Here is a 72,089-nt window from a genome sequence, read left to right as displayed (position 1 = left end):
GGATGAACAATAAAAACAACGGATGGTGGTAATGATCTGACAATAAAATCAAACCAATGGTAACTGTAGCTGAAACAAAGTATACATGGCTGATAGGGTAATTAGTAATGACTGCTGGATGGCTCTAATCTATTGTTTTTATCAGTTTATTGTATGCAGTTGGGATGAGATATTCCTGATCTCTGTTGATTTAGGGCTTGTGTCTCTGGATTTGAACAGATACTGAACATACTTCAGATATCAGGAATCACCATGAAGAAAAATAATATAATTAAATCAACATCACCTTGGAAACAGATTCCCAGTTAATATTATTTTAAATTATAACCTGTAATGAGATTTTGGACAACATAACAAACGATGGGAACATTAAAAAAAATGTCAGCTTACCTTTTTCAATTTTACTTTTTCTTCCTTTTCTGACTTTTCACATTTTTTGGCATTTCTTTCCAAATCCTTTGCGGCAAACTTGAGATTAAAGAGATGTTCTGTACATTGTCAAGGGAATATCCAGAGCACATCTGGGGCATTGTTGTATGTGAATGATGCTTATGATTAAACTTAGGATGACTTCAGAGACTCATGGAATTGTTTCTCTAACCATGCAAACAACTGTGTATATTGTAGCTCTTGGTTGTGATCACTGGATTGTCTGCTCCAGACTTGATTATTTACAGACCACTGCTACATAGCTGGAATATTGCTGAGGGTGGTGTTAAACATGTTTGGCAACTAACAAACAGAACAAAACTTTGAAGAGACATAGTCTTCACTGCAAACAGTAAATACAACAACATTAACCTGGATCAAAGTGGGTGAACCTAGCCTTTATGTTTCGCGATGGAAATAAGTCATCAGCTGGACATGTGTGTCACATAATAAACTACAATAAAAAATAAACATGAATCGAATATTTTCACTGAGAGCAGGATGATCTGTATGGAAGAACTTGAGTAATGTTCCCTGTGACAACCATTTCACAACAATGTCCATGATATATATATCAGTGATACTATCACTACATAAATATGTCTAATTATCATGATTATTATTGGGATTTACATTGGTGACTGACAACTTGTGATCATAACCTTGATAACTATTTTGGAGAGGTTGGCCTTTTCAACCATGCCAATAATACACACACAATAAAAGAATGTCTTATCTATACAAAAAGAAACACTCACATCAAATTACAATTACACACCATTGTAAACCCTCACTAACTTATGACAGTTTTCTCTTTCACAAAGATTCTCACATGTTTCGACAAATAATTCATGTATTTGTTACATTAGTCATCATCATGAGGCAGATATGAATGATCAGTACAACAAAATGACTGTGAGACATGCTGCCAAACAATGCAGTGTTTTCACAAACGTATAACAGAACAATATATTATCATACTTATATCCTGCTATGATCAATGCGGTTCTTATGTTAAACTCTGACCAGTTGTGACTGACAACAGCAATCAGTACCGCAAGGTTATGTGTATGATCATGATATTAGTAATCATGATCATGATTATGGAATCATTAATAAGGAAAGCAGATATTTATGACGCTTTCCAGGTCTGTCAGGTCCAGAACGTTAAATATTTATCTAAATGTTAGTTCAGGACAACTTAGAGGTTTATCATGTTTATACATGTTCGAGATTGTTCACTAAATTACAGTTACTGTACAAGTGACAGTGACATTGTGACAAGGGAAGAAAAAAATATGAACACACATTAAAGCAAGATTTGGGGTGTTTTTCTAACTCGAGACACATTACTGGCGACATGCATAAAACACTGGTGTCTGACTGTTAGGAAATGAACGTTAATCTGTAGATCAATCGAACTATTAAATAAGGCGGAAGTCTTCTCTTCATCTTGTGTTTCTCTGTCTGATGATATTTTCACAGGATTTGCAACCAATCCATACTTACGAGGCTAGATCAAAACAGACCAGGAAAAGGATACTGTCCATGGCTTCGAATAGCAGTCAGTCAGCTTCCTCAGGTCGATCAATTTAAATGTATAACGGGTGGTGTTTTCAATATTATTAGGCAATATTTGTGACTTATCTTCTTGTGACTCTTGTTTGTATTTGACGTCATATAGTACATTAAGCTAACAACTCATTTTAATTATTCGGTTATTATAAAAGTTAAGTAGAATGTTTGGCAAAGAAACATAATAACATTAAAAATTACAACTTCAATTAAAATAATAACAACTGCCATATGGATTTTGATCTTGATTTATTTTGTAGATGTCATATTAATTTTCATTTGCTACAAGTAAAATGTTTGTTGTGTACAAGTAGTATGTAATATTCCAACCGGATTTCTTTTCCGGACCAAAACTAAAGGGAACTAACAGCACGTATTTGTTAACAGACGGACAGAAACAGGGATATTGTACAGAAGCGCATGTAAAATATATCATAAGCAAGCTTACAATCACTTTAAATACGACAGGTATTGATTGAGTTTAATTCTACCCATCCTTTGGCAATATACCATCCACATTTTCCCATTTCTGATCGTATTCCAGTTCTGGTCGCTGTAGGCGTGGCGGGCGAACGTTATATACGATAGTTTACCCCACCGCCCCAATAATATATGACTGTAACATCTGAGACTGACATCTCTCCCCGAAGTTTGATACACTAAGGAGGAATATTCATGTATTTCATGACTTCGTGTCGCTGTTTTTTTCGGTTTTCTATATATCCACATGCTAAGAACGCAACACTGACGAACGTCATCTCTTTCTTCACGCACGAATACACACACGCACACACACAGGCACGCAAACGTAAATAATGCCAGGGCTGAATAATTAGCCTCGGCGCCCCCCGTATGCTGCAAAACATAATGGTGGAAAGTGGACATCGAAAATATTTTGATGTTTTTATGGATTCAAACGTCAGACGTCTGTAGCGACGTCGTCAAACACACAAACTGCCTCATTAACAGTATGGACAATTCCTCGGCTGAAGGCAGTTAGTGTTACAAACATCCGGAAGACAAGAAATATAGACGTCACTGGTATACACGCCTACAAGACTTGTTCAGTTTTCAGAAGAGGTCAGTGAAATCACCGTACCCCGTCACTAATCCTTGTTCCACCGTACCTCTCTCATGTCGTACAAACGTAACCCGTCTCTAATGATGTACCGCCGCCCGTAGTTAGTAACGCAGTATCACTGCACATCGTCACTAATGCGGTATCATCGTACATGTATCTCACGTCGTAACAACATCTCTGATGTACCACTGAACCCGTTAACTAATGTTCCACCGTTCCCTGTCTCTGATCTGGCTTTCTGTATCTTAATGGGTGACCTTATCCGGTATGCACCATTGTTCCCCTTATCTCATCTTGTATGACGTGTCTAATCTTGTACCATTGTACCCTGTCTCTCATCTGGTATGCCGTATCTAATCTTGTACCACTGTACCCCGTATCTAACCCTGTACCACCGTCTCCCATCTTCATCCGGTATGCCGTATCTAATCATGCACCACTGTACTCCGTATCTAATGATGTACCACCGTACCCTGTCTCTCATCTGGTATGCCGTATCTAATCTTGCACCACTGTACCCCGTATCTAACCCTGTACCACCGTCCCCCATCTTCATCCGGTATGCCGTATCTAATCATGCACCACTGTACTCCGTATCTAATGATGTACCACCGTACCCTGTCTCTCATCTGGTATGCCGTATCTAATCTTGTACCACTGTACCTCGTATCTAATCCTGTACTACCGTCCCCCATCTTTCATCCGGTATGCCGTATCTAGTTATGCGCCACTGTACCTCGTATCTAATCTTGTACCACCGTCCCCCATCTTTCATCCGGTATGCCGTATCTAATCTTGTACCACTGTACTCCGTATTTAATCCTGTACCACCGTCTCCCACCTTCATCCGGTATGCCGTATCTAATCTTGCACCACTGTACTCCGTATTTAATCCTGTACCACCGTCCCCCATCTTTCATCCGGTATGCCGTATCTAGTTATGCGCCACTGTATCCCGTATCTAATCATGCACCACTGTACCCCGTATTTAATCCTGTACCACCGTCCCCCATCTTTCATCCGGTATGCCGTATCTAATCATGCACCACTGTATCCCGTATCTAATCATGCACCACTGTACCCCGTATTTAATCCTGTACTACCGTCCCCCATCTTTCATCCGGTATGCCGTATCTAATCTTGCACCACTGTACCCCGTATCTAATCTTGTACCACCGCCCCCCATCTTTCATCCGGTATGCCGTATCTAATCTTGCACCACTGTACTCCGTATTTAATCCTGTACTACCGTCCCCCATCTTTCATCCGGTATGCCGTATCTAATCTTGCACCACTGTACCCCGTATCTAATTTTGTACCACCGTCCCCCATCTTTCATCCGGTATGCCGTATCTAATCATGCACCACTGTACCCCGTATTTAATCCTGTACCACCGTCCCCCATCTTTCATCCGGTATGCCGTATCTAATCCTGCACCACTGTACCCCGTATCTAATCTTGTACCACCGTCCCCCATCTTTCATCCGGTATGCCGTATCTAATCATGCACCACTGTACCCCGTATTTAATCCTGTACTACCGTCCCCCATCTTTCATCCGGTATGCCGTATCTAATCTTGCACCACTGTATCCCGTATCTAATCTTGTACCACCGTCCCCCCATCTTTCATCCGGTATGCCGTATCTAGTTATGCGCCACTGTACCTCGTATCTAATCTTGTACCACCGTCCCCCATCTTTCATCCGGTATGCAGTATCTAATCTTGCACCACTGTACCACGTATCTAATCCTGTACCACCGTCCCCCATCTTTCATCCGGTATGCCGTATCTAATCTTGCACCACTGTACCCCGTATCTAATCCTGTACCACCGTCCCCCATCTTTCATCCGGTATGCCGTATCTAATCTTGCACCACTGTACCACGTATCTAATCCTGTACCACCGTCCCCCATCTTTCATCCGGTATGCCGTATCTAATCATGCACCACTGTACCCCGTATCTAATCCTGTACCACCGTCCCCCATCTTTCATCCGGTATGCCGTATCTAATCATGCACCACTGTAGTTCTATATCAACCATAATCTTCAGTAGATATCAACTGTTAGGTTTATGCGGAACGTGGCCTCGTAGATGTATTACTCAGTTACTTAATGATTAACTCTATGTTGTTTGGTGTGGATATTGTAGATAGTATAAAATTGTCGGATATTTTATTTTTGGTATTGCGTTGAGAATACAATGCTGTTTTGTAACTGTGTACAGTTTAGATTGTACAAACGCCCTCTGGCTTGATGTGTGGAGTATTTAACAATGACATGTGTGTGGGCTGGTATAGTCGTACCTCTTACCGAGCGAGCCAATGCCCCGAACTCGCGAGATAATATATACAATTTTAACACCTACTTCAAATTTACATCTATTTATCATCTGACATAAAATCGTGCGCTGGTGATGGCAATGGGTGGGATTCAGAGTTACAGTATGGCCCGAAATTACTAAAAATGTAAAGAATTTATTTTTTATATTTTATTTACTCATTACTCACGTATTAAATGTGAATATTAGCAGAACATAACACCAGATTCAAAGACAGGTGAACACTTAGTATTTTCTCAAGTCACCACGGGCTGTAACGCGGGCATACCACTGACCAAAGAAGTTAGAAAGTCGTGGTCCATGCTGTCCCAATATCGGACCACCTCTTCTTTCAATTCGGCAAAATGTGTCAGATTTTTCTTAATGCCACTTTCCCCCCTCCAAACATTTTCTAATGGATTTAGGTCAGGGCTAATCTATTATTGTAGTATAAACCAAGCCTGTGAGTGCATTGAACGATGTTTTGGATCGTCCTGCTAGAAAATTCAACAAATTTCCATAGAACACGTGAACAGATGTAAGTAAATGTCCCTGGAGAATATATGTGTTCAGGTTTCATGATCGGTGATGAAATTCCCCGACTTTTCTGCCAACCCATAGCATGCAGCTCAGTTCCAGTTATCTAGCTTTAAGTTTTCTAAACTCATTCGTTTGTATTTGGAAACAATTCTGCACTGGTGAGACGTATGCCAGAACACAAATGACAAATCCGCCACGTTCTGAACGTCCACGTGTAACAACGACAAGACAGGACAGATGGAGATAAGGGTGACCCATCTTCGCCACATCTTCAGACTGCAGTGATGACAGGACTTCGCCATAATCACACCAACACAGTTCGCCAACGTTTACGTCATCACGGGATCAGACCACGACGTCCCGTCATACGACCTATATTGACACAGCGTCATCGACAAGCTCGCCGAATGTGGTGCCGAAATCATGTCCGCACCCTTGTTTTGGTGGAGAAATGTTGTTTGTACAGACGTGTCCATAGTGATGGACGTCAACACGCCTATAGACGCGTGGGAGAACGTTATGCGTCTTGGAGAGTAATCGCTTTGGTGGTGGTTTCGTGATGATTTGGGATGAAATAACAAAACGCCAAAGAACTCCGTTGGTGAATGTTCAGGGCAACGTAACTGGTGTGTGCGATAGGAATCAGATTCTTCAACTTGTGGCAATTCCTTTTCTGCAACGTTTTCTTAACGTTTTCTGGGTTAACATTCCAACGGGACAATGCCCGCCCTCATACGACAAGCGTTGCTATGGATTTCTTGCAACACCACAACATTGACTTACTGCCTTGGCCTGCAAATTCGAGATTCGGGATCTCTCCCCGACAGAGCATGTTTGGGACGAGATGGATCGACATCTATGTCGTCTTCCTCATCCGCCAGATAACGTTCTTGACTTGAGAGAATCTGGCGTGACATCCCACAAGCCTTCCTTGCACGTATGATAGGCTTTATGCGTCGTCAATGCACTGCTGTTCTCAATGCCGATGGTGGACATACCCGTTATTGAGCTTGTGCCATGGTCGATTGACCCCTGTCTCGCCTGTGGACTCATGACGTCATTGTGATTGACTTTTCAATTGAAATTCTCCTGGCTTGTTAAGGTCTCATGATCCCTCCATTAAAGTTTATATGTACCTTTGACATTGTTATCGTACTTATCAACTGGAATAATATTTTGACAATGCACAGTTTCTTTATGGTGCTAGTATATATTGTTTTAAAACACAAGATTCATTGCCAAATTTTAACGGTCTGCAGCTAAGCGAAGCAGTCTTTTTTCCAAGGAAATCGACACATTAAATCCGTATCAGTGCACTTAAATTGTGTCTTAGTTTCTGTCATATTTTCCACTCACTATTCGCTTGCTTTAATGCTGCTAAACCCGTAAGTGTTTCCGTGCGTGTGCGCGTGTGTGTGAGAGAGAGAGAGAAAGAGGGAGACAGAGAGAGAAGAGACAGAGAGAGAGACAGAGGAACAGAGAGAGAGAAGAGACAGAGAGAGAGACAGAGAGAGAGAGAGAGAGAGAGATGTACCATTTTCTAACTTCTTGTAGCAAATTCTTGTAGTAAAACTGATTTTCTCCCTTAAATCAATGGTTCAGTGGGAAATAATATCCAACAAAGCATCAGACCATTCCAGCTGACCACTGCCTAGATGTATACAGTTGGGCAGTGTAATGGTTAAAGCGTCCGCCCGTTATGCCGAACACCCGGGTTCGATTCCCAGAGTGGATACATTTTGTGAAGTTTCTGGTGTCCTACGTCTTGATACTGATTTACTGCTATTTTGTAAAACGTGTTCATTCGCTTCATATAAAGGAGTTTTATGCACTTGATGTCTATGATGGAGCCCAAACGTATGTTATTTACGTAAGTGTGTGAATGTGTTCTTGTACCAGTTCGGAAATATGCCGGTTTAGTATTGCAAGTCTGCTGCGACACAATGCTGAAGCTTAACACGGATAAGACATAACCCCAGGTAGGACAGAGATTTCATGCCAGGTGCGCCGACGGTCCGTCGTCATACCTGGCTGTGCGACCTAATTGCCAACTATAATCTGATCTATTGTTTTCAGCAGCCATTCGATTTTTTCTAACTTTTGCCTTATTTTACGAGTAAACATGCTTTTCTGGATATCCTCTTACGCATCTCACTGAATGTCCAGTTAGGCCAAGGTGAGTCATTTGGGCATTTCCTATTTGTAGTTCTGTAAATTTGAATGATACAGAGGAACAGCCTACTATAATGGAGTTCGTCTCTCCTTTAACGGCGTTCCTGGATAGGCTTACATTGTTAACATTAAAATGTTCTGTCTGAAGATCTTCCGTGTTAAAGAAATCGGTTACGTAACGCAGTGTTAACCATGTGCCTATCATCTCGGACTGTCGACATGCCTATTTCACGGACCCATTCGTTTGAAATATCTGCCACAGTCACCAACAGCACTCTGACTCGCATTGAGCGCACAGCTATCTGTGGACCCGATTCCACAAAGGCCTAGAGCCCACAGCCCAAAAGGCCTACAGCCTTCGGCACGTGTCAAAATACATTTCATTTTAGGCTGCTATTCCATACCAGTAACTGAAGAGTGAACGACAGTGCAATGCATCAGTGCATGCGTATTATCCTTCACCTTTCATGGATAGAGCGATTTGTATGTGGAAATCACGACTGAATAAAAACTGTGTCATTTGTAACAGAATGTATCGACATTAAAGAACGTATTAATGGCATTTCAACGGCCGGATCTGTTTTTCCATACTGTTAAGAAAGTTTGTAAAACTCGTAAGAAATAGTGTTTCCAATTGCTTGACCCTTCATTTATGACGCGGAGTATATACATTTATGTATGTCCTTCGTGTCGGGCGTTCCACGTGGAGAGGAAACACTCACTCACTTACACACATGTTGCAGTGGAAGGGGAAGATAGGTTAGGACGGAACAAATCACGGGATTGTCTGGTCAACGTAATCATTGCCATATATCTGGGGTATTGCGGCATTATACAAGAGTCAGTTGAACATTAATGAGGGAATATTCATGAAAGTAAAGGTAACAGACAAAGAAGAGCACCATAAAACTACGACCGTGATATAAGTGCTCGATTACTGACATGTCCTCGGGCTCAGTGCAGGCAGTCAGTGACGTTTCGCCATCTCATGTTTGTTCTATATCCAGCTACGTGGGCACATCCGTACACATGTACTGAATGTTGCTCGCTCAGTCCTAGTGTCACTTGCTGGTGCTGTTGCTTTGCTTATGTAACACGTCCCTCGGCAGGTGTCTGGACTTGATGCCAAGAGAGAGGTGGGGAAGGAGGATGGAGAGAAATGAGAGAAGGGAGAGAGAGGAGGAAGGGGGGGGGGGGCAGAGAGATCAAGAGAAAGAGGAAAGGACGGGGAGGGGGAGCAGGAGGGAGAGATGGGGAAGGAGACGAGGGGAGGGGGTTGCGAGAGAGGGGTATGAAGAGGAGGGGGTCGAGGAAGGGATAGAGAGAGGGGAGGGGAGAGGCAGACGGGGAGGCGGAGGGAGAGAGAGAGTGAAGGAGGAAGTAGAAAGGGGATGGAGGGAGAGAGAGGGCAGAGAGAGAGAGAGGGATAGGGAGAGGGGAGGTGGAGGGGGGCACACGGGGAGGAGGAAGGAGAAAGGGGGAAGGAGGAGGGAGAAATAGGGAAGGAGGGAGACAGGGGTCACAGAGAGGGGTAGGGAGAGGTGGAGGTCGACAGAAGGATAGAGAGAGGGAGGAGGAGGGAGAGGGGAGAAGGACGGAGAAAGGGGGAAGGAGGAGGGTGACAGGGGGCACAGAGAGGGGTAGAAAGAGGAGAAGGTCGAGAGAGGGATAGAGAAGGGAGAAAGAGGGGTAGAGACAGGGGGTGGAGGAGGAGGTGGAGGGGTGAGGGAGAAAGAGGGGCGAGGAGGGGGTAGAGTGGGGAGAATAGGCAGAGATATATGCATGGAGGTTAGAGAGAGAGAGTGGGGGGTGGGGTGAGGGGTGGAGTGGTTAACGTGTTCACTCGACATAGTCTGCGTCCGGAATGTGCGTCGCCACATTAAGTTCAATGTGTGAAGCTGACTTTCTCATTCTCAAAATTCTCTTTGAGTATTTTATTCTTGCCAAAGAGTTTCCATTCAATGTGTCAGATATTGTTTCTTCCCCTCTTTCCACTAGTGCACTGTGTTCGCCAGGTGTGGTAACAGGTTGTTTATGATGTCTTTCTTTAACAAAACGTGCTGAAAGACAATAACCACTGGCCTATATTTTTGGTTCATTATGCAGTGTTATCCGTTGTTTGATTCCTACTCACGATCAAATGCTTTATGTGGAGAATTACGAGGTATCTCGTTGCATTGTAATAACGGCAGCGTCTTCCAATCGATAAATATGTTTTTGTCAGAACTGTCTCAGTTGGTTATAATTACCCAGAGGATGGTTAGTGTTATCACAGTACTACATTACTTCCATATTGTAGCAAAAAATTGTACTGTAGCACAGATCAAACCGCATGGCAAGGGCAGCTCCATAGGTGTATTTTTATCGTTGTGGTATAAACGCAGCCATCAGCAATATTTCTCTGCATGACTACAGTCCAAAAATACCAACTTAGTTTGTATATAGTCTCCCTGCTAATGGTAGCCATGTCAACAGAAACCAAAACGCGTTTATACTGCACGTCAAACATCAATATTATATGCGGAGTTTGGTTTGTTGAGAGATCACTTGTCAGTGACCCGTGTATTTCGTATGTCCCACCAAACCGTAACCAGTAGCCGTTGTCTGATTGGTTAAATCCGTTTAGCCGTCTAGCATTTGATTGGACGCTCAAAGGTTACCTGACGCGACCTCCTACTAGGTTTTGTTAGACTCACTGCAGGAGTGTAACGAACAACACTGGAGCTAAGTTTACTTAGACTGCTTCCGTGTCCATCTTTGCAGATATGGCGGCAACTGCAGACAATGTGTTCTACTGTATAGAGATTGTAGAACCATTCAAGAGATGACGCGAATCATTCGAAGATTCAGCAATAAGGCTAATCGATTGAATTTAGTTTTACGTCGTATTAATATTCTATCACTATCACGTCCTGGCGTCACCAGAAATAGGTTTCAAATATTGTACCCAAGTGGAGAATCGAACCTGGGTCTTCGGCTTGACGATTGAACACTTTGACCACTAGGCTAGCCCACCTCCCCTTCAGAATTAAGACGATTCCTATCCAAGAATGGCATCAAATGAAAATGGATGATTAAACATTCACAACACGCCACATAACCAGTGAGAAAATATCACAAGATGAAGTGGACACACGTTCCAAAGCTGGAGACCAGACACGTTCAGGAAAATGCAATGCTAACACCCTAAATGAAACAAGTCTGGATTTCCACAGGTTCAGAATTACCAAACTCACTCTCGCCTCTTTTCAGTTTAAACGGATTTATTTGTCACTATCCGAATTACATATATTCAGGATCTAAGTTAGTCCAATCTCGATGATATTGTTGTGCAAATTGTCACCGTGGCCTTTCTTTCACAGCCAACAGTTAGTGACTGAACAACCGACAAAGTATACGTACAGAATACAGGCAAATGTCTGCTCTCTCTTCAGAGTTGAAGATCAGCAAAAGCCTGGTTGTAGCTTTGCACCAGCATCGTTCACAGGGTGGAAGCGTTGTCCACACGAAAAGTGGAGTTGTCCCAGAAGTAACTCCATTTCGTCGATGGACAGTGAAAGAAGAACACGTGACAAGAAAGTAAAGGTAAGTTTTCCTTCACAATTTCATTATTTTGTAAGTATATCAAGCTTTGCCATTTGGCAGAGGGGTCTAGAAATCTACAGATCTTTCTGTAATAGCTTCACGCCCTCTACATTTAATGCAATTGCTCGCTAAGGGAGGGCACCCTCCTGATTGTCGAAACAAGATGGCGGAAAATGATCATTTCAACCCGAAATATGGCACCCTCATCAGTAGACGTGCCATGTTTCAGCTGTCAGTATACTTAGATCTTTATAGTTATTATAGTTAAGTTATTTTAGATCTTCATCTGCAGTGCAGACTTTATGGCGTCATTAATTATTTACTTATAGTGGAGTTGGTCACATGTAGCAAAAAGACTGCCCAATGTGTTGTGATTTTACTGTCCAGGGATTTGACAGTATGTAGTTTTAACCGCCATGTAATTAACCGTTATTCTAGAGGTGTTTGTTGTGGTGAAGAATGTTTTGTTCATGATTGTTGTAGTTTCTGAAAAACATACCATTGGTAATGGTAGAAAGTCAAACAGCCCGATAATTTTCAGACGTTATGGAACATGAAGTGCCATTATCACTGCTACCACTTTATGATGACTCACATATATTGGTGGATGTCTATCAGCCAATACTTCAAAGGTATTAAACATCATTACAACAGTTCAGTTTTTCGCCGCACTCAGCAATATTCCAGCTATATGGCGGCGATCTGTAAATAATCGGGTCTGGACCAGACAATCCAATGATCAATGGCATGAGCATCGCTCTGCGCAATTGGGAACCGATGATCCGTCAGCGCCTGACATCAGTTACTTGCCTCTTTCGACAAGGCAATGCATGTTTGCAATGTAATGACTTGTCATCAAATTTTGCATTGCATTCGTGTATCTTTGCATGTGCAAAAACATGTACAAATCTTACAACCAACGAAGAAATCATCATGTACGTACTTGGTTGCATACCTTTTTGCCATCAGTATATATGCTTTAGTTTGATATGTTTATGAATTCAGGAAACGAATTTCGAAAATGAACGAGTCGCATATATCCTTCAATGCCAGTCGTCTGTTTTCAAGCACACCAAAACATAGGACAAACAGAAACAGACTGGGTTCCGTCCTACTGCTAATATTAGTATATATAATCACATGCATATTGCAACACTACGCTCCTTATATTCTTTCGCGCAGCACGTGTTCTGTCGTACAGTGTGCTCTGACAAACGGAAAACTGGATATCAGAGATATCTCAAAACGAGACTCGGCCGCTAGAAAAGTTTGGCGATCTTGTACGGCTATCATATATATCAATCAAATTCTGCGTTACAAAAATACACATAAGAGGACATGATAGGTGTAACCACGGAGCCAAATGAACTGTGAATACTTTTACGACCTCATCAAAAAGGCAGTCTGTGGCGTCTCCGTTAACGTCACCCAAACCTATAAAATATTGAGATACTAGTTTTTTTAAAGTTTAAATTTAAAATTCATTTGTAAATAGCATTCCCTTATGAAACAAGGAATTGGAATTTCGTGTAACCTTAGTCTTTTCACATTCACGGGAGAAAATTAGGATCGGCTGTAAATTAGGTCATTATCTGAATTAATTCATGAGACTCGTGTGTCTGTATGTCCTCTACCACACATGCGGCTCTACAAGTCTTCACGTGACCTCAGCCACACATGCGGTTTTACAAATCTTCACGTGACTTCTGACACACAAGCGGTTTTACAAATCTTCACGTGACCTCTGACACACAAGCGGTTTTACAAATCTTCACGTGACCTCTGACACACAAGCGGTTTTACAAATCTTCACGTGACCTCTGCCACACATGCGGCTCTACAAGTCTTCCTTGGCCTCTGCCACACATGCGGCTCTACAAGTCTTCCTTGGCCTCTGCCACACATGCGGCTCTACAAGTCTTCCTTGGCCTCTGCCACACATGCGGCTCTACAAGTCTTCCTTGGCCTCAGACTGCATGTTAACGGGATCCACTATCGTTTCCATTGCCAAGGCAGGGTATCAACAACAGTGGGATTTCGACAGTTAATGCTCTAGAATCCACGCAACTACATGGACAATTACTTCAATGTAAACATTCGAAGCAATGGACAGTTTCAACGCAACTCCATAGAAACCGTACAGTTTGATTTTACCACATTAATTAAAGAATGACTGGCGCATTAATGCGTACACTGTGAATGGAGACTTAAAATAACAATATCTAAGAATTGACAGCTAAACGAAGGCGCTTCTGTTAATGAGGATGTCATATTTCGTGTTGAAACCGTCATCTTCCTCAATCTTGTTTCGACATTCAAGAGGGTGCCCTCGCTTAACGCATGGCTGCAATAAGTGTAGATGGTGTCAAGCTATTACAGAAAGACTTGTAGCTTTCTACACCCGTCAGTCAAATGACAAATCCTGATATACTTGCAAAATGAAAATGTGAGGGAAAACTTAATTTTACTTTCATGTCAAGTGTTCTTCTATCACTGTCCATCGAGGAATGGAGTTGCTTTGGGGGCAACGACACATTTCGTGTGGACAGCTCTTCCACCCTGTGTCGCAGACCATTCACAAGATCTGACACCGTGAGGTCTCCACCCCTACTAAACTTGAAGAAATAACAAAGGTGCGAGGGGAGAACCTGCTGGTGCAGGGTACCGAGTGAGCATCGTGGACCTCGACGCTGGTTATGTTAACTAATAATTAACCTCTTCATCGCAGCCCACCATACATGTAGACATGATCAGAACTGTCACCCACACATATTGCTAGCTGAATGGCGTATGACACAGAAGTACAAGATCAAATGTCAACTCTTGTACGTGTACCGACAGATGCTCCCGATCTCCCCTACCTGTCTCCTATCACTAGAATGGAGCCTTTCCCAATATATACGTTTAATGTAATAATGCCATTAGCATTGTTCGGGAAAACCATACAAATGACCACGCCACGCGACAAGGCATTCGTTCAATAAGGATTGGTCACAGACCCACACCTCTAGGCGTAGGCAGTAAGGATTCTTGATTCTTTTTTTCCAATTTTCGCTAATATCGTGTCTATTTCTAGTTTAGGATTGGGTAGTTCAAACCAAAATGTGAAGAATTTCATAACTTTATTAAGGGTTAACTCAAAAGATAGAAATCCCTACCTCCCACCGCCAGAACGCCATCAGGGAAACTGACTCGTCTGTTTTTATTTTCGCAGATGCTACTTTATTCTGTATAACGAGTTCGATGAGTTACTATTTACATAGGTCGGTTGTGATAGGTCCATATAAAAACAGTAAGCCTGAACCGTGTGCAACGCATAATAAAGTTATGAATATTAAACACCGACTGGAGAAAGTCACCATTTGAGCAAGACAGTTTCGCGCTGAATCTGTCAACGTCTTGCTATGCTATAATCCAAGACACCAACAAGAACATGTCCTAGACAATTTCGATTCGTGTACATTTGAACTGAATCAGGAATATCTCTAGGCACCTGCCAAGTCTTCATCGTAAAATGTAAGTATTTAATCTACATACACACAACGTCAGTCAAGATTAAGGAAGGTATGTTTCTTGTGTTTAAGCCACTCTAAGTCTTTTCACGCACTAGGGGTGGATAGGTGAATTAGAGGCTAAAGCATTAGCTCGTCACGCCGAATGCTCTGATTCGATGCCTCACATGCGTACAAGGCGTGAAGCCTATTTCTAATGTGCCCTGCAGTGATATTGCTGGAATATTGCTAAAAGATGCCAAAAAGCCTTCTTCAGTCACTCAAAAGATTCAACGGTTTTTGAACACAGGTATGCAAGGGATGAAAACTGTAGGGGTTATTTTTATACATCAACATAGTTTGTAAATAGTAAATACTGAGAACCAGTGATGCTTCTCGTGTAGATGCCCCGAGAACATTATCTATGTGAGTCTCAAAGTGAACTACGCGAGGGCTGTTTGCTCCTGAAACAACGAACTGATTCTATGTTTGATACAGTAGCACATGTGGGACATTCGGAATCAATTACCCTGGGTATATGTCATTGCAATATCCAAATGATAATCCCTCATTGTATACCATTTAGGGATATTTTCATGAAGAAAAACGTGTTTCTTAGCTGTGGGGTGGGAAAGCGATTTTCACTGGCTCAACACTTCATGGAGTGTATGAAAAAAATGTTCGCAATTCTGGGAAATCTCTGCTGAAACCATTGTCCATTGTGCGCTTCTGACTAAATCATTTAGTGGCGAAACCAGCTGTTAAGAAATAAAACATACCTGTCTATAAGTCTACTCGGCATATAAGTACATGTCCATTCTAAATATGTAATGACACCAGCTTTACTTACTCTAACCGTAGGATTGTATAATTCATTCAAAGAATATATAACATGCATCGTAAGGACAGAATGCATAGTTGGAGAGCGGAGAAGCAATAAAACGCGTACTGTTACGTGTTTCTGACTATAGTTTTGTTGATACATTTTCCTCCGGTAATCTATGAGTGCAGCACAATTCTTTGACATGTGAGAGTAAATGACTAATATTTTGTGGACAGGGTTGATTGAATGAATTGTTGAGTACGCCGCGTTAACCATCACCCAGCAATATCACGACGGGTGACATCAGAAATCGGCTTCACCAACTTACTCATATGAGGAATCTAACTCGGGCCTTCGGCGTAGCTACTGAACGCTTTAACCATAAAGCTTCTCCAGTGCCCCAGGTGATTAATGAACACCTTGGATCATACTACTCGCAGCCACGACCCTGTGGTGATGCCCCTTAACAAAAAAAATGAATTGCATCATTGAGTTAAGAGTAGTTAAAAACAGATATCTCTATTAAATAACAGGCGACTTCTGTGACAAGTTGGTGAGACTCGTGCAGAGAGTCAAATACCCGGCTGATAACTGAGAAATGTTGTTGACCCTGTTAACATGTAACCAGTGTAACAGGAAACAAAGATAGGGCGCGTTAAAATAATGTAATTAAAGAATCGACGTGTGACTGTTACACACAACCATAAAAGAACAACACTGTTCATTGGCTGAAAGCGTTCCCTAGATCAATCACATTTAGAGTTAGATAAGTGGGTAGGCTGATCTGTGGTTTGATTAATCATGAACTAAACAGTGATCGTCTAGCTGCCACATTTGTAAATTATTTTCGAAATATTTCCCGTAGTCAGTGACACGGGCAAATGTATACCCTTGGAAAAATGTATTGGCCACAGGGCTGGCTTATCAAGTAAGCCTGATACGTTATTCGGGACAATAATGTCATAACAAATTTGCAGTCCGGATTTATACCGGGAGATTGCGCTGCTTATCAACTGACATATCTATATGACTTTATAGCAAATGCTTTAGATCATGGAAAAGAAGCAGTCGCCGTTTTCTGTGACATTAGTAAAGCTTTTGACAAAGTATGGCACAAGGATATACTGTTTAAATTAGAGGCCTATGGAGTACGTGTCAGTTTAAATGGACGGTTTCACAGTTATCTTAGTGATAGAGTACAAAGAGTAATCATAGATGGCCGATCATCGCACTTAAAACCAATATCGGCAGGGGTCCCCAGGGATCAGTCTTAGGGCCGGAACTGTTCTTAGTGTATATAAATGATATTGTAGATGGCATCAATAGCAACATTCGACTCTTTGCTGATGACACTTCAGTATATGTAATTGTAGAGGATCCAGACAAAGCAACAAGGATTTTGAATAATGACTTAAATCGTATTTCTGACTGGGCCGATATGTGGCAAGTGAATTTCAATCCAACAAAAACTGAAACGATTTTATTCTCTCGCAAAGTAAATCAAATGAAAGGAACTCAAGTAAATGAAGTATATTTCCATAAACATTTAGGTATTTATCTTCAAAAAGATTGTTATTGGAAAAAACAAATTGAAGAGATAGTAAAAGTTGTAAGTCCTATGGTAAACTTGTTAAGAAGCTTTAAATATAGATTAACTAGACATACATTAGAATGTATGTATACTTATTATATACTTCCACACTTTGATTATTGTTGCCACATATGAGACAACTGTACGACAGAACAATCTATTATTTTAGAAAATTTACAATTAGACGCTCTAAGAAAGATTTGCGGAACCGTGAGAGGAACCAGTTATGAAAAAATCTACAAAGAGACAAACTTCGTACCATTAGTTAAGCGTAGAGAAATCAAGAAACTTACTTTACTCTACAAAATGAATAATAATCTTACTCCAGCCTACTTATCAGATTTAATTCCAGAACATGTTTCAGTTTTAAGTTCCTACAATCTGAGAAATAAATTAAATTAATTTATAAATGATAGTATTCGCACAATTCGCTGCCACACAGAGTCGTATGCTCGGTCCTTTTTACCAAACACCATACTCTTATGGAACAATTTACCACTTGAAATAATTAACTCAGAATCAGTAAATTCATTCAATAAACGACAGACCAAAGAAAGACATGTTCTCTTTGACCAAAACTTTGGATCTAGATTTTGTCAAATAATTCATGCTCGTCTCAGATTGGGGTGTATTGACTTGGAACGCTCATCGCTTTGATAGACATATTTCACATAATCCAAATTGTGCATGTGAGTATCCATGGGAAAACTCTCTCCACTACTTCTTTTTCTGCCCTTATTATGACTGAATAAGATCAGATCAATTTTTCTACGCTAATGGCTTTGACTTAAATTCAGTTCTTCAAGGTAATCAAACTTCAAGCAACAGAATTAATCAACTTATTCTTGACTCTGTTCATAAATACATACTGCTTTCAAATAGATTCAAATTCTTCTAGACTACAATTACTATGAACCCTTTTAATGCAACTTGTGTAGACGTATTTCCCGAATGTTAATGATCTAATGCCTTTGTGGAAATAACTGTTTCTTTTGCCTTTTATTTTCTGAAATAATTCATTGCCTCTGTACTGTGTAAATTTTTATTGCATTATATTATAGTTAATGGAGAGGCACTTACATAAGCCTTTGGCTTGTTATGCCAATCCATATTCATGTTATTTATGTTCATGAATAACAATATGTTTACAAAAAAAATTACGTAATTGACAAGCAGCGGTCCTCCGCATTTCTTGCACTGTTCTTGACAATAAACAATCCATTTCGTCATCAAGTAACAAAAGCTTCGACAACTGAATCTGAAGTTTGGATTCCGGCTTGTCAAGTCCTGTTTTGAAAGACGAAAAGTTCAAAAGCTCGAACACTTTTCCTAATTCAGCGGGCGACTTTAGTAAGCGAATATCTGGAACAAAGCGATAAGCAGACTTTGGAGTTTGTCATATTCAACAGGTAAATATTGATCAACAATACTTGTACATGACACACTTCTTAACACTGCCCAGTCACTGCTTTTGCGGTTCAAACCCCACAATTCCAATACCGTTTTGAAATATTTCGTGTGTCCTGTCATAATCAATACATTCTCTGAAATGGGTTAGTCCCACTTGTCCGGTTTGGTTGATGTGCCGACAGATAATCCCTGATGAGGGATTAACGGTTCATCTTTGATTTGCCATCTATAGTCTGTATTAGAAAGTTACCGGACAAGTAAGAGTAATATATATGAAGTTATATCTTTCTAAGGGTTAACACATTTTAACAACATTTTAATACTGCATTTAATTAACAATGCTCCATTACAAGACTATGAGGATGCATGTAAATACACGTCAATAGTCTGTAGGATGTGACACAGCATCGAGGTGCTGCACAGGAGATTTGTCCGCCTGCAAATTGTCTCTTATACATGTCCAGTGTCTCCTCCATTTGACGATGTTTTCGTTTTTTCATCTGACATGTGCCACCAGCTTGAAGTTTCACCTGAAATGTGTTCACTCAGTAATTAACTGACATCTGAACTGAGCTCACAGGAACTGACTATAACGGGCCAGTAACCCAAGCGTAAAACTTAATCCGATTACTCCGGATTACCTGACCGGACAAGTGGGACGACCCCTCTGAAACTCCATCACGATCAATTTGAACCCTGCTAATGAACGCGAAATTTCACGAATCGGGACACTAATACACTGTGACAGGAGAGTGAAAGGTATGATTCTGTGGTAACCACCTCTGACGGTCACATCACGGTCACAGCACATCAAGACAATGTTTGCCGATGTTTACTTGGCCCTCCTTGGAAACAAACATGCATAAATTACTAAACATAAATCTTAGGATAACAATGTTACTGATAGATAAAAACAACAACAATACACATATAATCTTTGAATATTAGTTCATAAATTAATTCCCCTACTCATCTGTAACTTGGTTCAGCTGACCTTTGCTGACTTTGGAACACAGGCTTCATTATCCTATAACACATCTATCTATGACGTCTGGCTATGTGTTGATATCGTTAATTGACTTGCCTATGTCACTGCGGACTTAATCCCCACTGTACTGTACAAATATTCCCCACTCTTGTATATATACCTCTCTATCCTCATTCATTGACGAAATGCCAAACGGCAGAGGCAACCTTTGGCTATGTGTTGTTATTGTTAATTGACTTGCCTATGTCACTGCGGACTTAATCCCCACTGCACTGTACTAATATTCCCCACTCTTGTATATATGCCTCTCTATCCTCATTCATTGACGAAATGCCAAACGGCAAAGGCACCTTTGGCTATGTGTTGTTATTGTTAATTGACTTGCCTGTGTCATTGCGGACTTAATTCCCATTGTACTGTACAAACATCTCCCCACTCTGGCATATATGCCTCTCTATCCTCATTCATTGACGAAATGCCAAACGGCAGAGGCGACCTTTGGCTATGTGTTGTTATTGTTAATTGACTTGCCTGTGTCATTGCGGACTTAATCCCCATTGTACTGTACAAACATCTCCCCATTCTGGCATATATGCCTCTCTATCCTCATTCATTGACGAAATGCCAAACGGCAGAGGCGACCTTTATAGACATGTAGTCCATCACCAAGCCGCTGTTAATGATTTGCTTCATAACAGTGTTACAGCCTACACCGACATGTCGCTCTCACTAATAAAGACGCTGTTTATATTGGTTATCCTTTCTGAGTAGAACCCATGCTATTTGGACGGCGACTTGTACGAACAAACCATACAATCAAGTGATCCATTAACCGGAAAATCCGGTTGCATAATTTTGAACTACGACTGCAGAGGTACAGATATTTCTTTGCCTATATGTAAAGAAAATGTTTGGAAAAGGCTTTGGTTGTTTGGCACTTAGCACATCATTCACACCTGTCACTATGGTGTTGTCGAAACGTAACTACTTCAGTCCACAGCAAAATCTACTGACCATGTCAAGTAAGTATGAAATAGCCAAGACTATTTTCTTAATTAATATTGATAACCAGCTTCACCGCTGGACCTAATGCCAATTAACTCTTATTTTCGTTAATATCAAAGAGTTAGGGTGTAATTTTGTCATGGTCGAAAGATGTGGAATCCAGGAAAGGATATTGTCGCATCGTCACCCTTTCAGGAACAACACAAAAGAAGCAAAGTTAACCAAAGCGCGATAATGCGACATATTCATTTATCGTGTTTTCGCATAGTCGCATTGTCGAGTTGTCGTGCATCTTTAGGCTTTTCCTACATATCATAGATGGAGCGACGATGCGATAACGCGATATATGTTGACCTTGAAAATTGTTTCTATGTCGTATGTCGCCCTTTGGATGAATAGAAAAATATTTCTCGAAACGCAACAATGTGACAAAATGACAAATGGCCAAATGTCATGTTATCGCATCGTCGCGATTTGGTTAATGCCTCTTTTTCTTGTTATTTGAGAGGACGACAATGCGACAATGTCCCCTCTAGGATTCCATAGAAAGATGATACGCGCACCGAGTGTCCAGTTTAGAGCTTGGGTACCTGTCACTTTGCACCAGGGCCCACTTGCACAAAGCGATCTTAGAATTATGATGATTGTAATTCCCATTCTCCAACACAGGCTTAAGACAGTCGTAGCGCTAAGATCGCTTTGTGCAAGTGGGCCCATGGCTAATCGATGAATGGGTTACCTGGGTTCCTGTTGGAGTACATGCCTCTGGATTGGATGGTCAGAACCGTTTATATTGACTGTTAATTATTTGGCATAGTTCTCTGCCAACGTTATGATATCAACCAAAGATTTATCTGAACAGATTCAATGGTTTACAGGCCACCCTCCTGAAACAAGTTACAGTTTAACGTGACGATGATGACGATTTGTGATTTCCATTTGACTGGCCATGGTTGTGTTGACAAATGTTTGCATCGGAAGAAATTTTAGAACTCAATATGTATACAAGTGCTAAACTATACAGTTGATAGGTCATGAGTATTCGAAAGGCGAGAGGCTCTGTTACCATTAGCGCTTAATTCTTTTAACTCTCTTTCCTCTTTGAAGAATAATTTATTTTGCTTTGAAACGGCTCCTGATCATCCGGATAAATAAAGAACATGCATTCCTAACTGCTACAACTGCGAGGTTCTTGCGGGGGATCAGTGAAAATTTGGGGGGGGGGACGTGGAAGAAGTAGTAGAAGAAGAAATTATGTGTCACATGTTATACATGAAATATACACAGATATTTTAAGACACTCGTAAAATATAACATCCGGCCATATGGCACCAAAATAACACTTAAAAGAGATAGTAGTGAATAACACATCCAAGTTTCATAACCACCAAGAGAATAGACAAAAAATCTTGTCTACGAGACACAAGTCACTATATTATACCTAAAGCAGATGTTAGAGAATCATGAAATTGTTATAGGACTACACAATGCGTTTACGGCTATTAAACAGGACCGAGGTTTTCGAAGCTCTCTTCGCGCTGAGATAGTCGTAAGTTAATCTTAATACATGGCACTTACGAGTCTAATATCGCTAAGGGAGCTTCGAAACTCTAGACCCTGGTCTAAAGGCGACAAGAGAGAGACAAATGGGATTAATATGTAATACATTTTCCTGTAGGTCATATGGTAAATCCGAATATAGAGGACAGCTAGGTCTCTGTCCGGTGAATGAACCCCTAGGCCGTCACCTCCTGTAGTTTCTAAAGAGACTTTCAAGGCTTTGAACTGACCCTATGATCTGCACCCAAATGATCATGCGTGTTTTATTCTCGGGAGGAGGGACCAATCTTTAAATGAGTTGACTGTTCCATCGTACTTCCGTTATATCGGCACGTTCCTTTGGCGATAACTTGTATTTGTAAATGACACACATTTAAATGGTGTGATTTGAGATATTCCGGGAATGTTAATGCATAGATCATGAGCATTTGATATAACCCGATATAATATTATATCCCATGGTTAAATCACGATTTTTCTGCAAGGTTACGCAAAAAACTTCCTTCTGTGCACATCATAATGTCATGAATGTAAAACTATACAAAAATCGTATCGTTTTAAAAATAATGACAGGAGGAAGACCTTGGAAAACCTTGTAGCGCGGGTTCCTGCTGTTTTTGTTCAAGAAATTGTTAATGCTCTTGGACTAGTAAAAGCATAAAACGTAGGAAGGATGGCAATACTGTATATGGATGAACTTTTTTAACAGTGAGAGCGACGTTTCTCGTATGTTCTAACATTGTTCTAACACCGATATCAAGTAAGTTATTCTTGGATTGACAATCGTGTTAGAACGTACACAGAAACGTCGCACTCACTGTAAGAAAGAAGTTGCTTATCCATACATTGTCACACATCCTTAGTGACACAACTTCTTAATGCTCTGAGAGAAGACCTAAGACTGTGCACTGTCGCTCTTCCTCAAACTGAGAACAAGGCAAGGTTCTATACAGTGGGTTTCGTGGTCAGAGCATCGTAGAACCCTTTGTTTGATATTAACTTATAATAGGGCAGGGTTTCTCCGTTTTGTGGGATATAGTGTTTGGTCATTATTGAGGGTCACCTGTACGAGCCTCGCCGAGCGTAAAGTCCCATACTATACACGAGTGTAACTGACAGAGAGATAGTCAAACTCACCCGAATACCAACAAAGTGATTACTCACTAAGCTATAGGTGAAAGACTCATATGAGGCAACTGTGTATTCCTTGACTGGCTTCTCTGCAGTCAAGACTTTACTTCAGATAGTAACGGGCATCTGTGTTCATTGTAAATTCTTGACAAGTCAACGTCGAAGGATTATGGCTTTAGAGTATTAATAAATGTTATCAGATCTTTCCTGTTTTAATCATCACTTCCATCTTGACAATCAACCGGTAAGACTTATCGCCCGAGGGGAATTTCATGGCCGTTTGTCGCTCGAGAGGACTGAAGCGTAGTACCAGTCCAGTTATCGAATAGATCCTTGACGCAACGAAACCCGACAGACGACACTAATTACTAGTCGTCTGACGTGAATGTGGCTTCCTAAATGTACTTCTGCTAGTTTTATCGGCTGTTTAGTGTCGCTATACGTGGAATGTTTAGGACTGGTGGTCCTAAATGTACTTCTGCTAGTTTTATCGGCTGTTTAGTGTCGCTATACGTGGAATGTTTAGGACTGGTGGTCCAAAGCGACAGCCATCCTATTTTCAACACAACTATCCATGTCGTAGATAGTAATTTCTTAATTTCCTGCTTAGTATATAGTAGTTCAGCCAGCAAGAAGCCTATTTGTCTCCACGTTGAGTCCAGTGAATATATATTTATGATCAAAACTGCAAAAAGTTGCACCGTAATTTGAATATAACCCTCCAGACTGTTTCACCTGATACTTATATCATCACTCTGAGAACATGACGGGGTACTGACAACAGCGGTTTAGGTTTTATTTTGAGTGTGTCATATAGGGCGACTCATATAGACAGTTCTTTCATTCTTCAATAGTTAACATTTGAAAGATGTATACTTCATCTGACAAAAAATAGAACGCCTACATTCGAAGCCTTCGCAATGTTTGTGGAAAAAACCCGTCGGCGTTTATATTTACAATTTATTATAAAGTTTTAGACTTCTAACAGAATATTGTTACAATTAAATTTCGTTTCTTTCATCTGTCGATGTTTCTCTTCCTTCGTGACTAGCAACACCATAATAAGTTTGATCGGGTTCATTTGAAGAATTCACGATTTCATCAATCGATAAATGTGATACCGCCGTCTTGATTAAATACGAACGATAGAGATATACACCTGGGATACGTTGGATCGTAGAGTTAGATCAAAGCGAAATACCCATAGCCTATATAGAGCTGCAGTCAACCCTTGTAAGGCGGGGTATTTAAGGAGTAAACCCATCCACAAAGGACAACTATGCACAAACTCATGCTCCTCAACAGAGTGCCATTTTCGCGTTGGAGAGACATACGGAATGCTTCGAGCTATATGAGGATCGACAAATCCGCAAAATGATATGTGACTGAATGTAAAACACACAGGAACCAAATATTTACTACGAGGTAGGCGATTCGACACATCCTCAAAATGATGACTGAGTATAAAACACGTAGGAACCAAACAGTTACTTCGAGGTAGGCCATTCGACACATCCGCAAAAAGATGACTGAATATACTAGTTTGTATATATAGTTGTATAGTTTGTAAATAGTAAATACTGAGAACCAGTGATGCTTCTCGTGTAGATGCCCCGAGAACATTATCTCTGAATATAAAACACACAGGAACCAAACATCTACTTTGAGAAAGCAGTTCGGCAAAATACGCAAAGAAGATTTTGAGTATCAAACTTTCACCCCGAAGACTAACCCATAGTTAAAATGGTCTGGTGTTCTAATTTGTCCCATTTTTTGTAAGTAAGTCGTAGAGAGCCATTGAGACTTCCGGTCAGCTGGGCATGCTCTGTGAACGTTTTGACCGTTCTGGACACCTGGTGGTGCCTGGATGTGACAAGGTGGAGGGTAAGCGGGTCCCATTTAGACCACTAGCGATACCAGTGAAGATGAGGGTTAGAATTGTCTTCAGCAGCCCATTCTCGTCGTGACTAACAGGATCGGGTGGTCAGACTCGCTCACTTGGTTGACACTTTTCTTTGTACATAAAAAATGCACAGGCTCGATTATTTACAGACCGCCGCCAAATAGCTGGAATATTGCAGCTGTCGGGAGGTATGAACACTTCCTGGAGACGAGACATGATCTGTCACAGAGATGAGATGATTAATGTATACGGGGCAAACATTTGCAATTTAAGACGAAAGGGATGCGAGGGACGCCATTAGTAAATATAAGTTAGGAATATTGCCGTCACGCAGTGGTACATTTTGATAAATGGCGTACTTGATGATATTCATGGCAGTTCACGTTATGCATGAAAACTTCCAAACGAAAGATGATCAAAGATGTACTATTCTGGGCTTATTTTCAACTCTAATTCAAATTGTGTGCAGCTGTAAGTTGTAAGAATATGGTATCTGTCACATCACATAGAGAGAGAGAGACACACACACAGACAGACACACACACACACACATACACACACACACACACACAAACACACACACAAACACGAACCCGTAACGGAACCTGTTTGTTTTTTGGTGTGTCCGCTCAGACGGGAAGTCGGTAGTTTGAGCACCGGTCCTATATTTTCCATATTGATTCCCAAGATAAAATGCTGTTGGCGTCTTTGATTACTAGCAGATCCTGAATGCGTGTCTAGATTTACTCGCGCACAGGATTGGTTGGTTAGACGGACAGACAGATCGTCAGCGTGCCCATAGCATCAATATCTAGGTATAATTTCAAAACCAGATACTTTACAGACAGTAGACATAAAGCTGTAATATTGCAGAGTTTGAGGTTACACTACAATGGTTGCAAAAGTACTCTGCCTATAGGCTGAAAGACCTGTGAGAAACAAGTTTCGCCATTAGACATATGACCTATCTGCCTCTTGTAGGATGATCATCTTGACATTTCACGCTTAGTAATAACTTTCACATAAGTGCAAGACATGACTCCGAGAAACTAGAACACTTGTCCTTCCAACACCTTGAGTAAATCAACACAGAACCGTACACTTTTGCATGGAGCTTCGCAGGGTATCCCACATTCATTCATTCATTCATTCATTCATTCATTCATTCATTCATTCATTCATTCATTCATTCATTTCAAGGTGTGAATATTGCCCCAAATGAATGAGAACAGTAAACAGGTCATGGCTCTTCTCGAGACCTGAGTACTTCCGGTGAAAAACAGTGTTTCATACCTTTTCGAATGGCCTCATGGTTGTCAGTTGACGGAAAAGAAGCGATAATCCTTGCAGGAATAACAAAATTCCGTTTTAACCATCCGGAAAATAGCTGTTACAGCCACTCGTGGTTGTACACTTGGTCAAGTAAAGTCATTTGGCGGTTGCGCAGTTTGGAACCAGAACTGGGTCATGAATATCACAGGAAATCTGGTACCGGAAATAAGCTGGACACCGTATCGTACGTCGCAAATTGGCGCGCACAAAGGGGAACCAGTAACGGAAGTAAAGTTCCTCACGACTTACAGGCCCTGTGAATGCTAAGTGATAACCTTTGTAACAGCCAGTTGTCCGAATTTTTCGGGGGCAGTTGATCATCATCTTGGTGATTCCACGTGCCAAGGCATGCAGCAAACAGGAATGACAGTAACTGGAACTGCAAAAAGACTCTAAAGGGATCTTCCATCTAAAATTAACACTAAGTATATTGCCAGAGCCATCACAAAGGAAGACACCTCATTCATAATTGCCATATGTGAGAGCTCGGGAGAGAGTTACCTCTCAACCAAACGAAACTTATCTCCCTTGATCAATGTTTCCCCCCTCTACAACCTTGAAACAGTCTGAATTACGATATGGCGAATCTCGTAATGCTGCAACCAGTCATGATCATGTTGGAACTGGAGCAGTAGGTGAGGAGCGCAGTGTTCAGCTGTTGATCAGTGATAGCGACAGTGTACTGTTTCACACGAAGGAATTTTGTGATCTACAACAGGGTAACACTCATGATTTGCCACGGGCCGTTCGTCCAGGTGTGTCACGGGGCGTTCGTCAAGTTGTGACGCCACCTCAAGATAATAATATTTGGTTTATGCATCTACCGAGTCGATATCAAACTGCGACATTAACCGCTCGACAGTACCTGAGTTAAAACACAGGCAAACTGTAGCGCAAATGGGCTGCGCGGCATAGAGAAAATAACTACTAGTCTTCTCTACATGCGAGCGAAGCGAGCAAAGGTTGGCAACGTACTTTCCTCGCTTCAGTTCGACAAATATTTTTCATGTCAAAATAAAATACACCCGTTACTTCACTGGGTTGTGCTCTCACATTTTCAACCTCATGTTGAACAATTACTCATATTTTATTCAACACTTTAAGCGCAACTCGTGGTAGATCAGACCGTTCTTCGCCTCCATTCCCCCTTCCAGCTTCATGCGGGTCAATGTTATTGAAAATCAGACCCAGGTTCTTTCACCTGTGAACAAGCACAGAGGTCATCCCATTACGATTGACGTCAGACTTTTTATCCTACCAATCAGAGAGTTGCTTACCAGATCAAAAAGATAACAGTTGGGCTGTGTTAACTTTTCTGATCGTACCGCTTCCAAAAGATTAATTAGGGGTAGTGCTTTACTACAGTACTGATTTCGCCAAAGTGCCTGGCTTTCGTGAGATAGCCATTTGGACAAAAGTGACCATAAATACATTTGTTCAGTTTTCAAATCATAAGCGTGAACTTTGTGAATATGTGTGCCAAAACGTAGTCAGGATATTTAGTAATCTGTAGTTCCAATGAATGAGTATCGTTTTACGCCGCCTTAAGCTCAGTGACATTAGAGCAATGTCACGACGGGGGACGTCAGAAATGCTCGAGAAAGCTTTTCATTGACTAATGACGTCTTCGTGCGATTTACTTCATTCGGATAAGTGCAAGGGAGAGGAGACTGTCACGGAACGACACTAGTGCATGAGAGGTCTATCTCACTCTCTGTTCCTCGGTCTATCTCTCTGTCTCTCGATTTGTCTCTGTGTATTTTTCTGTTCATCTCTGTTTCTCGATTCATCTCTATTTCTCGACCTATCTCTCTGTCTATCCGTTTCTCAGCCTATCTCTCTGTCTGTCCATCCTTTTCTCGGCTTATCTCTCTCGGTCCATCCGTTTCTCGACCTATAGCTCTCTGTTTATCCGTTTCTCGGCCTATCCCTGTCTGTCCATCCGTTTCACGGCCTATCTCTCTATCTATCCGTTTGTCGACATATCTCTCTGTCTGTCAATCCGTTTCTCGGTCTCTCTCTCTGCCTGGCTATCTGTTTCTCCGCCGCCATATGGCAGGAATATTGCTGAGTGTGGCGTAAAACTAAGCTCACTTTCACTCATTACCTGTTTCTCGGTATATCTCTCTGTCTGTGTGTAAAGAATTGTGTCACATATTTTCGCCGCGGCGTCCGCAAAGGAAATTGACCATGACCTGCATGCTTGCTTCATGCCCGACCTATGCTCAGTACTTAAGGCCTACCGAGTGCACGGTACATTTAGAGCATTGTATTCGTAATACTTTAGGCAATGCAGTAACTCTAGCCACCGTCCACGTCAGACAAGACACGCTAATGATACGGTGGACAAAGAAAAGGCAAATTCGAATACCACCTTGTCAAATTACTATATGCCTTGTAACAGTCAGATGCATATTTTATTTTGTTACATCATCCTTGATGTTGAATGGAGCTTAATTTCTGGTTCATTGCCTGTGAACATTATTCCCCAAATTATGTAGCTAATCATGGTTCAGTAACTCCTTCATAAATGACAACATGAAATCTGTCCCGGCTTCCTTAAATAACGAAATACAGACTGGATATAGCGACCTTTGATTCGACTTTATGCCGTTAGCTAGATATAAAACACCCAACGATAACGCTCACAAGGCGTTAAAAAAGCGTTAGTGCAAAGGAACCCACATAATAACAACACTTATGCTTAGTGTGAGATAGTCGTCCCGGTATACTCAGGCACTAAGGTAGGACTGACTTCATGCTCAACTGTGTTTATTAACGTTATAATGTGATTTTAGATATTTCTGTTAAAATTAATCATCTAATTAATCATTTTTTATAAAAGACGTTAACATTTATGGAAGTACTCTTTGCGGTGCTTCAGTTTTCGCATAGGAAAATATTGTCCTCTGTGGTTTACGTCAGCTTACGCATAGGTGAATACAGCTATTGCTTTTTAAAGATGTTTTTCGTTGCTTGATTACAAAAAATATTTGCATTTGATCACGTGTTCGTGGAAGGAGAGTGAGGAATGATTGATCTGGTCGTCTAATTTGTTCAGATTTGGATTCTATATTTTGTTTTCTTATTTTTTATGGTCAGCGTCATGTGTATATTTGAAAGAAAATACATATAATAATCTGGAGTTATAACAAAGTGCCACAGTGTAAAAATCTGACATCTACCTGAATGATGCTATGCTATGTAGATGATATTTTACACACACACACACACACACACACACATAAACAACACACACACACACACACACACACACACACACACACACACACATACATACATACATACATACATACATACATACATACATACATACATACATACATACATACATACATACATACAGCAGTAGTTGCTCAAAAGCGCTCGTGTCCGAGAAAATTGAAAAGGTCACTGAAATGCCATATTGAAGAAGAACGTTTTTGACTTTAGATTTGAACGTGGACAATGTGTGCTCGGATCCTAATTTGAAGACTGAGAAGTGGTCCTGGACTTTCAAAGAGTTTTTTGCATGGGAGAGTTGTAGAGTTACAGGACACCACTAGAAGTATTTTGTACTATATCCGGTATCCGGTATTTTTCTCTTACGTTGATGATATTTTACTTCTACGTAGAAAAGTTGAAAAATACTGATATTTACGTGGATGACATTGTTTTGCGAATGTTACATTATTATCTACACTCTTAAAATCAAAAGGAAAATATGACTGAAAATTGATCGTATTCATTTATATGTAAATCAACGAAAATCAACGGTACAGCACTGTGTAGAGCAATACAATGGCATCCCGTACCAGAATGACAGTCATCATAGTTGTCGCTACAGTCCACGAGTTGGCGCTGACGTTACTACCTCAGGTGACCATCTCTTGCTGTTAGAACTGCACGGTACCTCCTTGGCACAGAATCAGTTGTTGGATGTTTCTATGTGGAATCCTTCTCCATTCCTCTTGGATCAGTGGCGGAGTACGACGTCGACACACACGTTTATCGATCTGAATCCCAAAGATGTTCATTTTAGTTCCAGATCCAGGGATCTGAAGGCCCAGGGGAGTGATGCCTGGTGTTGTAATGGTGCATCAGCTCCCTCTGGTGGTCGACAAGACGATGCACGTGTGGGCTTAGAATCTGGTCGACCGTCACATTGCCTTACACGAGCAACCAATTCCGATTGTGCGGGTGTATGAGATGTTTCCCCACACAATGTCGCTTTCATCCCCAAATCTCTCAGATGCACTTGAGGGCATATATTCATTGAGGCGTCTGTAGGCGCCTTGTCTTCCGTCATGTTGATTGTCACTGAACCATGTGACCTCCAGTCACCTAGGTTGCGCCTAGTTACACCTAGTTACACCATGTAATCGTGTCAGTGAGGGGGCATTATTTTACGTCTGGCACGCATACCAGCCTCCTCATTCCTGATGGTCTGGTCTGACATTCTCCAGTCTCAAAACCGTTCTTAAGAGTTCCGGACTATGCCGGTCACTTAGGTGGGTTATCCGGATATAGCGATCTTGGGCTTGTGTGGAGACTCGTGGTCTTCCTGATCTTGGACGGTCATTGGTCGACTTAAAATGTGTTGAGATGAACGTTGAAGTTCCTCGCCACGACACTCTTTGATTCGCTTGTAATCGTCCAACAGCAATGTTTCGCTCGACACTCATGAGATATCTAATTTTCTCATACTGTATTTGCAAAGTTCTTGGATGAATTTGCGAGATGTACTTGTGTCTTTTAGAGTACTAATGCACGAGAAAAGCAATTATTGCGTTTTCTGACTGTGTTCATGTCAGTCAAGCTGATCATGATAACCGTTATCGTTAAACCCATTCAGTATTTTTATGGTTACGTTTGATTAGGTATTTTATTCTAAACCATACCAACAATATTCAACCCTCAAACCATGTTTAATTTGACATAAGCGAACAAACGTTCGATCACTATCTTCAATTTCATTTTGAATGACTTTCTTACTCTATAATGTCCTCTCGATCTATTAATTGTTGAACATCTGGGTTATTATTTTCGATTGGAAATTCCCAAATAAAAATAAATTAACTCTATAAAATGATTAACAAGATGTTTAACAATTTAACATCGACAGTTTGAGTCACGTCACGCTATGGAGTGGCGCAAGTGCACTGAAGCTCCTATAACATCAGCGAGATGAAAACACTCCCTTCCATGGTAACGCTCCGAAGCTGTTAAAGAAGAGAAGCATTAGTTAGTGCCAAGGCACTAGTGATCACAGTACAACAGTATTTTCGTTCTGTGAGATAGGCGTCGCAGTATATCCAGGCGCTAAGGTAGGACTGGTTTCATGGTCGATTGTGTTCATTTACAACATACAGTAATTTTATATATTTCTGATAACATGTCATCTTTGTTTCGGTAATGTTTTAGCGCACAAGTGCCACAGCCTAAAAAACTGCAAACATCTACCTTAATGATGTAATGTAATCTGTGCAGACTCATTTTAAATATAGGTGAATATCGAGTGTTTTTAAGATGTTTTTCGCTGTTGCATCACGTAAGTAAATATCGAGTGTTTTTAAAGATGTTTTTCGGCGTTGTATTACATGGGTAAATATCGAGTGTTTTTAAGATGTTTTTCGCTGTTGCATCACATAAGTGAAATTTAATATCGAGCATTTTTAAAGATGTTTTTCGGCGTTGTATTATATGGGTACATATCGAGTGTTTTTAAAGATGTTTTTCGGCGTTGTATTACCTGGGTAAATATTGAGTGTTTTTAAAGATGTTTTTTGGTGTTGCGTTACAAAGGCAAATATCGAGGGTTTTTAAAGACTTTTCGGCGTTGCATTACATGGGTAAACATCGAGGGTTTTTAAAGATATTTTTCAGTGTTGCCTTCCAAAGGTAAATATCGAGTGTTTTCAGAGATGTTTTTCGCTGTCGCACCACGTAAGTAAATATCGAGTATTTTTGAAAGATGTTTTTCAGCGTTGTATTACATGGGTAAATATCGAGTGTTTTTAAAGATATTATTCGGCGTTGTATTATATGAGGAAATATCGAGTGTTTTTAAGGATTCTTCTTCTGCGTTATGTCACATGGGTAAATATTGAGTGTATTTTTAAGATTCTTTTCGGTGTTGTATTACATAGGTATATAGCGAGTGTTTTTAAAGATGTTTTTCGGCGTTGTATTACAAAGGCAAATATTTAGTGTTTTTAAAGATGTTTGTCGGTGTTGCATTACAAAGGTAAATATCGTGTGCATTTTTAAAGATGTTTTTCCGTGTAGCATTACATGGGTAAATATCGAGTGATTTTTAAGATGTTTTTCGACGTTGTACTACAGGTATAAATATCGAGTGGTTTTTAGGATGTTTTTCACTGTTGCATTACATGGGTAAATATCGAGTGTTTATAAAGATGTTTTTCGGCGTTGTATTACATAGGTAAATCTCCAGTGTTTTTAAAGCTGTTTTTCACTGTTGCATAACATGTTAAATATCGAGTGTTTTTAAAATTGTTTTTCGGCGTTCTATTTACATGGGTAAATATCGAGTGTTTATAAAGATGTGTTTCGGCGTTGTATTACATAGGTAAATCTCCAGTGTTTTTAAAGATGTTTTTCACTATTGCATTACATGTTCAATATCGAGTGTTTTTAAAATTGTTTTTCGGCGTTCTATTTACATGGGTAAATATCGAGTGTTTATAAAGATGTTTTTCGGCGTTGTATTACATAGGTAAATCTCCAGTGTTTTTAAAGATGTTTTCACTGTTGCATAACATGTTAAATATCGAGTGTTTTTAAAATTGTTTTTCGGCGTTCTATTTACATGGGTAAATATCGAGTGTTTATAAAGATGTTTTTCGGCGTTGTATTACATAGGTAAATCTCCAGTGTTTTTAAAGATGTTTTCACTGTTGCATAACATGTTAAATATCGAGTGTTTTTAAAATTGTTTTTCGGCGTTCTATTTACATGGGTAAATATCGAGTGTTTATAAAGATGTTTTTCGGCGTTGTATTACATAGGTAAATCTCCAGTGTTTTTAAAGATGTTTTCACTGTTGCATAACATGTTAAATATCGAGTGTTTTTAAAATTGTTTTTCGGCGTTCTATTTACATGGGTAAATATCGAGTGTTTATAAAGATGTTTTTCGGCGTTCTATTTACATGGGTATTTTACTTTATTTATTTATTTTATTTTATTTTGTTTATTTTGTTTGGTGATTTTAATGCCAGAACAGCGAGTGAGCCAGATTTTATAGTAAATGACGGTTCTGACTATATACCCGTTGGTGACGATTACGCGCAGGATAACTTTGATAAACCTCGCAGTTCATATGACACTGTCACAAATATGTATGGAAAGTGTTTACTCGAGCTGTGTAAATCGATGAGTATACACATTGTGAACGGTAGAAGTTTGCCTGATATCCCTGGAAGTTTAAGTTACATTTCAAAGACTGGCTGTAGTACTGTTGATTATGCGCTTATTTCATCTGAGATGTTCAACAATATTGATAGTTTTGAGGTTAAACCTCGTACAGAGTCGGATCATCTCCCGATTGTTTGTGCAATCCATGACATAATCGCTTCCACGCCTAGCGTAAGTAATGATACAGTAATACCCATGTTCAAGTCCGTAGGGTATAAACTACGGGAGGACCAGAGAGATAGTTTTCATACGTACTTGGTAGATGGCATAAAGAATGGTATCCTGAATGATTTCAGAGATCTACTGTATATTGATGTTAACTCTGCCATTTCAAAAATTACATCCCTACTTCAATTATCCGGCGTTAGAGCAGGAGCCATCAGACTCATTTCACCTTATCACCGTCAATCGCGCCAACCTCCTTGGTTTGATCAAGAATGTGGCAAACTTAAGTCTGAAAAATACAGACTTTTAAACTGTTTCAGAAAGCATAAATGCGATTCTAACCTCGATTCCTATTTGAATGCAAAACACAATTTTAAAAAATGTTGCGAATTAAAAAAAGATAACTATTTAGCCAAAGCTGCAGATGATATTAAAATAGCAGCAAGAAATCCTGACTGTAAGATATTTTGGAGCACGTTAAAACGCTATCTTCAGAAAACAGTTCCCACAGATAATATTTCTCCGTACCAATGGTATCATTACTTCAAAGGTCTCCTTTCCTGTAGAGATACAAAACAGCTTTCAGATTTTGATAAATCAGTGTACGATTTCGTCTCAACGCATAACTGTGACGATTGTGAAGAGCTTTCATTCTCGCATGATGTTTTGTCAACTCCAATTACCGAAGAGGAGGTAATAAAATCTATAAATGAATTGAAATGGAATAAGGCAGCGGGGCATGACGGTATCCCTCCCTCATTTTACAAATGTACTTTTACTTCTTTAGTGTCATATTTGAAAGATTTATTTAATGTAGTTCTTGACAGTGGTAAATTCCCATCGGTATGGAATATAGGCATGATTGTCCCTTTATTCAAGTCTGGAAGTGTATCAGAACCATGCAACTATCGTGGAATATCTCTTCTAAATATTTCTGGAAAATTATTTGCTAATATATTAGAAAAGCGTTTACGTGCCTGGGTTGACCTAAACGAACTACTTGACGAGGCTTAGATCCAATTATAGTACAACTGATAATTTATTTATATTACAGTCATTATGTACAAAGTACCTCTGCAGACCTAAAGGGAGATTCTATTGCGCTTTCATCGACTTTAAGAAAGCCTTTGATTTTGTTGACCGTAAGAAATTGCTATTTATGTTACATATCAAAGGATGCCATGGCAAAATGTATAATATTTTAAGAAGCATGTATGACTCTGTTGCAGCCTGTGTTAGAACTAATTCTGGCAACACTGAATCGTTTAATACTTCCGCTGGTGTGCGACAAGTCTGTGTATTAAGCCCCGTACTCTTCATATTCTTTATTAATGAACTTGTAGATGATATGTATAAATCATGTAATAATGGAATATTTGTTACTCCCCAAATCAAAGATTTACTTTTGCTTCTCTTTGCAGATGATATTGTTACGTTTTCATTTATGGTAAACGGACTGCAGAGACAGATAAATATTCTTCAAACATTTTGTGACACATGGGGACTAGAGTTGAATATGGAAAAATCTAATATAGTTGTCTTTAGAAATGGGGGCATAGTGGCACATTCTGAAAAATGGTTATTCCGGGGCAAAAGTATGAATGTTGTTTCATATTATAAATATTTGGGTCTTTTATTCTCTAGCCGATTAAACTGGTCCATGGCATCTAAAACTCTTGCAGCACAAGCTAAGAAGGCATTATTTTCCATTTTCAAACTCTTTAAGGCTAATAAATTTATTTCATTTGACTCAGCTTGCTTACTTTTTGACCCTAAAATAGCACCAATATTGTTATATGGATCTGAAATTTGGGGAGTAAACTACTTCGAAGCCATTGAAAATGTGCATGCATCATATTTTAAAAGATTTCTTACTGTAGGTAAATTTGCTTCCAACAAAGCCGTACTTGGCGATACAGGACGCTATAACATGCATATTGAGAGTCAAATGAGAGTTATCGGATACTGGATTAAACTTATCAGAATGCCCGATTACCGCTACCCGTATCAAAGCTATCAATTATTATTATCCCTAGACAAACGTGGAAAGTATTCTTGGGCTTCGGGTGTGCGAAATGTGTTATTTTCAAGCGGGTTTTCTTATGTTTGGTTTAAGCAAGATGTTGGTGATATAAAAATGTTTCTGTCAGCATTTAAACAACGAATAAAGGATATATACATTCAGAATTGGCACGCATCAGTAAATTCATCGAGTTTTCTAAGTCACTATTCACAATGTAAATCGATGTTTGGACCTGAAAAATATATTAGGGTCCTTAACGATAAGTCCCTTTTAAGAAATTTTTGTAAATTTAGAATCTCTCTACATGCCTTAAAAATACAGCGTTATAGAAAAGATAAAAATACACTAGAAGATTTATCATGTTCTTATTGTTCTTCTGGTAAAACTGAAGACGAACGTCACCTATTATTAGATTGTGAGGCATTCTCTGCCGGCCGAAGGAAGTATTTAAAATGCTTTAATGATTCCCCACAAACGATATATAAAATACTTAAATCTAAAAACGATGACACTATTAAATCAGCTGCCAGTTTTATTAAACATTTGATGTCCATCCTTAACTTACATGTAAAACCATAATTTCGTGTCACGTGACCAATATTTGTTAAAAAGAAAAATTAACTGTACTATGGGCCACTGGGCCTTCACTACTGAATAAAACCTGTCTGTCTGTCTGGTAAATATCGAGTGTTTTTAAAGATGTTTTTTCGGTGTTGCATTACAAACGTAAATATCGAGTGTTTTATAAAGATGTTTTTCGGGGTTGTATTAAATTACATTGTTGTATTACATGGGTAAATATTCAGTGTTTGTAAAGATATTTTTAGTGCTGTATTACCTGCGTAAATATCGAGTGTTTTTAAAGATGTTTTTCGGCGTTGTATTACATAGGTAAATCTCCAGTGTTTTTAAAGATGTTTTCACTGTTGCATAACATGTTAAATATCGAGTGTTTTTAAAATTGTTTTTCGGCGTTCTATTTACATGTGTAAATATCGAGTGTTTTTAAAGATGTTTTTTCGGTGTTGCATTACAAACGTAAATATCGAGTGTTTTATAAAGATGTTTTTCGGGGTTGTATTAAATTACATTGTTGTATTACATGGGTAAATATTCAGTGTTTGTAAAGATATTTTTAGTGCTGTATTACCTGCGTAAATATCGAGTGTTTTTTAAGATGTTTTCGACGTTGTATGACATGGGTAAATATCGGGTGTTTTTAAAGATGTTTTTCGGCGTTGTATTACATAGGTGAATATTGAGTGTTTTTAAAGATGTTTTTCACTGTTGCATTACATAGGTAACTATCGGGTGTTTTTAAAGATGTTTTTCCTCGTTGTATTACATGGATAAATATCGAGTGATTTTAAAGATATTTTAAAATCGGTGATGTATTACACTGACGTATTCGATCCTGTGCTTGTGGAAGGGGTACGGTTGGTCCGGTCGTCTAATTTGCCTGTATTTACGTCTATTGAGGTCTGCAAAATTTTCTCATCACGGGTTCAAATCCAGCTTCAGAAGATTATGTTATTACCAATACTCGGTGGGTCCATCGTTGCCTCGGTCACATCCGTTTTCCTCTTGTATTCAGTTGATTTTGTGACAGAATTGCAATGTTGTTCGAAGTAACGTTAAACCAAACTCACCAACTCATGAAAAAGAGATTAGACATTATAGAGACATATCAATGGAAATGTATATACTATATGTACGATTTGAAATAAGTATGATGTTTTATAGATTGTCGTAATACACATGCAATCCATATCAAATGATCCACTGCCAGATCAAATCAGGTCACCTGGTGAAGTCAATGCTGTAAAATGCATTTAAAACGAACGAACGAGAGACTGTCGGTTATTTGGTGACAAGTATTTGAAGATGGGAAATGTTAACAGTCTTTCAGACCTAGGACATCAGTATCAGGAAGTAAATTTCCCCTAACAGATCTGTTCACGTCATTCTCACTCTGGGTAAAATGAACTGAGGAAGTATATAACTATACTGCATTTGCAGGTGTTCTCTGGAAGTGATGCTACTTATGAAAAATGTCTTCCTCTAAAGAAACCCTTGTGAAATATGACAGGTGTAAATGGATTTCAAGTAGTTGTTTTGGAAATGATGGCTGTAATGTTCATTGTGACGGCAAAGTTAAATATATGTTACTGATCACCATGGCATTATAGAACGACAGCAAAGCGTGGGATGCATTTCATGTACAAGGATTCAATGGCAGTGGGCGAATAGTCTGTAGCTATACATTCAAGTTACAAACCTACAGAATAAATCACATGCCCAAAATGTGAATGTAGAAAGTAAGCAAAAGATTAAAAAAAGGTAAAATACCATAATTTCTCAGCCATAATTTTGCATGACTTAAAATTGTTTTATGACTTAAAAACTCGGAGAGAGATATATTTATTAATAAAATGCCCACATGAAAATTCACTAACGAGTCAGGTCAGTGACTGTGGAGATTTACTGGCCAGATTCTATACTAGTGACGGGCTAGCGTTCAAGTTTCTATTTCGCACACTGTAATTTAACGATTCGTGGACATGGTTTGTTACATCTTAATGCCCGAGACAACGCTTGCCAATGTGCAGATTATATAAAGGGACGAAACTTCGTGCAATTCGTGTAGATATGCATAAACAGGTAGACTTCTAGTTAATGAAATTTTCATAGAATCAGACCAGTTTAGGAACGACCTGAATCTGACTTGTTTTGACAGTAACATTATTCGCCAATAGTCTCGCTTTAAGACCGAAACGGGGTTCGTTGTCTCCTTGCGTGACTTCGTCTGAATGACGTCAATCTACTTCTACCCGGCAGACCTCTGTCCCGTCTCTTCACGCCTGTAGATTTGAGCGATTTATGGGGAAAACATAGAATTTTGCAGATAATGCTGGCATTGTGTATAACTTTGCTTTGTTATGTTGGTGTTGTCCTCATTCGCTGACATAACGCCAATTGTGTCATATCCTCATTCATGTCAGGACGTTTTGTGGTTGAGGAGAATGGGCCTCGTTAGGGGTCGTCACTATATCTGATACAGTTACTGAATAGAAACACTCTGTTAACCCAGATTTCATTGACCAGAAAACATATACAACCTCAGGATGACAAGGACGCTGAAGTCAGTGACGAGCCGGTGTTGGGCACTGATCAATCGACACTATCAGTCAACGTCAGTCAATAAGGACTTCGACATTAGAGGAGTCAGACCCTTCGAAGAAATTCCAGGCCCCGGAGGAATCTACAACACTCCAATCATTGGACCTGCATTCCACTTTAAACCATTCTGTAAGTACATATTCTATATCTCTAATGACTGTTACACCGAAGTAGCGAGTTCACATCTCCCAGGAAACGATGTTATCTTGCCATGTTGGGTTAGGGACGTGGAGGATGGTGTTCTCTGCGGATGGGATGAGGTGGTTTTGGGTAGGGTGAGACCTATTGAGTACAATAGTGTTGGCATCTCCCATTCACTGTTTCCACGTCTCACATTTAACATCATTGCTGTATAACTGATGCAATTTTATGCCAAAAAACTTTTAACGAGAGGAGGCTTAATTCAGAACACACCTAGTCCCCCTTCCCTCACCCCCACCTCATCCCTCACCCCCACCTCATCAACTACAGCACTTAAAGTTCTGCTTCAGTATGTATGTATGTATGTATGTATGTATGTATGTATGTATGTATGTATGTATGTATGTATGTATGTATGTATGTATGTATGTATGTATGTATGTATGTATGTATGTATGTATGTATGTATGTATGTATTCCACATAGACTGCGGTGTGATTTCACCTGAAATATGCCTTGGTTTAAAACTGTCGTATAAAATATAACTTACATTCACGGAAAGGGTCATGGTTCTCAACAATGTGTACATGCAAGAATGCCTTTAATAGTCGTAATCTGGGTTAGGATAGTGCACGCCTCGCATAACATCAATTCAGTAAACGGCCCTATTAGTCTCTTTAAAGTACGCTTGCACTTGCTCTACGGCTGTAGGTAAAGGACAAACCGCACAGATGACCTTTTCGCCTTTAAACACCTTAGATTTGACAAGGGTTTATTACTTCCTGTCATAAATTTCACATTTATTATTTCATGAAATATAATACGCGCATCTTTTACGTTCGTTTGGCTATTGTTATGTCTATAGTAAAAGATTGTGTGAGGATGTCATGTAATGCCAGTATTAAGATCTCACTGACTTTTCATAACTTGATATTTTATTACCCGACATTTAATTTCTTTCTGGGTTCTCGTCAAGTACAAATTTCTTTCATCGTATTATACCTTTCCATTACTCTTGGGATGGTTTCATGTTTGTTTACGAAGTTAATCTCAGATAATAGCACTTAAGATGTCACACTCAACACTTGATAATATCATTTCACTGATTTGGTGTTGTCAGTGATTTCAGGATTATATTCAGCAAAGAAAGATAGAATCACTATTATTATGTAACAAAATATATCTGACACAAAATAGTTAAACGGTTTCATAATCAAATGATATTCACTTCCCTTTTGGAGTTAGCTAACTTTGATCGTTATACAATCATAATTTCTATTTTATGTGGGTTATGTCATACACTATTTCTTTGTGTAATAATTTAATGTTTCACATAAATACAACTTCCATAATGTTTAAATTTTTCAGTAATTCTTGCAAATGTTACACCTGGATGGGAAGTGACGATAAAATTATGAAATCATCTCAAAGTTAAAAGAAATATATTTTTTTATCCTGATAGTTAAACATAACGCCACAAAAAGGCAATGAGAAACAGGTCAGGTAGGCCTTAGTGTGGAAGACAGCGATATGCAAACACACACGAGCTTGCAGGGACAACAAATACTCTAGTGAATCGACTTTGTTGACATTCTGGCCACGTTCTGCGTCTTTAGAAGTACATGTTTGTCTCATTATTATGTACAACTTATGCATGTTACGTATATGTATCACACATACATTGGCAATATATACACATCAGTTGATAGCAAGGATAAACTATGTGTATACATGCCGTTACCAGTGGAATGAAGATCTTACACTAATGCGTTATTTGCTTTTATTGGTGGAGCGTTGCTTAAAATGACACTTTATTATTTTGCAAAATATTGTTAATTCCCTAATTTTTTTCATGGCTCATAGAAAATTTGCGCTTGCACTTGAGTAATCAATTTACGAGTTAGCTCACTTATACCTTTGTCTGCACAAGAAAGAGTTCAAGATATTTATACATGCATTCCTGTGTATTAACTTTGCCTTTGTCCTGATTAAATCCTTCGAACAAGATATCAGCTGATTCTAGTTTTTGAAATTGCATATTTCAACAGGTAATATATATTTGTTAACAATGTCATAATGAACAGTGACATGGTTTAAAAAATACTCGTTCTCGAGTTCATGCCATAAACAGTTAGTATATTTTTAGATTTAGTTGCGAGTCGAGTGTTCATGTGCGAGATAGTTTCATTTGTGTAATATCGTAATCCCTACAATAATGCTGCATTATTACACAGTGGGATTCTGGTCACAGTCTGTCACTTGTAAAAACTTACATGATGTTTCAAATCAGACGATACACCCGACTCACACTCTAACTTTTTGAAGTACATGTACCTAGTTTCGTCATTTCTGATTACTGCCAGTGTTCCGCCTGAATTTCTGTATAGTTTAAACATATTTAATTCACAAGGTGAAAAGGAGAGCGGGCAACTTCTTACAACTTATAAACCCCCTTCCAAAGATATTTAAAATGACAAATTTCTTCATAAACAGTTATAGGAAAGAGGCACAGCGGAAGAGTGACAGTTCAGGGGAAATGTTATACATTGTAATACAAAAAGTGTATCGAAGGAGACTTTTGGAATCGGTTAGATTTGCCCACGTGTACATTTTAAAAATAAAGTTTAATTTTTATGAATTTTCAGATCTGCAATGCCTTTTAAAACATAGTGTACTCACAGAATTACCAGCACATACATCTTGAATAGCTATAAACATTATCTTTTTTATGTTGATTGTATACATAACTTTCTAACAGATAGTGAAAGAACATTTTCTCGTGGGTTACCGCTTGCGCAGGATAGATCAGTGATTAGCCCCACTCTGTACAATTGGTAACTTAATCTACTGGCTGCATGACGTATTTGTGCATGTAATGTGTTGGTTACTACATCTGTATTTTCTAATAACCTAAGAAAAGTTTAGTGGAGCTGAGGCATATGGTGTTCGATTTACATTTGACAGCGGAGTACAATTACCTACTTCTGTAGACGAATTCTTCCATAATCTAACAGTCGATAGGAATAACGACTCGTGAGAAATTGTTATTCTTGAATTGCCTGAATTTGTGTCAATACTCTTTTGCATATATCAGCGTCATGAATGAAAGACACGTACAAAAATGTTAATCAATAGATGAGACATACTCAACACATATGAAAAAAAACCCCACAAAGTATCTTTGAGATGTCCACTTGTGCCTGGGACAGCTTATGTATTTCATGCCATATGAGTCGACGGCCCGTCGTCATACCTGGCTGAGCGACCTAACTGCCATCTAGTTTGGTCTATCGTTTTCAGCAGCTTGTTATATTTTTTCTAAGTTTGCTCGATTTTACGAGGAAACGTGTTTTTTTCTGGATATCCTCTTACGCATCCAGCGGAATGTCCAGACAGGCCGAAGTGAGTTATTTCGACATATCCTATTTGCAGTTGTCTAAATGTTGAGGGATACAAAGTTTTCCCCACTATTTCCGACAGTCCTTAAGTAATTACGATGAAGTAACGTGAAGGCTATGTACGCAATTCCCACGTAACTGAATATATCTTGAATAGTGAAAAACATACACGTCTCACCGCTAAATAACAACAGGATCATTAATGATCAAATGCATCACCGATTATAGGTCGAGGCCGATGGGGCATGATTGATGCAAAAAGGCTCCTGTTCCACCAGTTAGGGGGAATTTGGTCTCAAACGCCACATAATACCCCTACTTGAACTGTTTTCAGAAACTCTCCTGTTTCGACAGTTAGAGGGAATCTCGCCTCAGACGCCATATAATACCCTTACTTGAATTGTTTTCAGAAACTCTCCTGTTTCGACAGTTAGAGAGAATCTCGCCTCAGACGCCATATACTACCCCTACTTGAATTGTTTTCAGAAACTCTCCTGTTTCGACAGTTAGAGGGAATCTCGCCTCAGACGCCATATACTACCCCTACTTGAATTGTTTTCAGAAACTCTCCTGTTTCGACAGTTAGAGAGAATCTCGTCTCAGACGCGATATACTAACCCTACTTGGATATTTTTCAGAAACTTTCTTTACAGTGAAGGATATAACATTATTGTATGATAATTCTATCCCAAACGTGCGTCACGGTGACGCACTTGTGTAACCTCGAGGTTATGTGTGTCGCGACCGAGAAAATCTGTTAACGTTCGTTCCACGGGTCACGCAGATGTAGGCCGTTTTGATTTGTAATGCCAGCACGTGTTGAAATCCACTAAATCAACCCGATAGTGCTTTACTTGACACGATTTCTTGTCCTTCACCCACACGATTTTTAAGACATTTGAATATGTGTCACCATTATAACAACGAATTTTGAAGGTTACACAGATATATTAGTTACTTTTGTGTGCGGCACCTGGTTTTTTTAATGTACTAAGATAGAATAACAATGCTATGTTACCTTAGTCAACCAGGCAGCCAAGCGTGCATATAAATGATGTGAAGAACAGCTAAAGAGCTGACCAACATCTGTTTCCTGGGGACAATATGTTTGTTTGTTTGTTTCGACCCGATCCACGTGACAAGCCAGGTAATACTTTGTATTGATTCCTGGTACTAAGGTAATCACAACTGCAGGGGTTGTAGTTGTTAGTGTAAATAGTGCTGGCACCTACATCTACAGTGAAAGCTGTCAAAACCGGCATCTGTTCATTCCGGTAAGTTGTCAACACCGGCATAGAATCTCAACCCCATTTACATTATCATCAGCTGCCTAATCCGGCACGTTGTCTAAAATGGATTATATCTTCAGTACCGATGCGTTCCATTGTATATTTATTGAGAGATATTAATAAAGCAGTCATTTACTCCCTGTGTGTGTATTTTTTCTATTCTGTATGAATATATCTGATTGTATACCTGTGAACCTTCAATACACCCTTCCATATATATTATATATTTCAACAAAGATATAGCTGCCAACAATGTTCACTCCATTCACCTTACTTCAGTACTACACACCGCCACTCACATCACCACAACCGTAAGTGCTTGTCCAGTAGTGCAAAGAGTTGGCTCTAGAGCCCTAGGGTTGATTCCATAAATAAAATAGACACAATCAGCAAACAAAGATACAATGCTTCATGTGAATCCTAATGTCCGATTATTGCCCAAAAGGTGATTTAAACTCAACTTACTCACTCATTCGCTCTCTATTTCAACAGCAAGACACACAATAGAGAGAGTCCACCATCTGTTCAATGAGCTGATTGACAGGCACGGATCGCTGGTACGGATCAACTTAGGCAAGTGGTGCGTGCTTGTTGAAGATGCTGCTGATATCGAGACTGTGATGAAGAACGAAGGAAAGTGCCCAAGGAGAGATGGTCACCTAATCCACGAACTGTACTGCGAAGATTCTGGACTCCGGAAAGGACTCATTCTCCTGTGAGTTGATCTTTAGTTTGGCTGTTGGCAGCATCAAGTGTGTCCCAATTCTACTGCATTTATTGCAGGGTTCATTCTGTAGCAAATCTTAATTCCGGATAAAAAGACAAGATATTCAACTAAACATATTGTCAGGAAGAGGTTTATTCATAACAGAGATGGTCAAAGATAGCATAACACCATCTATCTATCTATCTATCTATCTATCTATCTATCTATCTATCTGTCTGTCTGTCTGTCTGTCTGTCTGTCTGTCTGTCTGTCTACGACACGTTCCAGCTAGGCTGCTCACAGACGCTTTGGGTGTCAGTCTCAAGGGCACATCGCATTATTAGTCTCAGCCTCACAACTTGTAACGCCTTACTTGAGATCAAGTATACACACCTCGTACTTCACAACAACTTGTAACGCCTTACTTCAGATCAAGTGTATCTACCTCGTACTTCACAACAACTTGTAACGCCATACTTCACAACAACTTGTAACGCCTTACTTCAGATCAAGTATACACACCTCGTACTTCACAACAACTTATAACGCCTTACCTCAGATCAAGTGTACCTACCTCGTACTTCACAACAACTTGTAACGCCATACTTCACAACAACTTGTAACGCCTTACTTCAGATCAAGTATACACACCTCGTACTTCACAACAACTTGTAACGCCTTACTTCAGATTAAGTGTATCTGCCTCGTACTTCACAAAAACTTGTAACGCCATACTTCACAACAACTTGTAACGCCTTACTTCAGATCAAGTGTACCTACCTCGTACTTCACAACAACTTGTAACGCCTTACTTCAGATCAAGTGTACCTACCTCGTACTTCACAACAACTTGTTACGCCTTACTTCAGATCAAGTATACATACCTCGTACTTCACAACAACTTATAACGCCTTACTTCAGATCAAGTGTACATACCTCGTACTTCACAACAACTTGTAACGCCTTACTTGTGTTCAACAGTGCATACGTCGTACTGCACAACAACCGTGTAATGCCTCTTTTAGCAAGAAATAGATCAAGTGAAGTTTATTACATACTCGTCGTAAGTATAAATTCATACATTTATCTTTTATCATTATTATGCTAATAATTACATAGCGCCAACTCATTCACAAACGGCACATCGTATTATCAATCTGAACTCCCTGTCGATGATAGTTATTGAGAAATGTTACATTACATGGTTGATGTTTGAAGTAAGATAATCTAACAATACTGCAGAACACGGAATGAAGGACTGGTTCTAAGTGAAGGGATTACATAACTTGCAGGAAGGAGAGCATTGGGTGCTTGTGGTGAATAAGGCATTGGGTGGTTGTGTTAAGTAAGATTTTGGATGGTTATACGAGGTAAGGCTTTGAATGGTTGTGTGAAGTGCGGCATTAGGTGGTTGTACGAAGTAAGCATAGGACAGTTCTTCGAAGTAAGGCATTACCTGGTTGTGATAAGTGGGGCATTGGGTGGTAGTGTGAAGCAAGGCATTGAATGGCTGTGTGAAGAAAGGCATTGGATGGTTGCGTAAGTAAGGCACTGGGCGGTGGGACGAAGTAAGGCACTGGATGGTTGTGTGAAGCAAGGCATTGAATAGTTGTGTGAAGTAAGGCATTGGATAGTGGTACAAAGTAAGGCGTTGGGTGGTTGTCTGAAGCAAGGCATTGAATTGTTATGCGTAGTAAGCATTGGGTGCTGTTAAGTAAAGCATTGAATTGTTGTGCGAGTAAGGCAGTGGATGGTTGTCTGAAGCAAGGCATTGAATTGTTATACGAAGTAAGCATTTGAATGCTCTGAGAAATAAGCATTGTGTGGTTGTGTGAAGCAAAGCACTGGGTGGTTGTACGAAGTAAGGCATTGACCAAGTGTTATTTCATTTGATTTCTGCTCGTTCCTCAGCACCACATAGAGGACAATTCCTTGTTGTTAAAGATGTCATTGGCGTCCAAAATGACTTGGCTCTGAGTTTCATTCAGACCAGCGTTTTTTCCCTCTTACGTATGATATATGTGAAAATCAAATAATGAAACTGATTTTATCAATACAAAATACTAAAACAAACACTAATCTACAACAGTCATGGCACTCATCAATAGAGGACCGAAATGCTTTTATTACAAGCAATATAAGTCCTTGTTGAATGTTGAAAAATACTTGTGTTCTGACATTCTTGTGTATTTAAAGATGTCTTTATCAAGATTTAGATGCAGCAACTTTAAGATACTATTAGCAATGGCAATACTATGGCAATACTGAAAGGAGGGAAAGACTCTGTAGGTACTGCAAATCAAAAGATCTGGACTACATCGAATGACGATGTTATGTTTGTGTGTGGCTGTTATAAAGATTTAAGAGCTAAATGCATTGCTAAATATATATAAGAACCCTTTTACTGTGCACACTATGATAAATCTGTTTCCAAATGAAAGTTATGACGATTTTGTACCATGTACAAAGATGTAAAATATAATCTCTATGTATTATGGGCCAGCGGCCTCCGTACTGAATAAACTGTCTGTCTGTCTGACTCTCTGTCTGTCTGACTCTCTGTCTGTCTGACTCTCTGTCTGTCTGCCTGTCTCATTCAATATTCCTTTCGCACGTACCATTATGTCATTACTGACCAGCCCGTGTTTATGAGCCAGGATGTTTGGTGATGATGTCGTTGTCTGTAGTAGTGTAGTTCCCCTTATCTAGGCACATCCATGACATCAACGATGAAGCATCTGGTATACCTTGCCCCCGTAAAGATGGAATGAATGTAAAAGTGATTCATGCGATGAGAAATAAGCATAACATATACCCAAATCAATTAGTAATCCCAAGTATAACACATGTTATATCAACCGATGATTGAGTAGCCAGAAACAAAGTTACTTCCGCCATCAGAACTGCCAAACAATTGTTCGAGTCTAAAACTGAAGACTATTGCTACTAACTCGCTCGGTACCAAAACGCGGTGACACCTGACCAAAGCGTTCATTAAAACACGCAACGATGATCATTTTGAACATGTATTTTCAACGATACAGTCTATAATGACCCCGGATAAATCGCAGACGTTTTCAATGAATACTCTACTGCTCAGTCGACTATTGAAGATCCAAACAGAGATCTGCTCGTTACCCAGGTTCTATACAACTCGATATTATTCAAGAGATATTTTATTGTCATTGGACACATCAAAAGCGTTTGGTCCGGATGGAATAGGAAACAAAGTACTTAGATATACCTTGAATAGTCTATCCCCTACACTTACGAAGTTATTCAACTTATCGCCCAACCAATTTTTCCCCTGTTCGTGGAAAGAAGCATCGGTAATACCTGTTCACAAGAAAGATAGTGTACTTGAATGTTCAAACTATCGCCCTGTCGCACTCACATCTTGCTTATCGAAAGTCATTGAGAAATATGTAATTAAATATATTTAAATTTCAATTTCCTAAGACAGAACAACATACTGACAAATCTACAATCACGTTTCATGCCGGGAGATTCCACAACAAATCAGTTAACCTATTTGTATAATTTCATAGCTAATGCTCTTGACGAAGGAAAGTAATTTAAAGCTGTCTTCTACGATGTAAATAAAATCATTTGATAAGGTCTTGCACCGACAAATTATTTCATAAACTGTAAACTTGTGGTATCCAAGGCAAACTGTTAAAATGGTTTCGACAGTTATTTAGAAAGTACAATGAGTTGCAATTAACGGGTATAATATGACAAGAAAACTGTACAAGCTGAGTACCCCAGGACTCAGTCCTTAGACCACTTGTTTTCTTAATATTTATTAATGACACCATATGTGATATTGATTGTAACATTTGTCTCTTTGAGGATGACACTTCATTATATGTTATCGTGGAAGATCCATCAGTTGCTGCTACTTGTCTTAACAACGATCTAAATAAAATGTCACAATGGGCCCGTAAGCAGTAGGTTACATTTCAAATCAAATAGAAACGAAACTACTTACTTCTCGCGTAAAGCGAAACCGTCTCCAAAACTGAACCTTCTCATGGACGGAACAATCATATAGGAAGTTTAAAGTCATTAACACTTAGGATTAACACTCACGAGTGCCTGTACATGGAATGGTAACTCCAGTGATTTCGTTGGTAACATTCGCCCCATGATCAGTTGTCTGAGAAGTTTTAAATATCGAATATCACGTAAAACCTTGGACGTTATGTATACGTTCTATATTTTGGTAATATTTGACTATTGTTAGCGCATTTGAGGTAACTGTACGTCTGAGCAATCGCGTATACATGTATTAGAAAACTGAAATCGTGATGCTCTGCGAACTACATGTGGGGCAGTTGGTGGCACCTCATAACAAACTTTATATTACTTTTATAATACTTTCTTCTGTGTAGAAGATACATGCATCCTCGGTGATACATACACCATCGGTGATAATGCTTTCCTCTGTGTAGAAGGTACATGTACCCTGGTGATAATCCTTTCTTCTGTGTAGAAGATACATGCACCCTGGTGATAATCCTTTCTTCTGTGTAGAAGACACATGCACCCTCGGTGATAATCTCGGAGATAATAGTCTCTTTTGTGTTGAAGATGCATACATCCCCGATGATAATACTTTCTTCTGTGTAGAAGATACATGCACCCTGGTGATAATCCTTTCTTCTGTGTAGAAGATACATGCACCCTGGTGATAATCCTTTCTTCTGTGTAGAAGATACATGCACCCTCGGTGATAATACTTTCTTCTGTGTAGAAGATACACGCATACTCGGTGATAATACTTTCTTCTTTGTAGAAGATACACGCACACTCGTTGATAATACTTTCTTCTGTGTAGAAGATACACGCACCCTGGTGATAATAGTCTCTTCTGTCTAGAAGATGCACACATCCCCGGTGATAATTCTTTCTTCTGTGTAGAAGATACAGACACCCTCAGTGATGATACTTTCTTCTGTGTAGAAGATACATACGGTCTCGGTGATAATATTTTCTTCTGAGTGGGACATGCATACATCCCCGGTGATAATATTTTCTTCTGAGTAGAAGATACATATGCACCATCGGCAATAATACATTGTTCTTTGTAGAAGATACACGCATCCTTGGTGATAATACTTTCTTCCGTGTAGAAGACACATACACCCTCGGTGATAATGCTTTCTTCTGTGTAGAAGATACACGCATCCTCGTTGATAATACTTTCTTCTGTGTAGAAGATACATACACCTTCGGTGATAATGCTTTCTTGTTTGTAAAAGATACACGCATCCTCGTTGATAATACTTTCTTCTGTGTAGAAGATACGCGCATCCTCGTTGATAATAGTCTCTTCTGGGTAGAAGACGCATACATCCCCGGTGATAATACTTTTTTCTGTGTAGAAGATACATGCACCCTCGGTGATAATACTTTCTTCTGTGTAGAAGATACACGCATACTCGGTGATAATACTTTCTTCTTTGTAGAAGATACACGCACACTCGTTGATAATACTTTCTTCTGTGTAGAAGATACACGCACCCTGGTGATAATAGTCTCTTCTGTCTAGAAGATGCACACATCCCCGGTGATAATTCTTTCTTCTGTGTAGAAGATACAGACACCCTCAGTGATGATACTTTCTTCTGTGTAGAAGATACATACGGTCTCGGTGATAATATTTTCTTCTGAGTGGGACATGCATACATCCCCGGTGATAATATTTTCTTCTGAGTAGAAGATACATATGCACCATCGGCAATAATACATTGTTCTTTGTAGAAGATACACGCATCCTTGGTGATAATACTTTCTTCCGTGTAGAAGACACATACACCCTCGGTGATAATGCTTTCTTCTGTGTAGAAGATACACGCATCCTCGTTGATAATACTTTCTTCTGTGTAGAAGATACATACACCTTCGGTGATAATGCTTTCTTGTTTGTAAAAGATACACGCATCCTCGTTGATAATACTTTCTTCTGTGTAGAAGATACGCGCATCCTCGTTGATAATAGTCTCTTCTGGGTAGAAGACGCATACATCCCCGGTGATAATACTTTTTTCTGTGTAGAAGATACACGCAAACTCGGTGATAATACTTTCTTCTTTGTAGAAGATACACGCACACTCGTTGATAATACTTTCTTCTGTGTAGAAGATACATACGCCCTCGTTGATAATACTTTCTTCTTTGTAGAAGGTACATGCATCCTCGTTGATAATACTTTCATCTGTGTCGAAGATACACGCATCCCCGGTGATAATAGTCTCTTCTGGGTAGAAGACGCATACATCCCCGGTGATAATACTTTTTTCTGTGTAGAAGATACACGCAAACTCGGTGATAATACTTTCTTCTGTGTAGAAGATACATACGCCCTCGTTGATAATACTTTCTTCTTTGTAGAAGGTACACGCATCCTCGTTGATAATACTTTCTTCTGTGTCGAAGATACACGCATCCCCGGTGATAATAGTCTCTTCTGGGTAGAAGACGCATACATCACCGGTGATAATACTTTCTTCTGTGTAGAAAATACATACGCCCTCGTTGATAATACTTTCTTCTGTGTAGAAGATACATACGCCCTCGTTGATAATACTTTCTTCTTTGTAGAAGATACAGGCACCCTCGGTGTTCATGCTTTCTTCTGTGTAGTAGATACATTACATCCTCGTTGATAAGACTTACTTCTGTGTAGAAGATACATGCGTTATCGGTGATAAAACTATCTTCTGTGTAGAATAAAGTAGGTGATAATAGTCTCTTCTGGGTAGAAGATGCATACATCCCCAGTGATAATACTTTCTTCTGTGTAGAAGATACACGCACCATTGGTGATAATACCTTCTTCTTTGTAGAAGATACACGCATCCTCGTTGATAATACTTTCTTCTGTGTAGAAGATACAGACACCCTCGGTGATCATGCTTTCTTCTGTGTAGTAGATATATTATATCCTCGTTGATAAGACTTACTTCTGTGTAGAAGATACATACGTTATCGGTGATAATACTTTCTTCTGTGTAGAAGATACATACGTCCTCTGTGGTAAGACTTACTTCTGTGTAGAAGATACATACGTCCTCTTTCTCCAATGTACTTTCAAAAACACAATAGTTAACGATAATCTCCCGAATCTCGTGATAATCGTGTTTTGTCGAGTAATCAAAAATAGTGGCTGGCCTGCTTTATTCAAAAGTATCATCTACATAAAAAATATATATCTGTGTATTTCTATGTAGTTGTAAGTGTTATGAACGTCTATGGTATATATTATATACTATGTCCATAATGCCCTTCCATAGTTCTATTTTACGCTTCTCTTTTGAACAGTATCCTGGAAGCTAAATTCTTGATCACAAGTGAATAGAATATTATCATGAGTGTTGTCTTTGTGTGTCACTTCAACACACGTCTGACCTGGCCCTCTGCCATGCTTCACCTATACTATAGACGAATACAAAGTTGAAAGAAGGTCGATGGTGTTGATAACGGTGTTAGGCTTCCTTTAGCCGTGTCAAACCTTAATTCCCAGATTCCGCCGGGTAATGACTAATGTGAACATAATGTCACCGGCTTTTCTCATTTACCAGCCATGGCAAATCACCAACGGCATGTGTGCGATGTGGCGTAGCATTCTCGTCCTTGAAGACTGGTTTTGTGTCCAGACCATGGTCAGCGATCCTCTTCAGGATGTTAGTGGTGTACTGTTTTTCATTCACATTTTGTCTGATCACCCCAAAGCCAGTTATGTAAAATGAACGTGTACCTGCTCCAAAATGGTTCACCGTGCGTAGGCAATGTTTCTGCAACGCTAAACAGGAGTTCAGGCGTGTCATCAACAAGTGAAATTCCTTCTGACCATATTACCTTTCTCATGACGTCAAATTCCAGTGCCGTCGAGCTTGACGCCAACCTGGTCGTACTCCATTGTGCACATGGGATACTTAACGGGGGTCTCACATATCACCTCGTTCTACACCCGGTCGATCTTACTCCTTCGGTTGAGTAATCGGTGATCTGGAAGCCATTTTCTTGCCACACTAGTTGAAACGTCACGATCCTTGGTCAACTGGTGATACCTCACCTGTCGGCTAATAGTCAGTGGAGACGACCAGTATTTCCTACAATAACATGTCAAAATTCGAAAAATAATAACTAGCAATAACTGAGTAGTTGGCACATGTTGAAGATTACTTATTTCCTTTTTAACAACGAATTCGATTTACTTTTCGCGCAGTAAGAACGGGTAACAATTCGCCTTTGATCGAGGCAAGTGTATTGTCTCAACCCGGTGGCTAAACAAGTCATACAAACAAACGCAATTATGATATAAGTATATGTGAAAGAGACCCAAAGTAGAAAAAATAGAAAATATGACGGAGTTTTGTTGACATTCAAGTGTGACTTTCATAAGTCTGCTTGTATCAGAACATGTTCATATGGGATCGAATTTAAATAAACAAATTAACTACAGCAAGTCCGCGATTGCATCCAATTTCAGCTTCAGGCTGTTAGGAACTGAGTGTTCCCCCGAGACGACCAGTTCGTGGCGTCATTTTGTCTTCTCCCTGGATCGTCGGCTGCGACATTAATAGTGTCAGGGATGCAACACTGACTGAGACGTTTTTGGTTTTGTCCACGTTTTATGTTTTGCTTCTACCACCCGGAAGACGTCTGGAGAACGTTACGTTTGAAACTCGCCAAAGGCAATCTGACTGCACATCGCACTTCTTGGAGAGTGAGTGTACATTCTCCAGGTCACAATATGTAATGGCATTGTTTTCATGGAGCGAGGATACTTACACCTCTTATTCATGGGGTCATACAAGATATTTAGAACATATGACCTTCACCTCAATATTCGTTTGTTTCATGAGTGTCTGTCGGTCAGTGACACAATCATGGACCAAATTTGATCACTAATTACTAAATGCTTATAATTTATTCCGTACATTATACCATATATCTGAAAACCACATTTGACCACGTGATCCTGTTAGTCGCCTTTTACGGCAAATGCGGGGTTAGTGAAGATCAATCATAACCTGGGTCTTCACGGGGGAAGTCGCTTAAAGAGGTTTTGTAACGGGTTTGGATTAAATGAGCGTTCGATGGCTAAATAATCACCAAGTATTTTCTGGAACGGGTGGTCGAGATCGTTTGATTGGTCAGATGTGTGTAATTCTATCCCCCAGCGTGAATCGCTCAGTATCCTGCCCAGTCCGTCTTATCAAAACAAGTGCCTTTGCACTTGCATTTGCCGACAGAGATGAGCGCGAAAGAGCGCTGACTCATCATTTCTGTGTATATAACGCGTTTACTATATGTGTTCAACATGTCATATATATTTTAGGATCCTTAAAATATGTGTGAGTGAGTTTAGTTTTGCACCACCCTCAGCAAATATTCCAGCCATATCTAAATAATAGAGTCTGGACCGGACAATCCAGTGATCAACATCATGAGCATCGATCTGCACAATTGGGAACCAATGACATGTGTCAACCAAGTCAGCGAACCTGACCACCCGATCCCGTTGGTCGCCTCTTACGACAAGAATAGTCGCCTTTTATGGCAAGCATGGGTTGCTGGAGGCCTATTCTACCCCGGGACCTTCACGGGTCCCTTAAAATATGAGCACCTGCACGTGTAAGACAGGTGAACGCTGACTTACGATGTTCATTTGCATTTCCAATGCCAGGTTAAATATTGTTTTGAATTCCAGGTTCATCATGGCTATGTCTTAGCATCACCAGGATCCATTGGCTGTGTGGTCGAATCTGATCAACATTGTTATGTCTTAGCACCTTTAGAGCCCATTATAGTCATCTGGAACGCAAAGTTCACCATATATTTTTTAGCACCACCAGTGTCCATTTTAGGGACTTTGAATCAGATGTTACTCATAGTTATGCCTTAGCTCTACCAGGATCCATCAGTATTGAGTTCAAATGCAAGTAACAGTTATGGTTGTGTCTTATCAACACCAGGATCCATTGTAGTGAGTTCAGATCTCGGGTTCTTGATGGCTAGGTCCATCATGGCTACGTTTTGGCAGCGCTAGAATCCACTGTAGTAAGCTCGACCTCGATGTTCATCATGGTGTTGTCTTAGCACCACGAGGATCCACAATAGTGAGTTCGAATCCTAGGTGCATCCATGTCTTAGCTTTACTAGGGTCCATTGGAGGCGTTTGGCCGTCTCGCTAAAGACCCGGGTTCCATTCTCTACATGTTCAAAATTTGGGAAGCCCATGTGTGGTGTCTTCCGCCCTGATATTGCTGGACCAGTGCTTAAAGATACGTAAAACCAAACTCACTCACTATGTATGCCGCATTATAACATCATCCGGGATCCACTGGTAATGAGTTCCAATCCCAGGTTCTTCATGGATGATATGTCTTAGCACCGCCAGGATTTCACGAGTATCTTCACTGCTATTTCTTACTACCCTAGGATGCAATGTAGTGAGGTAGAATCCCAGGTTCTCCATGGTTATGTCTAAGCAAGACCGGGGTCATTTTAGTGAGTTCGAATCCCAGCTTCACCATGGCTATGTCTCAGCAACACCAGGATCCATCAGTATTAAGTTCAAATGCGAGGTCTATTATCGTTATATCTTAGCCACACCAGGATCTATTGTAGAGGGTTTAAATTCATGGTTATTTCTTTGCACCACCAGGATCTTTTGTAGTGAGTTCGAATCTGAGGTTCATCGTGGTTTTGTCTTTGCACCATGGGATCAACTGACTTGGAATCCCAGGATCACCATGGTTAAGTTCGTAGTCTCTCCGCACCATACTACTAGATGATTGGTTCTCTACATCATTATTCTCAAGCTGCTGCATCACTTCCCACAAACACGTAGGCAATGTGCTAACTTACGTTGATCCTGTGGTCCCTGGCTACTATTGAAAAATCTTCAGGCCACTCAGTGATGGGTTTGCAGTGGTCCTGATGACCAGTGAATGTTGTATTGATAATTACGTAAATCTGTTCATGCTGATGGACAGCTAATTGTTGTCCAATAACTGGTCCTGTGGTCTAGTGGAACATTTTGAAAGTTTTTTCCCCCGATAGGAGACAAACGTGGTCAAGTATGGACAATGTGAGTGTGTTGCTTTTATCTCCTTCGCGAAGAAAATAAGCGACAAATCCGTCAAATTAGAATTGACGTTTTCGGCCTTTTCAGCTTATTTAAATTCGCAATGTTTCAAGGCATCTTATGTATCATTATTCGTGTGTTTTGTATATTATTTTTGTCATTTGTTTCGTTTCACTCTTGTTTCACAGGCAGGGTAAGGAATGGCACAACTTCCGGAGTCCCGTGAATGCACAGATGATGCGTGTCCGATCAGCCCAGCATTTCCTGTCGGTCCAAAACGAGGTTGCAGACGACCTGGTGACCCGGATGAAGCAGGACCAGTTTACCCCGCAAGGAATGTCAGAGATGTTTTTTAAGTACGCTTGTGAAAGTAAGTTTTAGTTTTATTCGCGTTACAGATAACGCTATTAAAGAGTCAACCGACACGAAATCTGTTCTTGAATCTGTATGAATAGGAACACTGGTCATATTAGAAGAAACTGGAGGTCTTCGAGGATACATCGAATTCGTTATAGATGAGGGTACCTTAATGCATTCACTACAGACAGTGTTTAAAATGACTTGTTAGAATTTTTTGATAATGATATTTTATTCAGTATCCTGATTATGCCGAGAAGCTATGTCCTGAAACGTCTGTCTTAATGAGCAAGAAGTTAACACGCGCATGTCTTTGGCAAGTTGGCTGTTAAACGCCTTACTCTGGACATAATCAGTACTGGATCATTCCGTCCATTAATAAACAGCATGAGCATCGTTCTGTATATGGCATACGGTAAGATGTGTCAGCCAAATGAGTTAGCCTGACCTCCCCATCATGTTAGTCGCCTGTTACGACCTTCATGGAATACTGACAACCAATTCTATCCCGGATCATAATGGGCACTTGGCTTAGGATAATGGTGTCTCAGTTTGTCGGACATTCCGGTACTCAGCACCTCTCCGTAAAATCGGAAATGTTGCTAACGGCGTGACTCCACATCATACTTTTGAACTAATTTCTAATCATTGTTGTTCATCAACAGGCATCTGCGTCGTCGCCTTCAACAAACGTCTCGGCTATCTGCGACGAGACGTCGACATGTACCCGGAGAAGCTGCAGTCGCTGAAGGACGTCAGAGACATGTTCCGCATTCTAAACGAATGTCTCTACATTCACCCGTTCGTGTTGAGAAACTTTCCTCTCAAAGTCAAAGATGACTACAAAGCCGCGGTGGACAGACTTGTAAGGTAGCTAGACTGCCGCCCGTGTACTAACACCAAACATGCAAAGCTGTCTTCACACTAACACCATACATGCAAATCTATCTCACACTAACACCAAACATACAAAACTATCCTCACACTGACACCACACATGCAAAACTATCCTCACACTAACACCACACATGCAAAACTATCCTCACACATGAATTTTAAATGCACTTTTTTCAATGCAGTCACTGGCTATGTTTCAAATAATGTCAAAAACTGTCGACCATTTCTAATACAGATGATCGCTTGAGAAATCTTGTTGAGGAGCGAAGAGCATTAATTGGAAGTTAACTAATTACAAGACTTAACAAATGAGTTGGTAACGCGACACATTTTGGATGAATTGTTTTCATCCAAATTTGTTAAAATGGATGATGATATACTATCCCCCAAAAGAAACGCATGGACGATTAGTATTTTAAAAAACCTATTCAATACCTACTGTGTCCAAACAAACGTCAAAATATGTAAGAAAAGCTTTGATAACATGGTGCCTTGACTTCGGAGGATATCCAGTCAAATTACACAGAACAGGTTGAAAGAGATTGGTCTGAGAGCCGGCAGACAAGACTTCGGGCCCGTGCTACTTGGTCACCATCGCGCTCAAAGTCTCCGTCATCGAAATGTATCCCCTTGGTTGTACAGACATTACCTTTCTCTAAAATCTGTAAAATTTCATACACTAAAGTCTATTCGTGGACGAATTATACATGTTCGAAAATGCAACAGATTTTTGGCCTATGCGTTTCTTTTTGGGATCGTATTTAAACGATTGCTAGTGAAACTCATAAAACTATGTCCTAAGAATATAGAGGTCAATTTGCACTTCCGGGTTGATGGATCACTTCATGTGTCCTGTGTATTTAATAGTCAAGCCCACGACCTTTATCGTGGCATGCTGGAGGACTTCAGACAGAGCCAGAGTGCCGGCACCGTAGACTCCCAGGAGAAGAATCTGATGCTGTCTTTGCTGATGTCCAACAAGCTGACACTAGACGACATTGGAGCCATCGCCCTCGACCTGTTCAGCGGGGGAACAGACTCGGTAATACTATACTGCTAATACTACTGCTACTAAGGGTGATCATAATACTGCTCCTTCATCACCTGCTACCACTAATAGCCGCTTTAATTGTGATAATAATTATCATCATCATTTACTCTTTCACCTATACATCGACACTCCGTGGAGGACGATGTACTGTGCAGTAACAGGGGAGGACTGATAAACAGGCCGTATCATCTCTAGGGTCAACAAAATTCCGACATGACTCCATATCATCGATAAAGCAATGTATTCAGAACTTCATCACATATACAACACTAACGTGCCCATTATCCCACAGCGTCGTAAATGCTCTGTAGGCTCTGGTATGGTCAGTCGACTGACCAAGTGACGGATAACATGAGTAGCAGTTACGGGTGATGAGTTGGCAACGTCGTCAGTCGTTACATCTTGTCACATTATACCAACGGTTTGTATTCCCTGGTGTGATGTCTCTTTATCATGTAACTTGTCACTGTCAAACTGTCACTTGTTACTGTTTATGTTTGCTATAGGCTTTAGGCCGCGATCAGCAACATTCTACTTATTCGGTGGCGGTCCGTTATTAATCCAGTCTGGCCCAGACGGACCAGTGATCAACAGTAATTGGGATGCGATGACATGTGTCAACCAAATCTGCGGGCCTGGCCACCCGATGTCGTTTATCGGCTTTACTGACAAGCATGGATTGCCTAAGACCAATTCTATTCAATTCACTGATAATTTACTTACAGCCCTACATAGTGAAATGTTGAAAATCCTGCAATGTCATGTGCTATTGCATTTATTTCTCAATGAAAACATCAAACCACGCCCATCCATGGCTGAGTGAGTTTTACGCCGAATTCAACAATATTCCAGCTAAATGGCGGCGGTCTGTAACTCATCAAGTCTGGAAAAGACAACAGAGTATTCAACAACACTAGCATCGATCTAAGCATCTGGGATACGAATTCACGTGTCAACCCAGTCAGCGTGCATGACCAATTGGTCCCACTAGTCGCCTCCCACACACATGGGTGACTGGAGATCAATTCTAACCCGGATATTTACGGGTTCCACATCCGCTAAAGCTGGCTACTTTCATCAGAATTGACTGTCGGAGAATGGCATCTATATTCGAGAGAATTCCCTTTCTTACACACACGTGGGTGAAAACCCCATGTGTGAAATCTGCTATGTGTGTGACGTCACTTCCTATTCCCGTGATTGGCTACTCTAGGTTGATGACTTAGGGTCAGGTTATGACGGACTACTTTCCTGATAAGTTAATCGTGTTTGAATCTCGAAAAAAACCCCCTGTATATCACGCCAAACAGATTAACATCTACCTGCTATTTTCCCGATTGCAAGAAAATCAAGTACAGTGTACATGTATTTATACAATAAAACACAATTAGAAAAATACAACATGAATATGCTTATTTCCTATTTCCTTTTATCTAAATTTTATTAAATTGAGTGTTAATTCTACGGCAGTAGTCTTGAATTCAAAATGGCACGACCAATCAGTGATACCTGTGTAAAAACAATTAGTGAATGTCGCCGTCAGAGATGAAAGCCGAGACACCCCTGTAATATTCAAAGTGTGCAACATTGGTAACTTTGCTGAAAGATGTGAAAAGTGTCACGCATGGTCTTACAAAGTTATATGACACGATAACTTAGTGAGATCGATTTGTTCCTGATTTCTTTGATGAACTGATAAAGATAACGTATTCCACTCATGAATATAATGCTTCCACTTCCATCCCCGAGCTACTGTGTGATTTTAATGTTATCAAATTCCCCCATGACAATCTGAAGCAGTGGATGCTCGTTGAAACAATGTACAACATAGAACGTTTGCAAGGGTCTTTGAGTGCAAATAGCGAAAATGTACAAGGACGGTTAATGTACATATAAATCATTGCCTACAAGATATTCCTCCGACGCGCGTAAGATGTCTTCATGTCACACTGGATGTAATCAACTCACATTTCATACTGAAAACTCTGTAAATTCTGTTTCTTGCACACCATAAAATCGCACCATTTAATGGTCAAATAAATTGAAATTTCATATTTTGCTCATGGTAGCTGCGCAACAATACACATTATAACGTTTATGGATTAAAGACATCATTTGACTTCCTAACCACTAGTCATCTGTATGGTGACCCAAGAAGGTTTCTGCCACGCCACGACTAGAATCAAAAGTTTAAAATAAAAGAAAATTAGAAAATAACTAGAATCGTGTTTCACCGTGTATATCTATGATATGTGTGTTTCATCGTGTATATCTATCAGATATGTGTTTCATCGTGTATATCTATCAGATATGTGTTTCATCGTGTATATCTATCAGATATGTGTTTCATCGTGTATATCTGTCATATATGTGTTTCATCGTGTATATCTATCAGATATGCATTTCATCGTGTATATCTATCAGATATGCGTTTCATCGTGTATATCTATCAGATATGTGTTTCATCGTGTATATCTATGATATATGTGTTTCATCGTGTATATCTATGATATATGTGTTTCATCGTGTATATCTATCAGATATGCGTTTCATCGTGTATATCTATCAGATATGTGTTTCATCGTGTATATCTATCAGATATGTGTTTCATCGTGTATATCTATGATATATGTGTTTCATCGTGTATATCTATCAGATATGCGTTTCATCGTGTATATCTATCAGATATGCATTTCATCGTGTATATCTATCAGATATGTGTTTCATCGTGTACATCTATCAGATATGTGTTTCATTGTGTATATCTATCAGATATGTGTTTCATCGTGTATATCTATCAGATATGTGTTTCATCGTGTATATCTATCAGATATGTGTTTCATCGTGTATATCTATCAGATATGTGTTTCATCGTGTACATCTATCAGATATGTGTTTCATCGTGTATATCTATCAGATATGTGTTTCATCGTGTATATCTATCAGATATGTGTTTCATCGTGTATATCTATCAGATATGTGTTTCATCGTGTACATCTATCAGATATGTGTTTCATCGTGTACATCTATCAGATATGTGTTTCATTGTATATATAAAGACCAGTTGCTATCGCGAAAACTGCAGGTGTAAAGGGTTTTGGGGCACGAGAAACATGTTTCTGTTTGATTGAAGAATGAGTAACATATCAATGAATTGTAATCAGGAAAGTAGTCCGTCATAGCATAACCTTAGGTATTCACAAGGTGTAGCCAGTCACGAGATTAGAAATCGATATGGATCTCACGCATGTGTGATACCTCTTTTCTCACACGGGTTTCTCACCAACGGGTGAGTGAGAATATCTATTTCAGCTTTCATGCCATCTCTATTTCGAGTCCCTAAGCATTCATTTAACAACATGCCCACAGGGCTTGCGGTGTCCCACCTATGTTTTCCTTTGCTTTTTCAGGAATCGAATGCTTGAGTTCATAGGTTATTGGCCATTTTGTTTCAACAGATATCATTCATCATGAATATATCATCATGCATTTCAGATATGGTTGTTAAATTGTTTCTGCTTGTTAATCCATCGACTATTATCCTACTCTGCTACACCTGGTAGTGGCCCTCTCGCCCAGGGTTCCGGTTTGTGTCTCTTTGGCCCCCAGATGCTTTGATCTTGGCTTCCAATTCCGGATTTGCTTCCAGTATGATCTGTTTCTTGTTTTGTCAACGATGGTAGTGAGTTACTTCAAAATGGTAAGCGTCTTATCCATGATCTAACAGAAATACCACACCCTCTCACTTTGAATAAGATGTATGTTATAAAAGTATATGATTGGTCAAGGCTCAGGTAATTACCGGAAGTAACATTCAAAAAAGTATTTTCAACCAATCAAATTGCAGTACAAATAACCTATGCATTATGTGTTCTGCAGACTGCCCGGATGATACAGATGCTGCTGTACGTCCTGGCCCGAAATCCCGATAAGCAAGAGAAGCTGTTCCAGGAGGTGTTTGGCGAACTCGGTCCATGTGGCACCATCACAGCCGCCGCTCTCGACAATATGAAGTACCTTCCCGCGTGCCTGAAAGAAACCTTCAGGTAGGCGTCAGGTGTGGAGGGTATCGAATTTTGTGTAGTCCAAACGATAAACCCTCGGTAGTGATGGCTGTACATCTGACACTCCATCAAACGTATTTCAACCAAATCGTGACAACCGTTGCGTCGGAAATTCACTCAGGATAGAAAATGTTTTACGCCTATGAGATCGTTGACTGATTGTTTTTAATCCTTTGGCTATGACTGTCTGGTTGGCATGTGAAACCATGAGTGTTCTAGTAAACGTAGACGGGGTTTAAGTTGTTTGGGGTGCGTTGCTAAACCTGTTCAATGTTAAATCACATTTCACGATGTCTGAATACCACGCCAATGAATGAAACAAGCATAATTGTTGAGCCCACTGGAAAGATTGAAGCCCCGTATCGTTAAATGTTTGTGTAAACCTGTTAAGTAAACCACCCCAAACGACTATCGACTATTTATCGACAAAGACACTGTCCCAACAATCCTGATCCTCACCATTGGCACCTGCCCCCTCCCCCCCCCCCCCTTACTTATGTGAAAGAATATCAAATTCTATGGATTGTATTCTTCCTTTCTGCAATGGATACGGCGTTTCGGTGTAGATTTTAACATTAATATTGTTATCAAGCAAGGCATCTTCTGCTTGATTACGATGATAGTATCTACACCTAAACCTCGTATTCATGGAGTGAAGAAGTTGATTGCCCATAGGACTTGGATTTCCTTTATCTCCACAAATTCTAAAATGACTCTCAAAGAAGACACTTTTTTGTGCTCCACACCGCCCATGGGATATCTGTGGTCTTACCTGATGATACAACGCCAGCAACAATTTCTGATGACTTTTGATAAAAGGTGCTATTGGACCCGGATAGTTGTTCAGGCTCGGATACATACTGACCGCCGTTGTAATGTGTCTGGAATATTGTCTTGGTGTAAATGTACCTACTCAGTGTGAATGTGAACATTGCAGGTTGTATCACCCTGTTCTGACGGGTACCCAGCGGTATCTGCCTACGGACATCACTCTCCAGGGGTACAGCATACCCGCGGGGGTACGTATACTTACTTAAACTGATCATCATTGTCGCAAGCACCACCATCTATAGCAGTTGCACCAGCATCACCATCTATAGCAGTTGCACCAGCATCACCATCTATAGCAGTTGCACCAGCATCACCATCTATAGCAGTTGCACCAGCATCACCATCTATAGCAGTTGCACCAGCATCACCATCTATAGCAGTTGCACCAGCATCACCATCTATAGCAGTTGCACCAGCATCACCATCTATAGCAGTTGCACCAGCATCACCATCTATAGCAGTTGCACCAGCATCACCATCTATAGCAGTTGCACCAGCATCACCACTATTTGGGTTTTTGGGGTTTCATTTACCTAGTCTGTTTATTTCTCAACATGAATTTGGCCATGCACAATTTATCCTTCATTTCAGATGTTGCAGATCATGGTCATTTTTTTATATATTTTAGTAGTGTGATGCAAAACAAACCAAGTTAAAATTTGTATGTAGACTGTTTGGGATTGTTAGAAAAATAGGTGGTGTCTGTTCTTCCCTGATGCCACAATATAAAATTACACTTCAACGCCACAAACTGACGACACTGTGCTGTCCGTATGAAAGCTGAACACATGTGCGTGCAGGAACCGTCCAATCTCAGGTGTTGTCTAAACCACAAAATTGGACGTTTCAGGCTCAGATCACATATGTTCATGACTGAAAAGTGGTGATGGTTACGAAGAGCTTTAGGCTCGTGCTGTTTTAGAAATAGATGCCAAGTACTTTGTCTCAATATTGCATGCTAAAAATATTCGGGGTCAAAGGTTTCAGTTTCAAGGACGTGTTCCATTGGTAATCTAATGAATGTATGCTGGCATAGGAACAAGAGGACTTGTGTGTCGAAAAGTCAAATAAAGACAACCCAGTAGTTGTTGTTGCACAGCCAGTAGGATGACATATGCAACAGAACTGCACTTTCTGTAGTGATAAAACAACAAAGTCCGTCCACGCGTTATTCAAGTTGAACAGCAGTGTATGAATTCTGCTTGGTTTGGTTTGTTTGTTGCTTGACGCACTATTTCACTTAAATGGCCCATTGAACACGTCATCCATTGAACACGTCATCCATAGAACACAGCATTCATTGAACATGTCATACATTGAATATGTTATCCATTGAATACGTCAAACAGTCAACACCTCATCCATTCAACACGTCAACAATTCAACACGCGTTTTGAATGTTTGGCATGTTGAACATTTGGCGTGTTGAATGGATGAGGTGTTGAATATTTGACGTGTTTAAAGGATGAGGCCATCTTCCATGGAATACGTCATCCATTCAACACGTCATCCACTGAACATGTCAAACATTCAACATTTCATCCACTGAACACGTCTGTGATTACGATCCTACAATAACTGAATATCGAATCAGGTCGATGAGATGCTTTGCAGAATACGTATTGAACGATGATCTAATTTAAGAAATGATTTTGTTTTTACTGAATTTGATACGAATCGCAGTTTCTTTTTCCACAAGTATACACTATTCACATAATACGGGAGCCCCTGGGCGGGGTAGACTGTCGAAGTATAGGGGTTTGTGGGGTCACCCTGTGTTTAAAGCATTTACTCGCCATGCCGACGACCCACATGGGTACAATGTGTGAAGCTCATTTTTGGTGTACCCGGCCGGCTGTGATATTGAGGGAACACTGCTTAAAGCGGCGGGAGACCACTGGGTGTGAAACGTTGGTCACTGCGATATGTACCAATTTCTTTGTCTCCAGAACTGTACCTGCACCATTTGTAGCACCCTCCAGCTGTAGACGTACCATCACAAAGGTTGATTAATTTCAACGGGGACTAGCACTTTCTTTGTACATGCTTTTTAATAACAAATATCATCACCCTTCCCCCTAGCCACGAATCGTTATGTCATTGTCATGTCCAAACTCGAATATTTACAGACCGCCGTTAGATGACCCGACGTTAATCAACAGTCTAACAAAGTTTACTATCTTATGAGATATAGTTTAAACAACTAGCAAACAGTATCTTTCAACATGGTTATTATGCCGGGAACACGTAGTGGGGGACTAAATAATGTAAAAAGACAGGTAGCCAGGTCTAGTACTATTGGGACCGAAAATCTGAGACATCATTATCCGGAGATATGCAGCTGTCAGAGGACTGGTCCTCTGTAACCCATGAATGTTGTAAGAGGCGACTGAAGGGATCAGGTTCGACATATCCCAGCTGTGCAGATCGATGTTCGTTGCGTTGATGATAGCGGTGTCCTGTCCACAGTCGATATTTACAGGCCACCGCCATATCTGGAATATTGCGGCGTTAATCCACAAACGAACAAACTTGTTCCAGCTTCGTTGTTGAGTAACATGATATCCCCGTACGTTTTCTTCACCGGTCTCTGTGCTGATGCATGAACAGCAAAAGAACCGCAAGTTTCGAACGAGAAATCGCCTAAAGCGTTCATATTTGTTATGTCTGCTATTTTTCTTGAACAAAACAACAAAACAAGCAAACAAACACCCCCCAAAAAACAAAACAAAAACAAAACAAAACAAACAAACAAGAAACAAAAAACAAAACAAAAACAAAAACAAAACAAAAAAAACCCCAACCAACCAACCAACCAACAAACAAACAAAAACCCAAACAAGACAAGAGACTTGCGTTTTGTTTTGCTGATCAGTACAGCTTCATTAGATTTCAATAACTGTTTACTGTCTTTATCAATATTAATACGTTGTAAGTCAGTTTCAATTGTGTTGGGTGTGTTCACAACGACATTAGAAAATACAGTGTATTTTACAATCCACTTTATGTTTACGTTTCGTGGTATTTCGATTCAAGACAATGTATTTGTTGTGTCTAAATAAAAAGTATTATGCATAAACATTCCAGACATCTTTGATCATGATGAACCAGAAAACTGCAAAGAACCGGATGTACTTCCCTGAACCGGAAGCGTACCTCCCAGAGCGGTGGTTGCGTGACACGAGCGGCCAGAGAATGGCTCCTATCCCGCCCTCCGCCTTGCTGCCGTTCGGCTTTGGCCCGCGACAGTGTGTTGGGAAGAGGTTCGCTGAACAGGAAATCTACTTGGCTGTAGCGAAGGTGAATTACCGTTTTAAAGATCACATATACTCCAGTCTAAGTAGACTTAGTCTCAGTACTCCACTGCTGAGTCTAACAAAACCTAGAAGGAGGTCGCACCACGTAACCTTTGAGACTGACCAATCAGAACACAGCTCACCAAATCTCGACTGAGACTAAGTTTACTGCATATATTCTACGGGGTACAAATACATAAATCATTTATTGACATCGTTGTAAATGAAACCCCGTTATTAAAACTACTCATTTCGATATCTAATTACCTTAAATCGACCTTTTTGACAACAGTGCACAATTCTCTCCCGCGAACGAAATTTCAACCGATCAGACTGGCGCGCTTCCTTGACGTAATTTTAGGTATGTGGGTTGCTGTAGTATTCATCTACATTTCAGGGTGTGTTTATAGGTTTGTCTAAACCTGCAATCGTAACAATTGATTTTGAAAAACGAAAGCTTAATGTTTGCACAATCTACTGTCATGTAATTTTGTCACCTGCTTTGCTTATTTCCCGAGATATAACCTGTTTTCATAGACGATTCTGTCAAAATCGCTTCTTGTTATAATGGATATGAATCGTTCTGTTAAAAGCGGTGTCACACAAAGTATTTGGTCATGATTCAAAAACGTATTTTACTACGAGTAGGAAGTAGTTTGGGTCTTTCGACTTGATGAAAACAAATCGTAATCTGATTGATTCTCAAACTGACTTCAGACCGCAACGCCACGATTATACAAAAATGGCGCCCTGTCGCGAACATCCGCCAGCCTGAGAATAAATGCTATTTAGGATTGTTTACACCTAGTTACAAAATCTAAACTTGACTCTTCAAAAAGAGTAGGGGAACTTCATTTTTTTATTTGCGATTAAAAATATTTAGGAGATTTATCCGAGTCAATCAATGTTGCTATGATAATGCTGAACGTTATGAGAGTGCATAACCATTTGCATTTCCTTTCAACCACAGCTATTTGGAATGTAGTCGCTTTTGAGAGATGATTGTTGTATGGCATGTAACTGGCATGTGTACGATTTTCTTTTAAAGTAAACGACTAGAAACAAACACTAACAAATGTGTGATGCAAGATGGGTGTCAAAATTAGTAGTGATTTCTCGACCTTCCTTAAAACCGTCAAAATCAAGAATGGGACCCCATGCACGTGTATGGGGTTACTGCGTTGTGCACTTGCATATCATGCGTTGTGTTTAGGGGTGGTAATAGCTCGGTATCAATTAACCACGCGTTTTTAAATATATTAAGGGTGTTCCGCTTAAGACTAAACACAAGTCCTTCATATGTTATGGTTAAAAGAATACAAAAATGAAATGTGAGTTTATTCGTTCCATTTGTATACACAGGACTAAATGGCTGTGAAAAGAGGTCTAACCATGTATAAGTTACATGGTTACATGTATGCATGCATCTATATGATGTTACTTTAGCACGTAACACAATGTTTCCAGAACGACTACTTCAGGCAGTCTACAACATCTCTATCCAGAGACGTATACTGAAGCGTCTTCTCCTAACTGTAATGCAAAACTGCCGTTACTGTTTTCATGAAGACTTGGCACTTTTCCAATGCGGTGGTATGACGATATTTTCAGATAATACAAAACTTTGAAGTTTTACTCGAGCCAGGCCATGAAGAGATTGATGTCCTGTATGAAATCTTCATTGGGACCAAGGAACCAATTAGATTCGTCTTCAAGGAACGGAATTGATCGGCTGAAGCTGTGACGATCTGCACTGGTTCAAATTGCAAGTGCTCATTTAGCTATGGCTTAATCTGCAACTATTTGCGTCAGTTTGCATGTGCAGCCGTGACACTCAATGTTGCCATGCCCTAACAACAAAAGAAACGCAACGTATAATATTAGCTGCCGTCGACCTGGTGAGTCACGCCGGATGTTTTCTACCATATGGCAAATTCTGGAGACTAAGAGAATATCGCTATACAAGAACGTACGGTTTAAAATGTGAGTGAAACGGTATTATTTAACTATTGGTATATTAATCAAAAGACTTTATTTCCTGACAGTGCATGCAAACAGGTGTTCTAGAATCTTGCACACTGAAGTAGTATCATTATGAAACTATACAAATATCTATTTGAACGAATATGCTATGTTCTATACCTGCAGGGCAAAAGCATACATGTACATGTAGACAGGTTTAGGGGCAAGATACTAATATTTGTAGCAAGAAATTAGTGGCAAATGTCGAAGTAAGGAGTAATTTCTCATCAAAACTACAGGGGAAGCTGTCATAACCGGCATCTGTCTAATCCAGCAAGTTGTCAACACCGCCATGAAATCCAAGTTCCTTCCCTGGCTTGTGCATTTACGAGTATCATCAGCTCTGCAATCCGGTACCTTGTCTAAAACGGATTATTTCCTGCGTGTCGGATTAGACAGCTTCATCTGTAGCTGACATTGGAAATACCTGCCCTGTTTTGTGTTTCCCTCTTGTATGAAACATTAGTATGACTGTTATAGGCGTAAAGGGAAAAAAACGAGGCAGGAAAAACATCTTCTGAGATGGCTGTGTTGAAATATTGGAAGAAAACGCTTCCTGAACCAGTTATATTGACACGGAATCAGCTTTATGTTTGATGTTGTTATATTTACAAAATGCATTGGAGCTGTTGAATTTACCAACGTTCTCGCGTGTATGAACATATCAATGTCTCCCCGTATTACATATGATCGTTTAGAATGTCGCTAGTCAATAATATACAGTTAATGTCATCACCCTCTAGCGTTCCTAAAAGTTGTTACACTACCCTTGTTTTGTAGTGATTTACTCCTTTAAGCTGTAATAGTTGTCGCTAGTCCACTACCAACGAATGGTAAGGAACGTCGCAACACATGTGAATGTATTATATTACAGTCATGGGTTTATTCTGTCGCTAATCTATTAATCGTGTTGGCTATTGTTTTGGGGATGTGTTAATCATGTTATTGTGGTTAGATAATACTGATATTAATGTTGTTGTTGTAGTCGTCGATTGATGCACATACAGACCGTGAAGGCGGTAATGCTGAACGTGTTATGTGGAGGACACGTGTATGTATATACTCACCTACTGTTAGACACGTATTAGATGATCCTGCGCACTAAACGCATTTGTGACAAGAGACGCGGTACAACGAATTGGGCGAGTACACTTGGCTGCTACAGGTAGCTTGACGATTATGCACGTGCAATACATGCTAACCGTGACATGAAATCAACACCGCATATTCCTTCGAATGATAAGGCTGCAATTTCAGGCATAAGATACTGATATTCCACGCTAACCTTTAGTTAAGACGAAGACAAATAGGTGATTGGGGCATTGACAAGCATTTTAGATATTCAACAATTTTGTTAAAAAAACCCAGGAAAATGTCATTTGCTTCGAGAAATGGATCGGTGGTCCTAAACACATTTGCTCAGTATATTGTGTTGATTCAATTCGTTGGGATTGTACCTGTTCCCAAATCGAGTGTGCTATAACAATTCATGCGTGAAACGCACGGGGAAAGTGAACTTCTCGATATTTATCAGACAACCTGTCTCCCTCTTGTTTCAAGTGGATCGTTCTGTGGGGCGTTCCCAAGTATGCAAATTGGGGTCATTTGTCAGGTCGTGGATCATCTTATATGTGTTTACCAGTAAACATTTGGTACAGATATTCTCACAGGAGAAGTGGAATCTGAATGAGACCAACTGCTTCATTACATCAGTATTCGATATTATCAATGGACACATTTACAGCTTCGGTTCCAACCAGACTGAACAAAATGAAATTGCTATCCTATTATTCGTAGTAATATAGTAGTATAGATTGGCCAATCAAACTTGTTATTAAGAGATCATTGTGTTGTTTTTTTGTCTTGTTGTATGGTATATGAGATTTGTACAAGCCGTCAATAGGGCACCGGTTTTTGTCAGTTGTCGCTAACTTGTTTCAACGTTTGTGTGATAATTGATGAAATGTCGCCAAATCTGTGACTGTTGAGACCTCTGCCTACAAATCCCAGTGGGTATTTCATGCAAGGTAAAGGCTTGTGTTGCCTTAGTATCCAGCACACACAACCCTCTATCTGTTTGTTTTTATTTTAATAATGCAGTTAAATTCCTACACACTTAAGCCAATCAACCCGCTTTCCAACACATTATAAAGTTGAACTTTCCAACCAAAAGAATCTCCTTCGGGATATCACACCGCGTTACAGTGAAATGTCAGTATGGATTCTAAGAACATGTTTGAGATCTTGCTGTTTAATTTTTTTGTAATGTTTACGAGTTTGTAAAATGGAACGAAGATGGCACTGGCTGCAAGGCAATAAAGGTATACTAGGCGAGTTATCCTCAGTACAATTCACATAATACGTTTATTTATACTAACGGAAAAAGTAACTGTGCTTAATATATAACTGTATGAAATAAATGGTATTTTTTAAAAAAAATAAACGTAATTAAACATATAGATAAGCACCTTGTTTGTACAAACTGAACTTACATCTTGCAGGCCTTTTGACACCTGAAGAACGGTTTATTACTCCTTAGTCTGATTGATGTGAAAAACAGTTTAATGTGAATCTAAAGGACGCGTACGTTTTGCCACAGCCTAGGGTTTACAGAAAGTCAGCGTCTCCATGCGATAGCTAGGCTGAAGCCTGGAATGGTCCTAAATCAAATGCCCAGGCATTTTTATGTTAATCAAAACACGATCTCATCTCTATGGAGACGTTTTCATTTTATTTGAAACTCGAGCGATTTGCCTCTGACCGGTCACTGACAAGTCTGGACATCTCAGATGGCAGGACAAGGATGTACAGACGGCGAGGTGACCGGTACATATCATGGTCGAAAACAACTAGTTATTGTCCATGACATTATGACAGGCCTGCGGGAAAAGGATGAGATTACTTGGGGCCATCTGCAGCCGTCCATTCAAGAAATGAGACGTAACTTCACGCTTTAGCGGGGTAATGCTCATCCAAATCTTGCTCGTGTTGGGATTAATTACGACATTGGCCATCTTCCTTATCGAGCACGCTTGGAGCGACGTTTACGTCAAGTCCAGAAACAAGCGTGGTTCAGCCATGGAACAACATTCCTTTAGGTTTCTTCAATCACTTAGTGTCTTCTATACGTCGTCGTTGTTAAACCTACATCAACGCCAACGGTGGACACGATGCTGCATTTGTGAAGTGAT

At 39.9% G+C, this 72,089-nt stretch overlaps 3 protein-coding genes across 3 annotated transcripts in view; 2 read left to right on the top strand and 1 right to left on the bottom strand.

The window, feature by feature from the left end:
• LOC137286266 (charged multivesicular body protein 1b-like) overlaps positions 1-2,137 on the bottom strand; it is an 8,286-nt gene extending 6,149 nt beyond the window's left edge. Inside the window, exons 1-2 of the mRNA XM_067818022.1 lie at positions 1,973-2,137; positions 391-488 (exon numbers count right to left, since the gene is read on the bottom strand). Of these exons, the coding sequence (XP_067674123.1) occupies positions 391-488; positions 1,973-1,979 (105 nt within the window). The 5' untranslated portion in view covers positions 1,980-2,137. The remainder of the gene's footprint in view (positions 1-390; positions 489-1,972) is intronic.
• A 7,131-nt stretch (positions 2,138-9,268) lies between these two features.
• On the top strand, positions 9,269-9,619 carry LOC137287803 (putative carbonic anhydrase 2). The gene has a single exon (XM_067820192.1). The coding sequence runs from the start codon at positions 9,269-9,271 to the stop codon at positions 9,617-9,619; it is 351 nt and encodes a 116-aa protein (XP_067676293.1).
• A 30,071-nt stretch (positions 9,620-39,690) lies between these two features.
• On the top strand, positions 39,691-68,604 carry LOC137287802 (cytochrome P450 10-like). The gene is made up of 9 exons (XM_067820191.1): positions 39,691-39,874; positions 45,066-45,288; positions 56,569-56,750; positions 57,403-57,607; positions 58,502-58,676; positions 62,565-62,731; positions 63,687-63,768; positions 66,668-66,880; positions 68,488-68,604. Exons 1-9 carry the CDS (start codon positions 39,691-39,693, stop codon positions 68,602-68,604), a joined length of 1,548 nt encoding a protein of 515 aa, XP_067676292.1.
• Positions 68,605-72,089: the final 3,485 nt, after the last annotated feature.

Source organism: Haliotis asinina, chromosome 6 (assembly GCF_037392515.1).
Source record: "Haliotis asinina isolate JCU_RB_2024 chromosome 6, JCU_Hal_asi_v2, whole genome shotgun sequence".
NCBI lineage: Eukaryota > Metazoa > Mollusca > Gastropoda > Lepetellida > Haliotidae > Haliotis > Haliotis asinina.
The sequence above is the reverse complement of the archived record's forward strand: the minus strand, read 5'-3'. Positions and strand labels throughout refer to the sequence as shown.

Bases quoted from the DNA above. Each gene is read 5' to 3' on its own strand.
- LOC137287803 (XM_067820192.1), top strand. From the start codon at position 9,269: ATGGAGAGAAATGAGAGAAGGGAGAGAGAGGAGGAAGGGGGGGGGGGG.
- LOC137287802 (XM_067820191.1), top strand. From the start codon at position 39,691: ATGACAAGGACGCTGAAGTCAGTGACGAGCCGGTGTTGGGCACTGATC. The intron at 56,751-57,402 runs GTAAGTTTTAGT...GTTCATCAACAG, and splicing joins TTTTAAGTACGCTTGTGAAA to GCATCTGCGTCGTCGCCTTC. The intron at 63,769-66,667 runs GTACGTATACTT...TAAACATTCCAG, and splicing joins GGTACAGCATACCCGCGGGG to ACATCTTTGATCATGATGAA.